Source organism: Euleptes europaea, chromosome 17, assembly GCF_029931775.1.
Source record: "Euleptes europaea isolate rEulEur1 chromosome 17, rEulEur1.hap1, whole genome shotgun sequence".
NCBI classification, from domain to species: Eukaryota; Metazoa; Chordata; class Lepidosauria; order Squamata; family Sphaerodactylidae; genus Euleptes; species Euleptes europaea.
Genome location: NC_079328.1, coordinates 29,500,033 through 29,572,121, shown reverse-complemented (window position 1 = coordinate 29,572,121; position 72,089 = coordinate 29,500,033). Strand labels below are relative to the sequence as shown.

At 44.0% G+C, this 72,089-nt stretch overlaps 2 protein-coding genes across 2 annotated transcripts; one reads left to right on the top strand and one right to left on the bottom strand.

The window, feature by feature from the left end:
* Positions 1-17,271: 17,271 nt before the first annotated feature.
* Positions 17,272-26,756, bottom strand: CMC2 (C-X9-C motif containing 2). The gene is made up of 4 exons (XM_056862857.1): positions 26,707-26,756; positions 25,411-25,537; positions 19,582-19,653; positions 17,272-17,352 (listed from the first exon to the last, which is right to left on the bottom strand). The coding sequence occupies exons 2-4, from the start codon at positions 25,489-25,491 to the stop codon at positions 17,272-17,274; spliced, it is 234 nt and encodes a 77-aa protein (XP_056718835.1). The 5' UTR covers positions 25,492-25,537; positions 26,707-26,756.
* Positions 26,757-42,893: 16,137 nt separating this feature from the next.
* Positions 42,894-53,467, top strand: CENPN (centromere protein N). Its single transcript, XM_056862719.1, has 10 exons — positions 42,894-43,064; positions 44,170-44,215; positions 44,551-44,610; positions 45,589-45,665; positions 46,074-46,250; positions 47,460-47,561; positions 48,119-48,176; positions 49,237-49,349; positions 52,281-52,404; positions 53,294-53,467. The coding sequence occupies exons 1-10, from the start codon at positions 42,894-42,896 to the stop codon at positions 53,407-53,409; spliced, it is 1,044 nt and encodes a 347-aa protein (XP_056718697.1). The 3' UTR covers positions 53,410-53,467.
* Positions 53,468-72,089: the final 18,622 nt, after the last annotated feature.

Sequence of the window (72,089 nt, the reverse complement as noted above, 5' to 3'; positions counted from 1 at the left end):
AATCCTGCAAATCACCAAATAAAAATCAGTAATAAATAGGGTTGCCAACCTCCAGATACTAGCTGGAGGTCTCCTGCTTGTCTCCAGCCAACAGAGATCATTTAACCTGGAGAAGATGGCCGCTTTGGCAATTGGACTCTATGACACTGAAGTCCCTCCCCAAACCCTGCCCTCCTCAGGCTCCATCCCAAAAACCTCTGGCCGGTGGCAAAGAGGGACCTGGCAACCCTAGTAATAAAAGCTAAGTACCTACAATAAAATCAACATTGTGGAACGTTCATGATGGTTCTAGGGTTGTTGTTTTTTTAATCACACATATATACACCAAAAAGTACCTAGAAGAGGAAACACACATGCAAAACTAGGAAACTAGAAGCGGACAGGCCAAGTCCCAAAAGTGTCTTAGATAGGGTTACAAGGTCCCTCTTTGCCACCGGCGGTAGATTTTTGGGGCGGAGCCTGAGGAGGGAGGGGTTTGGGAGGGGAAGGACTTCAATGCCATAGAGTCCAATTGCCAAAGCGGCCATTTTTCTCCAGGTGATCTGATCTCTATCGGCTGGAGATCAGTTGAATTACCAGGAGATCTCCTGCTGCTACCTGGCAGTTGAAGAGAAAGAAACAACTATGCTATAATGTCAGTTAATACAAATGAATAGCACAAGGCTCATAAATATATGCAAGTTATAAATTTATATAAACACAAATTACAAATTATAAACTAATACTACAGTGTTCACTACCACCCATGTGACTACTAGAACGACGCAATATATTTACAAAGATTTTTTGCTGCGCACATTGGCTAATTGTATTTCATCAATCTTGAATCAACAAGTAAGCAAAAATGTTCTATGCCTGATTCAAGATTGATGAAATACAATAAGCCAATGTGCGCAGCAAAAAATCTTTGTAAATATATTGCGTCCTTCTAGTAGTCACATGGGTGGTAGTGAACACTGTAGTATTAGTTTATAATTTGTAATTTGTGTTTATATAAATTTATAACTTGCATATATTTATGAGCCTTGTGCTATTCATTTGTATTTGCTACCTGGCAGTTGGCAACCCTAGCCCTAGATAATGAATTACCAACATGGGCAATCCCCATTACCCCAATCAGATCAGTTGTGCACGGGATATGAAAATGTGGGCAGAAACCACCTTCAAAAATGGCCTCGCTGGTTGTTTTCAAAGGCACGAATTGCTGTGTCTGGGTCATCTTCCTGGCTTCTCAACATGGCATTGCAGACTCTTGAAGGGGTATTCACCTTGGGCTGTACATCTCCTTAGCATGCTTATCTTTGTTGTGTGGGGTGATTTAAGAAGATCGCTGAACTCTAACCATACTCACCGATGCCCATGCTTCAGATTGATCCAAACCACCAAAAACCGAGGGTGCTTCCCATTTGTTTCTGGGTTTAGTTCTTACTTTTTAAATCTAAATCAATGAACACAGACCAGAATAGCCAGCAGACCACTATGCTCACATGTGCCTATCCATGAATTATGAGCAGATAGTGTTCTACTCTTTGCCCCCTCCCCTCTTGAGGCCAGTGTCCACTTAGGATAGGGACTTTTCTTTTGTAGCACCCTGTCAATGAAATGCCCTCCCTACAGTTCTTTTCCAAATTAGCAAATTTTTCAGCAGCAGGTTCAAACTTTTTGGATTGCCCAGACATATGTCAATGGCTTTGTTCCGATTAAGCAGAATATGTTGCTATGTAGAAGCCTCTTCCTGGCCCGTGAACGCACCAGCAACTTACCTCGCTATTTACACGCGTCCAGTACGAAAGCATCCAAGACGAGTTTAAATTCCTGTTCCCACCGCGCCGCCTTTGTCCGCTGCATGTGATAAGCCGGGATCAACGGGCTCCCACGCATGCCCAGTCGGCGCTCGAAGCAAGAGGACGGCGATTGGTCCAGAGTCCATTAGGGAGGCGGGAGGAGTGGGGGGGGGGGTTGGCTGGCAGCAGGAAGTGGATTCAACACTGATTGCATGTTCCCACTTTAAGCTCCGGATGAGAAAGACGCTTCATTTTTTTTACTTTGCCATATAAGCGGACATGGCCCTGATCTGGGTAGCCCAGGCTAACCTGATCTCATCAGATCTTGGAAGCGAAGTAGGGTTGGCCCTGGTTCATATTTGGATGGGAGACCTCCAAGGAATATCAGGGTTGTGGCGCGGAGGCAGGCAATGGCAAACCACCTCTGAACATCTCTTGCCTTCAAAACCCTATGAGGTCGCCATAATTTAGCTATGACTTGAGGGCAAAAAAAAAATCCTTTTCAGACTTTACAGCCACATAGACTGGGAGCCTTCTAATCATGCACAGATCTTCTCGATTCCTTTGGTCCCTATGTTGTCTGAACAGGGACCATGTGCATTCAAAGACTTCTTTGGTACAAGCAAACTGACCACTGGTTTTTTTTTTCAGGGTTCTGGCAAACATGTACTGCCACTGTATGCACATGCAAAATAGATGTGTTGACCTGTTCAGACAACATGACAACCACACACAGCCGGGGCCATCATAGGTAGCATGCGCTCCCACTTTGCATGGTTGTCAAGTCCCTGTTACACATGGATGTCACATCTGAAAAGAACGCTTGTGTGTCTACCTTCTTGATATGCTGTTTGAGTGGGTTTCTTTTCTTTTCTTCCTGCTTTCCTGGGTTGGTCTTACTGCTTCTGCTCACTGTTTTTCATGGCTCTCTGGAACTCTGTAAAACTACCGGTTATGGTTTTATTTTAATGCTGCTTGTCTGTTTGATTACATTTATATTTCTTAAAAGCCACTTTGAGAACACTGTTGAGAACAGAGCATGGGGGGGGAGAACAGGGAGGAACACGTAATAGTAGCTGTGGAAGAGACTGAAAGGCTGTCTGATCCAATCTGCTCTCCGCAGAGAGAAACATTCATGCACCAGCCCTCCGCTGAAAACACCTAATACACTTTCACCACCGGTAATAATTTGGTGAGGAAGAGAGAGGAGGAGAGACGACCGCGGCACCGCCAATTTTCAGGATCCTTGGAGGACTGAGTCCAGGGTACAATTTCAGGAAGCAATTATCGTGGAAAAATGCTCTAATTGGGGACAGATTGGGTTTTCTCTGGAGCGTTCTCTCTTCGACGCCCCTCACTGTTTTTCGAGAGAGAGCTAAAATACAAAGCAGTGCTCCACCGCTTCCCAAGTTTGATCTCTACGGCCCAGCAGGGCCCAGGAGATTACTACTCTATTCCGATCCTATGAGGATTCCCCCCCTCCCAGCGCATCTTACCCTGTAGACTCATGATTTGTTTTAAAGGCGGGGGGGAGAAAACAGACTTTCATAATTGAGGTGAGAAAAGCAAGCGGAGCTGTCTCCAGAGGCCTGGAAACCAGTAGGCGTCAGTCAGAATCTGCAAGAGGAAAACAGTTTATTTAGCAAGGTACTCAAGCGCAGGGGACAGGAGAGACCTGCCGGCGCATTGCGCTGCTGCAGTGCACACAGCTGGATCATTAACAAGCCAGTGAACCGTCCTGCAAGCCATTCTCGTTTACATGCTGGGATACGGAGCAGCAGCACTGAGGCCCACAACCAGGTGCCAAAAGACAAGCAAGCCCTTGCTGCTGTCAGGAAAAGCTGACGCGGCAGGATCTTTATTTTCTGCAGCAGAGCCTTGGCTGCTAACAACAAACTCCCTTGGGGATTTGGACCGCTCAAGCATCCCCTTTGCAAAAAAAACCAAAAACCTGCCCTCTACTGTTTACATCACTGAAGCTGACAAAGATCCATCCTGGAATTTACTCTCTCGCTTTGATTTCTTCTTGCTGAAACTGTGGAATCTGCTTGTTTGGTTTTGTATGTCCCGGGAAGGAAAGGTTGCGGGAAATGAAATTTGAAAGGGAAATTAACCCGGAAGGCGGGAGCAGTGACAGGGATCCGCTGAAAGGCCTGCAAATAATCGCCGGCTCATAAGATTCAAGATCACTGTGCCAACCCCTGACTTGAAAGAGTGCCTGCTCCACTGCTTTTCCCTGGGCACCCCTCTAAGCCAGAAATGGGAGCTCACTACAGAGAATGCTGTGATGTCCAGAGGTCTCTGAGGTGATCTGTGGGTTGCCAACCTCCAAGTAGTAGCTGAAGACGTGACCTGCTACTGATGTGCCCCCTCATTAACGTAGAGTCCAATGGAGCAATGAAGGCAAGGAGGCTGGTGTGAGCTTACGGCTTGCTTTATTGGCCAAGAAGTCATAACCGGGTGAGCCAGGGCACAGACGAACAGCTCCGCGATCCTGTCACACCGAGGGAGGGGCAATGCAAGAGGTTTTATAGACATTTGACATTCCAATACAACATTGATACATGTACTTAACATCTGATGTTAGCTTGTCAGTGCAACGTCATTAGTTTCCTTTCCTTTCCTTTTATCCCTTAGAAGCTCCTTGATCAATTGATCTTGAGCAGCATATATCTAGTGTTGGAGGGATATAAGGACTGAAACAAATCTTGCCACTGACAATGTAGCCTTGGGGTCCCTATCGCTTAGTAAAAAAGGCATTATGTCAGTCACAGAGGCATTAGATTTGTATATTAAAAGGGGGGGAATATAGTGCGATCGAAGTTCCTCGTAAAAGCGGCATTCCAAAAGGGCATGGGCTAATGAGTCAATAGAGCCAGAAGAGCAAGGGCAGATCCTGTCTGAGTATGGTATATTCAGAATTCTGCCCTGCATTACCATAGAAGGGTTAGCATTCAATCTAGCCAAGCAAAAAGCTCTACAAAGACGAGGAGTTGTCAGATAATATGTATAGGCAGGCTGGAGGGGGTATTCCGAAGAACTGGGATGAACAGACACGACGAGCACGAAAATTAGTGCTGTTATAATCGAGCTCTTTAATGCGCTTTTTAATTTTGGTAAAAGCTTCAGTTTTCCCAAGATCTAATAACATATCCTGCGAGAAGCCCAACAACGACAGTTTCTCCTCTAAGATTTTTTGCCATGAGGATTTAAAAGGGTCATGCTTCAGAGAAGCTAGGAACCCCTCATTGCTAAAGCATAGTTTAAGGTGTAGTTTAAAGGCGGCCAACCATGCCCTAGCTTCAAGTGACATTTGGCCAAACTTGGAACGAAGAGTAACGCCAGCAACACATCGAGGGGCATTTAGGAGTGTCATTAGTTTCTACAGCGCCTGCGTGAGCAATGCTACATTAATGAATGGAGCTTGTCTCCTTGAGAAAGCTCTCAGTGTACTTTTGCAGAGTGAAGCGAAATTACTGAAGGGAGAGGGGGGGACGCTGGAGCGTTCCTTATCAGACATTGGAATGTGTGTGTGTGCTGAAGCTGACTTGAAGTGTATGCAAGGGAAGAGGGGCCACGCGTGTAGCTTGCTTGTATGTCTGAATGTCATTACTCAGGCACAACACTACTATAACTGATCTCCAGCCGAGAGAGATCAATTCACCTGGAGAGAATGGCCGCTTTAGCAATTGGACTCTATGGCATTGAAGTCCCTCCCCTCCGCTCATCTGTTACCAATTTGCTTGTATCTCATCTTCTGCAGTTCTTCAAACTTTTCTGTAGCTGAGCTAACCGTGTGCTTCCGTAGACCTCATTGCACACTAGATAGGGTTGCCAACCTCCAGGTACTAGCTGGAGATCTCCTGCTATTACAACTGATCTCCAGCCGATAGAGATCAGTTCATCTGGAGAGAATGGCCGCTTTGGCAATTGGACTCTATGGCATTGAAGTCCCTCCCCTCCCCAAACCCTGTCCTCCTCAGGCTCCGCCTAGGGTTGCCAACCTCCAGGTAATAGCAAAAGATCTCCTGCTATTACAGCTGATCTCCAGCTGATAGAGATCAGTTCCCCTGGAGAAAACGGCTGCTTTGGCAATTGGACTCTATAGCATTGAAGTCCCTCCCCTCCCCAAACCCCACCCTCCTCAGGCTCCACCCAAAAAACCTCCCGCCGATTGCGAAGAGGGACCTGGCAACCCTAGCTCTGCCCCAAAAACCTCCCAGCAGTGGCAAAGAGGGACCTGGCAACACAAGTGATCTCCATTGATCTCCGCCTGAGGAAGGCGGGATTTGGGGAGGGGAGAGACTTCAATGCCCTAGAGTCCAATTGCCAAAGTGGCCATTTTCTCCAGGTGAACTGATCTCTATCAGCTGGAGATCAGTTGTAAATAGCGGGAGATCTCCCGCTACCACCTGGAGGTTGGCAACCCTAGGCATGGCTAATGTTTTTTTCTTTTTAGCAGAAAGTTCAACATGACTGAAAAGCGAAGCTCAACTAAAAATATTTACATATTCTACACTAGAAACTTAGGAAGATGCTGATCTTGTGGATTTGCATTAAAACAAGAAAATACAGAATTTCCACAGAGAGGAACTTGGGCCAGCTATTTGCTTTCAGGCAAAATCTCTTCAAACAAAATGAATTTGAAATGTATTTAAAAGAAGTTTCTGTTTTATGGTGCCTGGCAAGAAGAGCATGTTGTTTTGCTGAGTCAGACCATGGGCCTATTAAAGCCAGTCTTGTCTACTCTGACTAGCAGCGGCTCTCCAAGTTCTCAGGGAAAGGTCTTTCCCATCACCTACTACCTGATCATTTTAGTGGCAGCTGTCTGGCCAGGATGGAGCCTGGAACCTTCTGCATGTGAAGGGGATGCTCGACTATTGATCCATGGCCCCTTCTCAACACATTGGCTGTTATATATAGGGTTGCCAACTTCCAGGTACTAGCTGGAGATCTCCTGCTATTACAACTGATCTCCAGTCGATAGAGATCAGTTCACCTGGAGGAAAAGGCCGCTTTGGCAACTGGACTCTATGGCATTGAAGTCCCTCCCCTCCCCAAACCCCACCCTCCTCAGGCTTCACCCCAAAAACCTCCTGCTGGTGATGAAGAGGGAACTAGCAATATAGGGTTATATAGGGTTGCTAGTCATATAGGGTTGCTACACACCTAATATTATTTCATGGTAAAGACAAATTGCAGAATGGTAACTGTAATCAGATGAAATGCGTAGTAAGCCTGTGCACACTGACTTGGGAGCACGACCCACTGCACTCAGAGGAGTTTAATTCTGAGTAAACAGCATGCATAGAACTGAATATAACATCAGTAGAAGAATCCTGCCAGATCAAACAAAGGTCTACCATATGGCCCAGAATCCATTCTATATCTCAGACGAAGTTAGGGCTAGATCTTCAGCTCACTTGTAATGGCGGCGCTTAAACATATTACAGCCTGTGTCTCCTAAGATGTACTCAACATAAGTAGACAAGAATAGCCATGCTGGATCATACCAAGGCCCATCAAGTCCAGCAGTCTGTTCACACAGTGGCCAACCAGGTGCTTCTAGGAAGCCCACAAACAAGACGACTACAGCAGCACCATCCTGCCTGTGTTCCACAGCACCTAAGATTAGGGCTGTCAATTCGGTTCGGTCCGAACTGAAAATCAGCCGAATTTCCCCTGATTCGGCGCTTTTCTGTTCGGACGGATCCGAACTCAAAACTGGCGGGCAACCGGGGGGGCCGAATTCAGCGAGTTCGGGAGTTCGCGAATAAATCCGGCAAATTCGGCCGTCAGTAAGCAGCATAACCGTCAGTAAGCAGCATTCTCCTCCCCCGGCCAATCGGTGGGCAAGCTGGGTCTTCTTCTGGCCAATCAGTCAGGATTGAGTACTGGAGGAATCAGCTGATGTGCGGCCCGGCCAGGGAGAGAGAGAGAGAGAGCGAAATCCTCGTGTGTGTGTGTGGGGTGCTTGTGCACATTCGCTCCTTTCTGTGGCTGCAGGGGGCGCATTTTTTGGGGTGCAGACACAAAACTTTCACTGGAACTTCAGATGAAGCTTCTTAAGGTACCCCCCAAGTTTTGTAAACATTGGGTCAGGGGGTCCCGAGATATGGGCTCCCCCCTTTTTCTTTCCATGGCTGCAGGGGGCACATTTTTGGGGGTACAAATCCAAAACTTTGAGCGGAGTTTCAGACCAGTGTTCTTAAGATACCCCCCAAGTTTTGTAAACATTGGGTCAGGGGGTCTCGAGATATGGGCTCTCCCCCTTTTCCCTCCCCCCTTTTCCATTTATGTGGCTGCAGGGGGCGCTTTTTTGGGGATATAGCCCCCAAACTTTTAGCATAGCTTCAGTGAATTATTCTTAAGATACTACCCAAGTTTTGTAAAGATGGGTTCAGTGGGGGCAGAAATATCGCCTCCCCCCCTTTTTTCTTTCCATGGCTGCAGGGGGTGCATTTTTGGGGGTGCAGACACAAAACTTTCACTGGAACTTCAGATGAAGCTTCTTAAGGAACCCCCCAAGTTTTGTGAACATTGGGTCAGGGGGTCCCGAGATATGGGCTTTCCCCTTTCCCCTTTCCCCTATTGGGATGAATGGGGCAGCCGATCCGATCCTGTGTGCATCTCCTCTCCAGAGCAAAACGTTCCGTGCCTAATTGGAATCATCTTGGATTACAGCCCCTCTTGATGGAACAGAAGACAGCCACAGTAAGACCCCTTTGGGGGCTTTAATCTATAATTTTTCTCCTGTGTATGTGTGTGTGTGTGGAGGAAAGCAGAGTCTGTGTGTGTATGTGGGGAGGGAGCAGTTTCTGTGGGTGGGGGGGAAGCCAAAGGGGGCTTTCGTCGGTTCTGCCTGGGGTGTGTGTTCCCCCTCGAGTCTCTCGCTCCCTGGTTTGAGGGGGGAGGTTTCAGTTGTGTGTTGCAAAGGTGTTGTTTAACAAGGTTGTGTTTGCAGTTGTTTTGCTAATTTCTCCGCTGTTGTCGGGCTGGGAGCTTTGTGCGTGGGCGGCAAGCTCTGCTGAGAGATGCACAACATTAAGGGTGGGGGGACCCCTTTCAGGGCCCATATCTCAGCCCCCCCTGACCCAATCTTTACAAAACTTGGGGAGTCTTTCAATAAACGTCCTTTGAAGCTCTGCCAAAAGTTTGGGACCTCTAAGCCCAAAAATGCCCCCCCCAGAGCCGCGGAAAGGCACGGTTGTGTTTTTAATGGCTTTATTCGGCCGAATTTGTTTCCGAACTTTGAATTCCCGCCGAATTGAACGGATCCGAAGTGGGGGAGTTCGGACTTCGGCACGTACCGAACCCACAAGGGCCAAATTCGGCCGAATCCGAACTGTACCGAATTTTTTTTTTTTGACAGCCCTACCTAAGATAACAGGCATGCTCCACTGATACTGTAGAGAATAGGTATGCATCATGACTAGGGCTGCCAGGTCCCCCCTCTCCTCCAGCGGGAGGTTTTGGGGCAGAACTGAGTGGATTGCACGCACGTCACTTCCGGTTTACAACCGGACGTGCTACCTCACGAGAGGCCTTATACCACTCAAACTGGGAGTGACGTGCTGCAGCGCGTACACGTGCATGCACGTTTGCCCACCGACCCTCAGCTGGTCAGCGGGCAGAGGGGTGAATTGCTGGGGGTTTGCCCGCTAGCACCGGGGCACCTGGCAACCCTAATCATGACTTGTATTCATTTTGATTAGTAGACATGGACAGCCCTATCCTTAGGATTGCCAGTCTCCAGGTGGTGGCTGGAGATCTCCCGCTATTACAGCTGATCTCCAGGCAACAGAGATCAGTTCCCCTGGAGAAAATGGCCGCTTTGGCAATTGGACTCTATGGCATTGAAGTCCCTCCCCTCTCTAAACCCTTTCCTCCTCAGGCTCCACCTCCAACATCTCCAGGTATTTCCCAACCTGGAGCTGGCAACCCTACCTATCCGCCATAAACATGTCCACTCCCCTCTTAAAGCCTTCCAAGTTGGCAGCCATCACCACATCCTGGGGCAGGGAGTTCCACAATTTAACTATGCGTTGTGTGAAGAAATACTTCCTTTTATCTGTTTTGAATCTCTCACCCTCCAGCTTCAGCAGATGACCTGGCATTATGAGAGCGGGAGAAAAGCAAAACTTGCTTCAAGATGTTCTCTGAGCTGCTTTTCCTAGAGCAGCATTCATAGCAATCGCTGCTAGTGAGGACTTATATCTAGCTTTCTGTGCTCCAAACACATTATACAAATTCACAGGTTGTTTTTTTTAGTCTTTAAGGTGCTACTGGACTCTTGCCCTTTTTGACTATTGTACAAATTGACATACGAAATGCAGATTTGCTGACGTGGCATAAACGGGTCCAGTATGCACAGTTGGCAAGTCTGCTGTTGAATTTCTGCCATGAATTGGGAGCATTATGGGAAATATTGTACAGGTTGCACTGCTCATTAAGCTAAAGAGCGACTGCCGAACTGCAGAAGCCGGAACTTATACGAGCAGCTCACATAAAAAGGGTATTCTGTAGCAGACCTATAAATACCCATTTTATTTTTAATTCATAACGCTGCCAGCCATTGGCTGCTGGCCCAGGAAAGTGGAACTCAACCCCAGACTCCCTCTCAACAGCGTAAAATGCCCCCAGCCCGGCCCCCTTTGTAAACAAATACACCGTCCAAATCCTTCATATGGCTCCGTCCTTAGCCCTGAAAAGCCAATCCAAACATACCCCAAATGACCCAATCCAGCCCTCTCAAGCAACCAAAACCACTCCAGAATGTACACGGTCATTTGTTTGTAGGAAACCATCTGACCTCAAAGCCAACTCAGAAGAAGAAGAGGTGGTTTTTATATGCCGACTTTCTCTACCGCTTAAGGAAGAATCAAACCGGCTTACAATCACCTTCCCTTCCCCTCCCCACAACAGACACCCTGGGAGGTAGGTGGGGCTGAGAGAGCTCTGAGAGTAGGGTTGCCAACCTCCAGGTGGTGGCTGGAGAACCCCCGCTATTACAACTGATCTCCACCTGACAGAGATCCGTTCACCTGGAGAAAATGATCCAGCAGGGCTTTTCTTTTTGGGCGAAAACGCATGGTCGCTTTGTCTTCCTTTAATCCCTGTTTTAGCCAGGATCGAACGCACATTAGGTGAAATGCATGCGTTCGATCCTGGCTGAAACAGGTATTAAAGGAGGATAAAGCGACAATGCGTTTTTGCCTATGTTCTTATGTTGAACTTAGATTCTGTGAACTTTGGCAGATCGTGAGAGGGAGGGCAGGAAGGGATGAGTCAGTGCTCCCCTCTCGTGGCTCTTTCTTTCGTGCCCAGGGTAATGCCAATCGCCCCTTTGGAGTCAGGAAGGAATTTTCCTCCAGGCCAGATTGGCCAGGGATCCTGGAGGTTTTTTGCCTTCCTCTGGGAACACAGTATGGGTCGCTGGAGGGGGAGGTAGTTGTGAATGTCCTGCACTGCGCAAGGGATGCGACTATATGACCCTTGAGGTCCCTTCCAGCTCTGTGTTTCTATGAAGGAAGAAACCTGCGTGCTACCCCAAGTTCCTTGGAAGAAAGGTGGGATCAAAGTGGACTGGACAGATTTATAAACTGCTGGTCTAATCCAATAACACCATTCTTAAGTGCCACATATAACTACTTACCACTTACCGAGTTCTATTACCAGGCATTTTGTTTTATTGTTGTGGCTTTCCGTTTTTGAGTGCCCTCACAAGCGGCAGCTTCTCCCAATTGGTAACCTCACACGAAGGCAGTATAGAGCGCCATAAATGCCAACGCGTTGATTTAATGCGATTATCTGGGGCGCGTGAGATGACAAACACTGTAACTTAGCATTGCTTGCGTATAAAACACCTTTATGACGGGCTTTTATTAGTGGTGACATTAGAATTAGAAACAAATTGAAAGGTGGTAAAAAAAATCCTCTGCGGAAGCACACTCTAAAAGGGTTGAGAAAGGCAGCAGGGAGAATAACGTGTGCAAAACTCAGAGCAGGATTCTCTCAATGAGGCTGTTTCCTTTGGAAGAGAAGACAGGAAACCCAGATGGGATTTTCTAAAACCTGCCCAACCTGTATCTCTATATAGGTTGAACAGGTGGCAAACAAGCAGCACTAGCTCCTTCTGCAATGTTAGTTCTTTTTAGCTGGTCTTACAACTATATGCCACTCAGATCTACCATCAGTTCACTAGGCCATGATGATAATTTCCACTAATAGAAGGGGAAGTGAATAGAAATTTTATTACAGTCAGTGACCAGCACAAGTAAAATAGGTAAGTTACCAATTTACAGTAGTCTAAAAAACATCTTAATAAAACATGCTGGTTCATTAGTTAGTATAATGAATAACCACTTGGTAAGAAAAGGAGAGCACATATAACTGTTTGCCTTCATATTCAAAACTGCTGGTTAGCACAGCCTCTCCTCCATCGTATGTCAATTGCAGCGGGAAGGGGAAGTGATTTTCACTGATTCATCCCGTAGGGCCTTTTCTCCTCCCAGTTATAGCATTTTAGGAAGATCTATACAAAAAAGAGAGTTTAATACGGTCCAAGACCAGCATAAAAACATACCAGATATAGGAAGATCTATAGGATGCAGTGGAAGATGTAGGAACTTCCACCTTCAGTTGATAAAATTAGCCTTGGGACCTAACACATCGTAATCTCCTATTTATCATTTCCTTTCTTTTTGACTCAACATTGAATTGTTCAGTCTGTTTGTTCCTGGGGGAGGGGAGAATGTACAAAATCTAAATATTTTTTAAAGAGTAGCAATTTTATTGCTCAGAAGTGGAGTGAGGTTCCCAGGGCACAAGATGTGTGCGTACTGCACCTCCATACAAGTACTCCTCCCAAAAAAGTAGACTATTTTATCAGCCTCCTCAGATATCAGGTTATTTTCCCTTTCTTTAATGGCATTAGCTCTTATGGGTATAAAACTGTTTCAAATAGGGATGCTCCAGCCAACAGCTGGCTAGGCTCACATTCTACTTGCCAGTGGAAAGCAGGGAATGGATTTTTCATCAGGCTGTTTGTAAGCAACTTGAGCCCGCTGGGCAGGTTACTTTCTATATATTCTTGGGGCGTTTATACTTGGTAATTAGCAGCACGTTCCATGCTGAAGTGCCCTGCATATTTTTTTGATTTCTTCATGCTGAACCGTCATTCCATCCATCACTACAAAGCAGGCGCATACCTGTTTCGCATTTCTTAAGAGCCCCTTTAACGCAACCTTTTGTACTTGCTCCGCCCCCGCATCGAAGCATTTACTGAAGGAACCATGATAAATCACAGCCTCGGCTTAGCTATGCAAACGACCATTGCTAATGGCTATGCAAACTAAGCAGCAGGTGAGTGTGGGGTGTGTGGAATTTTTCCTCTTGTGTGGGGACCGTGAATTTTAAAGGGCGGTTTTAAAAAAGCAGCTTTGAGCGAGCATCAAAATCGACCCTGCATAAATGGCCATACAGTATAGTGCAATCAGCATTTCACACATGCAGTGTTTCACACACCCCGATAAACATCCAGGTCCTCCACCCCAGACCTGTCACTGGTGAACATTACTCCACACACAATTGTCGTTTGTTTGTTTTTAAGAAAGTCAATTAGTTGTTTTTTGGTTGTTTTTTTAAATACAGTGTTTTTAAAGTCTTGAGAATGCTGGACTAAGATGGGGGAGGCCCAGGTCTGAATCCCCCACTCTGCCATAGAAACTTGCTGGGTGACCTTTAGTCACACTCTTTCAGTCTAACCTACCTCACAGGGTTGTTGTGAGTATAAAATGGAGAAGAATGATGTAAGCCACTTGGGGTCCCTCACTGGGGAGAAAAGTGGGATATACGCTGATTTTAAAAACTTATTTATTTTATTTAAGGCCACAGCATCGACATTATTTTGCACGTGCATGTTTTCATACAGTTTTATAAGAGTCAAACCTCCCAATGTCATTGAGGTAGGCAATCCGACAGTCCATGATCCTGGGAGAGAACTGATTTCACCTATTGTGTAGGAGCAAAAAGAGTCTGGAAGACAGGAGGGAATGAGTACCTCTACTCCCACAATGTTCAGCATGCTGCCCGAGTTGGGTGGCAGCGACTGCGCAACTGCAAAGCTGTTCAGCTTGTTGACCGAGTTGGAAGGCAGCAAGATGAGAAGATCAGAGGCTTGGCTCACGAGTTAGCACAGCTGTCAAAAACAATACGCTCAGCCGTCAAATGTGTTTGTTCCAAGGCTCTCAGCATCCCTCGTTTCAAAGTGTGTGGATAACACCAGGACAATTTCTGAAGGCAGAAAAGGGCTAGATGAGATCTCCAGTAGTTATAGGAAAGAAATGACTATTCCACTTAGCTAGTTGCTGCTCCCCATAATCAGAAGCAAAATAGAGCGGCTGTGGCTGAGTGGTAGAGCATCTGCTTGGCATGCAGAAAGTCCCAGATTCAATCCCCGGCATCTCCAGTTAGAGGAACCAGGCAAGTAGGCGATGTGAAAGACCTCTGCCTGAGACCCTGGAGAGCCTCTGCTGGTCTGAGTAGACAATACTGACGGATCAAGGGGGTTCTGATTCAGTATAAGGCAGCTTCATGTTTTCAGAAGATATGAGTCAGAGTTGTGCAAAGAAAAAACATTGGGCGAAAACTCATGGTCGCTTTAGCCTCCTTTATTCCTTGTTTCAGCCAGGATTCAGCCAGGATCGAACGCATGCGTTTCGCTGAATGTGCGTTCGATCCTGGCTGAATCCTGGCTGAAACAGGGAATAAAGGAGGCTAAAGCGACCATGCGTTTTCACCCATTGGACCACTTAGGCTTTGGGGGGGGGGTGGTTAAGCATGCAGATTACTCGTAGCCTCGATTCAAATTAGGGCTGCCACAACTGGAGAAACTCTCAGTTTAACTGTATGAGTTTTAATTGATGGATGAAATCTGCCTGAGTTTGCATATAGTTAATAAAGCAGTTCTGAAGTTTCAAAAACACACTTTGTTTTTTAAATAATGTGAGGCAGGATTTATCATGATATTTTTAACCTGCCTTCCCGATAGTCCAGGACAGCTTGCAATAAACAGAAAACCATATTTGCATAGCAATCAAACAAACTGACAATCAATAATCCCTAAAACTAAAAACATTCTAAGTAATATCCAAGTCCTCTGCAAAATCTCTCGAGTAATGCAGAGTAATGCAAGCCTTCCTAACCACTCCCAAGAGTTCACTCCACTAGGGGCAAATGTTGACAAAAATCTAGAATTAGGTAAGCCAGCTATAAAAGGGGCACTTTCAAAAGACAGTCACCATGACCAGAGTGAGCTTATGGGTTCCTATAGGGCGACAGCCCTTTAGATATTTATCAGCCCAGTACATTTTTATTCCATCCATGGTGGCAAACCTGGTTCTCTTCTCCCCGTTTTCCCCAAACAACAACCCTACGAGGTAGGTTAGGCTGCAAGGAGGGACTGGCCAAGGGACACCCAGTGAGCTTCAGGAATCAGTGGGGACTGGAACCTGGGTCGTGCAGCTCCTAGATTAACACTCCGACCACGATCCTGGCTCACTGGAAGTCCCAAGCCATCAGGGCTTTGAAGCTAGGCACCCAACACTTTGAATGGGCTTGGAAGCATATTGGAACACAATACAGCTGTCGGGTTAAACATCAGCTGACTACGGAATGCACCCTCCCCCCAGCTAGTCTCAGCATCCTGATGTGCTCCGTCCTACAGGAAGGAAAGCCTCTTCAAATACCACCTTAACGGAGGCATTCCCATTTCTCTTTCAGATAGGAGGGAATACCTATTCTAAGATGGTGCTTCCCGTCTGCAGACTTTGGCAGTACTTAAATTCTTGAAAAACTGTTGCATAATTGGGGGCACCTTTTTAGTTGATCACAAGGTAGGGTTTTTTTTTGGGGGGGGTGCTGTTAAAATGGATCTAGCCAGTTCGTTGATAAAGCATTACAGCACATGTTTTTTTTTAAAAAAATCTACGTAACAAAGGAAATTTTAAAAGCAATCTCTGTGCAATTTAAGGGTATTCTTGCCTCTTGGTGAAACTCTTGATGAGAAGCCACAGATGTAACCTTCCATGATTGGCAAGCTGGAGCATGTGCGCATGTTTGCGTTTTAAGAATGCAAAAACATAATCCTAATTACTCTTCCCAAAGCTTGGTTGGTACAGTTATACATTTCATTCTAATCATTGTGTTCCTCATGGAATGATAAAAACAGACAGGGAGTCACCAATTTTAAAAAAATCACTTGTTGGGGCAACTAAATAAGAACTCAGGAAAATCAAAACAGTTTAGCTTGGGGAAAGAAAAGGAAAGAAAGCTTTGACTATACTTCTATCTCATTACGTTGGAGGGTGAGAGATTCAAAACAGATAAAAGGAAGTATTTCTTCACACAACGCAGAGTTACATTGTGGAACTCCCTGCCCGAGGATGCGGTGAAGGCTTTAAGAGGAGAGTGGACATGTTCCCAGAGAATAGGGCTATCTATGGCTACAAGTCAAAATGAATACTAGTCATGATTAGGGTTTCCAGGTCCCTCTTCGCCACCGGCAGAATATTTTGGGGGCGGAGCCTGAGGAGGGAGGGGTTTGGGGAGGGGAGGGATTTCAATGCCATAGAGTCCAATTGCCAAAGTGGTCACTTTCTCCAGGTGAACTGATCTCTATCAGCTGGAGATCAGTTGTAATAACAGATCTCCAGCTAGTACCTGGAGGTTGGCAACCCTAGTCATGATGTATACCTATTCTCTCTAGGATCAGAGGAGCATGCCTATTACATTAGGTACTTTGAAACGCAAGCAGGATGCTGCTGCAGTCATCTTGTTTGTGGGCTTCCTACAGGCACCTGGTTGGCCACTGTGTGACCAGACTGCTGGACTTGATGGGCCTTGGTCTGATCCAGCAGGGCTTTTCTTACGTTCTTATGTTTTGCCAGGGCATTCCCTTCAAAACAAACCGAGTATGTGAGTGCATGTGTCGTTTTCTGCTTAAATAAAGTTATGTGTGTGTGTGTAAAGTGCCGTCAAGTCGCAGCCGACTTATGGCAACCCCTTATGGGGTTTTCATGGCAAGAGACTAACAGAGGTGGTTTGCCAGTGCCTTCCTCTGCATAGCAACCCTGGTATTCCTTGGTGGTCTCCCATCCAAATACTAACCAGGGGTGACCCTGCTTTGATTCTGAGATCTGACGAGATTGGGCTGTACCATGCTGCCTTCCCTCCTAAATAAAGTTATAAATAATCTTTAAAACAGACAAAACCCTCGAAGCAAGTTGTATTCCGCAATCTTTTGTCAGACAACTCAAAAAATGTCTCAAGAGCCATTAGGTGCCGACCGCAGCCAATTTTTATTACAAATACTTCAGAGCCACTTCGATTTTCTGCATTCCAGAGTCCAGAAAATTAGGGGATGACCTGCTCCTGCAGTGGCACAGATGCTGGACACCGCCAGCCCAGATGTCAACTCCGTGGAGCTCTACTCTTGCTTTGGAGCGCTCCTCAATCTCAGTCTCAGTTCCTCCGCGCTCTTTTGGCTCTTGGCTCTGTTTTCTTGGTACTGGAAGGGGGGGGAAACCAAGGCAATGAATGAATAATAGATACGTTATGTCACTCCATTTAAATGCAGCACTGGCTGAATCATTCAGGAGGAGCAATCATTTTTTTTGGTAGGACACAAATTACATTTGCATTGACAAAAAAAAAAATCCCCCACCACAGTATGATGATTATTTAATCTACGTCTTTAGCATCCACGATTGCTTTAGATAGAATGCAGCTTGCAAAAACAAAAAAAGAGAACAACAAAATAGCTTTTTTCCCAGGCACCAAAAGCTTTCTTGGCCTTCCAGCTGATATTTAAAGATGTGCCTCTGTGACTGTGAAGACAAGAAAACTGCCTAAGCGGCCAGAAAGCCAAAGCCCCAGGCCAAACAGGAGTCTTGCTACATACACCAAGCCCTATATAGGTACATGCGCTAGAAGCAGCAACTGAGGGATAACAGCAACATACCTTTGAAGGAAATGTGGGAAGGAAAAGCAAAAATGGGGTGGGGAGTGAAAAATACATGCTGGGTCCTCAAGCCCTAAGATCTCAGCTGGTCGTAATCACTTTTTAGACCGGCAGAAGGATCTTATTCCCCTCTGACCTAGGCTGCATTCAGATAATATGATGAACAGAGGTCAGGCCGTGATAGAGACCTGGTGTTGGGTTCACTTCACCCTTCTCCCATCCTTTAAATGGAATCACCAAAGACTTCTGGGTTTGGGGAGCCTTGAGTCAACCTCCAGTTCTCTGTAGCATCCAGACACAGGTGGCGGACCGATCAGGAGTTCGTCAGAAGGGCCGTGGTTCAGGGGTAGAGCCTCTGCTTGGGTTGATATTCAACTGCCAAACAAAGCCTCTTGGTAGTGGTGGGAGGAAATAGTCACCATGGGGATTGGGGCAAGGAAAATGGATGCCAGATGGACGGAACGAGGAAAATCCAAGCTTTTTTGCCCACACAGCAGCCATCCAGTCTTTGATACGATCTTTCTCAAAACCTCGCAGCAAAGCAGCCTTGGGAAAGACTAGAGAAAAGCCAAGGAATACATTGGGAGATGAACAAATGCACTTTGATGCTGGGGGGAAACCAAAAGCATCCAACCAGGGGGTATGTGGAAAAGGGGGATGATTAGGCTATGAAAATGGTGAAACAAAGAGTGAGGGACGTCAAGCTGCAGATGGATCTAGCAAGAACTTCCTTCTTAGCCCTGGATAAATCCAGATACATTGCTGCCCTTGCTGCATATCTTTTCACTCTGGAAATAAATAGCCATAGAAGGGCCTTTGCGCAAGCCAGACGCTCTGCCTTCCCTCAGCACTCCTAGAGGATAGATATTAAAAAATCCCCATCTCAGAGAGATTATGCTGGTGTGGTATAGGGGATGTAGAAACCATGGAGCATATTCTCATCCGCTGCCCTTACTATGAAGAGCTCCGTGGCATATTTATCCGGCCTTGGACTAACAGGCTCTCTGATAACTTGGAGGCGGAGAGGGCAAGGAAGCTGCCCTTGGATGAAAATCCAAGGGTTACCATTGACACTGCTAAATTTTGTGCTGCAGCGTCCAAAATTAGGCGCAAATTGTTGGGATGACCTGTCTTACTAGCTATGTATATAGTAGCATCCTCTTAGGAGTTTATGTATTTTATACTTTTTATACTTGCATTTTATACTTTTATATTTGGAATTTCTGGTTTTAATACCGATAGGATTTTAGACAACTGTTGACTATTCTCTTCTTCTGTATATGACAGGCTATATGCCGTATTAATAAATGATACTGACGGTCATAATGAACATATTTTCCTAGGAAGTGACTTTCATATTCCAAGTACAGGCTGTGAGCTCTTTTTTTGTAGATATCCAGAGACTCTAGACCAGGGGTGTCAAACATAAGGCCTGCAGGCCAGATCTGGCCCCTTGAGAGCTCTTATCCGGCCTGCGAGCCAGTCCAAATGACATCCGGCCTGGTCCGACCAAATGACATTTATATCATATCTGGCCCTCGTAACAATTTAGTTTGACACCCCTGTTCTAGACTCATAAAGAGAAGTGCACCTTTCAAGCTGCACTTTGGGATACTGGTTTGGGATCTGACAATTCTCTTCCACTAAACAAGGAGTCTGGCTTCAGAGCAAAACAACACTTACTTAGCGGAAGGAGGTTGTAGGATCCAGCCCATTGAGCAAGTATGATTTAACAACCGCCACTGTGTGAAGGTCTGAAGGTTACCAGAGGCTTACCTCTCTCTTTAAACACTGCCTCATTTCTCTGTCAAGATGATTGCAATGGCCAAAGAATTTCATGACGGAATGCTGAGGGGCAGAAAGAGAACAGTTTTGTAACGCCAAATTTTGCCTTTTCTTAAAAAAAGAAAGCTGTGGTCTTCAGGTCCCCATCAATGCCAGTAGAATATAGGAATGCGCTTATGGTAATAAGAAACTTTTAAACTGAAGTTAATTCTGTGCGAGAACCCCCATCACTTCCTGCAGAGTCTTCTAAGTGATATTAAGTATGTCCCCAAAACGTACCTGAAGCAAGCCAACAGAGGATGTGCGCAATCCAAGGCAAACCTGCAGTTCAACTGGCAACGCATAAATAGCAGTCACGATTCATCAAGAAGCCAGCCCTGTTAACTTTTAGTCACACAAGGAGCTTTGTCGGTGTTGCCAGGGACAGGTAAATGCACTCACCAGAACAACGCTTACTACTTGCAAATAAAGTCTGGCCTCCAGTCAGAAGTGATGCCGACATACTGCCAATGTCCTTTCCCCCACGCCCTGCCCCCGGTCTCATGGGGGTTCGGGCATGCGTCCAGAAACCTTACCAGGATGCCAGCTCCGTTTCATATAAACCTCCTTTCACAGCAGCGGCAATTGTATAGCACTTCCAAGCATTCAAAGAGGTTTGTGTAGATACACTCATGAACCCCGACAACAACGTGTTTCAGACGGCAGGGGCTGAGAAAGCATGGCTAGCCTAAGACCACCTAGCAAACGGATGGGAGCTTCCAGATTTTTTATACAGTCTTTTAGATGCTTGTTCATGCCAGTTCTTGATGCAAATTGTCAGAGTTCAAGGGTGTTACCCCCAGCTTCAAGTGTTAGGTACCAAAAGTATGTGCACGATGGTTGGGATCTTGGCTAGGATTGGAGTGGCTAATTTTTTTCTACCATTTTTTCTACCATTCTATCAGCTCACTTCCCTTCCCTCTTTGTTCTTCCCTTCCTTTTCCTTTCCTTTTTTCCCTTCTCTTCTTTGTCCTTTTCCCCTTTCCTTGTTCCCTCTTCCTGTCCCTATTCCTTAGAGGATCTGGGACTTTCTGGGTCGATGTTGGTCTCCTGAGTATCACTTTAGACCATCCTCACCATCGAGGATATTCTTGTCATTTCTAAGAAGTGGTTATGGAGTTAGGACGCCATCTTGTAAATCTAAACTGGACAACTGGTTTAAAACTGTATGTTTTAATCTTACATTTATAATGTAATATGTTCTGAGGTGTTATTGTTGGAAGCTGTCCTGAGCCCGGCCTTGCCGGGAAAGGGCAGGGTATGTTAAATAAAATGTATGTATGTATTTATTTAAAAGGGTGCTACCCCAGAAAAATCACCCCGACAGCTGAGTCTTGCGAGCCCTAATAGAAGAAGGTGTGTGTGTGTGGGGGGGACCTAAACTAGATATGCCAACGATGGGGTAATAATGGCTGCAATCAAGGCATTTGCTCCCCGGATCAATATCGCTTAATGTGGATTAGTGAATGCTTTCTTAATAGCCTTTTAACCACCCTCTTGTACTCACAATCAGGCAGGCTGGAGAGGATTTCTGTTTTAATTGCAAAGAAACCTTCCTAAGAGGAGCAGGGACCTGAGTCCGTATTTGCAATTGTAACTACAAAACAATTGTAGGGTGGCTGGGAGAGCTGCAATTATTCTTACTTAAAGCAGAATAGAAGGGTGTTGCCCTGGCCAAGCAGAATCACTTCTCCTCCTCGGAAGAGGAAGGAAGAGCACAAAACGTTGCCTTAGCGTGGCTCGGGCAAATGACGTTCGGTGTTTTTAGACACCAGCGGTAAATGAACGTTCAAAAATAAAACAAAATGGACATATGAAAACATTTACAGAAACCTTTTTGCCAAGTAGCTTTAAGGCAGAATGCAATGAAAACCATGTGAGCTTACACAAAATAAATCAAAATCTAGCGGTGGCCATTCCACTAGGGTTGCCAACCTCCCAAGTACTAGCTGGAGATCTCCTGCTGTTACAACTGATCCCCAGCCGATAGAGATCAGTTCCCCTGGCGAAAATGTCTGCTTTGGCAATTGGACTCTATGGCATTGAAGTCCCTCCTCTCCCCAAACCCCACCTTCCTCCAGCTCCACCCAAAAAACCTCCCGCTGGTGGCAAAGAGGGACCTGGCAACCCTACATTCCATGTAATCCTATCCTAACAGTTAGAAGATATCCCACCCTATCCTAGTCCCCCTCCACGCTAGTTGCTGTTTCGCTGTGGACTGTCCAAGTTGCCTGTCCGTGCCTGGCAAAGAGAACTGCTATATGTGACTTCCAACATGGCTGCAATATGCAGCTAGCACACACAGTTCTTGTCCATCCTTCAACCTCATGGGGAACAAACTCCCATCTTAGAAGGTAGAAAGGGAACATGCCCTGAAAATCCACATGTGTTTCTCAACCTCTTATCCTTAGGAAAGGCAATAGCTCTTTACAGTTTCGAGAGAAACTGAAAGTGCTGAAAGTGGAGAGCCAGCGTGGTGTAGTAGTTAAGAGCGGTTGTTTGGAGCTGTGGACTCTGATCTGGAGAACCAGGTTTGATTCCCCACTCCTCCACATGAGCGGCAAAGGCTAATCTGGTGAACCGGGTTGGTTTCCCCACTCTGACACACTAAGCCAGCTGGGTGACCTTGGCAAAGTCACACTCTCTCAGCCCCACCAAACTCACGGGGTGTCTGTTGTGGGAAGGGGAAGGGAAGGCGATTGTACGCCAGTTTGATTCTGCCTTAAGCAGTAGAGAAAGTTGGCATATAAAAACCAACTCTTCCTCTAATCAAAGCTCTGGATGAACACAGGGCAACGCTATGACAGCTACATGCACAACTATTGTTGGACTTCTCTGGGACAAGAAGTGGGGAAAAGACTCACTACTGAAAAAACCCTTGTTTACTGATGTGTCCGCTATTTATTACCAGTGCCTTTCCTGGTAAAGGGGTGGGGGAGAATGGGGTGGTAGTGGTAGCAATTGTTGTTCTACAGCCAGCCAACAAGGACCTTCTTGTGAGGTAGTCTAAGCCAATTAAGGATCTCATAGGCTGAGGATCTTCTTGTGAGGTAGTCTAAGCCAATTAAGGATCTCCTTGGCCAGCGTGATGTAGTGGTTAAGAACAGTGGTTTGGAGCAGTGGAGTCTGATTTGGAGAACTGGGTTTGATTCCCCACTCCTCCACATGAGCGGGGGAGGCTAATCTGGTGAACTGGATTTGTTTCCACACTCCTACACACAAAACCAGCTGGGTGACCTTGGGCTAGTCATACTCTCTCAGCCCCACCTACCTTACAGGGTGTCTGCTGTGGGGAGGGGAAGGTGATTGTAAGCTGGTTTGATTCTCCCTTAAGTGGTAGAGAAAGTCAGCATATAAAACCAACTCTTCTTCTTCTTCTACATCACACATCCAAATATACAATGTCCACAGGCTCATTCCTGCCCACATGCTTATTGACTCTTTCAAAAAACTCTTAAAGGTTAGTGAGACAGGACCTAACTTTGCAGAAGCCATGTTGGATTTTGCTCAGCAGTGCTTGCCCTCCTATATGCTTGACAATTCTATCTTTAATAATGTTTTCCATCAATTTACCTGGAACAGACGTAAGCTAACTGGCCTATAAATTTCATCTTTATGCTGACTCCAGCTTTTTAAAACACACACAAAAAAGGCCAGGCTTTTGATTTTATGCTCTTCTAATAACCAAAGATACTTCTCAACTAGAACTGATCAGAACACACATCTTGTGGATGTATAATTACATGTAAGGATTCACCTATCCTCAAACATGGAAGGGTTCGATGCCAATTCAGAGAAGGATTCCCTTGCAGACAGGGAATGATGTGGATGTTACCATCGATGAATTCTGCCAAGCAGAGAAGACAGCCCTTAATTATCAATTATTGCATAATTAGACAGCAGTGACAAGCTCCTTACTGCTCAAGGGAACAATGGTACTCAATGAGCACATGAGCAAGACCAGGCCGCTTCTACAGGATACACTGGCAGCACTGTTTCTCTGGTGAGGCATCTGACTTGCCACATTTGAAAACTGCGAGAGAGCTTTTCTCACTCTCTCATAATACTAGAACGCGGGGTCATCTGCTGAAGCTGGAGGGTGAGAGATTCAAAACAGATAAAAGAAAGCATTTCTTCACACAACGCATTGTCAAATTGTGGAACTCCCTGCCCCAGGATGTGGTGATGGCTGTCAACTTGGAAGGCTTTAAGAGGGGAGTGGGCATATTCATGGAGGAGAGAGCTATCCATGGCTACTAGTCAAAATGCATACTAGTCATGATGCAAACCTATTCTCTCCAGGAACAGAGAAGCATGCCTATTATATTAGGTGCTGTGGGACACAAGCAGGATAATGCTGCTGCAGTCATCTTGTTTGTGGGCTTCCTAAGGCACCTGGTTGGCTGCTGCGTGAACATACTGTTGGACTTGATGGGCCTTGGTCTGATCCAGCCTGGCTTTTCTTATGTTCTTAAGAACCTATAGGTTCCTAGGACTTCCAAAAATACTTCTGGCAATTGCATATGAAGCTGCCTTAGACAGTATTGTCTACTCCACTGTCCAGCAAGAAAAGTTACCTCCATTCGAAGCAGAGTTACACCCTTCTGAGCCCATGGACTTCAATGGTCTTAGAAGGATGCAACTTTGCTTAGGATGACAGTGAAAACCACTGGGAGACCCCAGAGACTGAATTTGAGAATTTTTGCATGCCAGGGGCATTGCTCCACAGCCCCTAGAATTTCTTTCAGTGTTTTGGAGACGGTGGTGGAAAGCGCCATGAAGTCGCAGCTGACTTATGGCAAGCCCATAGGGTTTTCAAGGCAAGAGACATTCAGAGGTTGTTTGCCATTGCCTGCCTCTGCATAGCGGCTGTGGAATTCCTCAGTGGTCTTCCATCCAAACACTAACCAAGGCCAACCCTGCTTAGCTCCTGGGATCTGATGAACTTAGGTTAGCCTGGGCCATAGAAGGAAAGAAAGTCACCAACAGCCAATGTCACTACAAATCCAATAACTTTTTAAAAGTTCAAAATCCTCCCCAAAACTGATTTGGGAGAGCAGTCCAGGCATGTTTCCTCTGAATCCTTTTGATTGATGCGTGAACTTATAAACCTGGGCTCCTGCAATATGAAGGCTTCTCTCCACAGTCAAGGGAAGAAAGAAAGGCACATAAAGTTTCCTCCTGTGAAAACAGGCAAGTTTACAGCCCGAGTCTGAGACCCAGACTCAGTTTAACCTCTCTTAACCCGTTTACCTTTGTGAAGGAATCATCAGTGAACTTCTGTGCATGGTTGAAAGTGAGGCAGAGGAAAGAATGCTTTCTTCAGTGAAAACTTAGCTAGGTCATGAACTTAGTGTAGCCTGAAGACTTTCTCATCTAATTGTATAATCCCAGAGCCAGTGTGGTTTAGTGGTTAAGAGCGGTGGTTTGGAGTGGTGGAGTCTAATCTGGAGAACCGGGTTTGATTCCCCACTCGTCCACATGAGCGGCAGAGGCTAATCTGGTGAACTGGATTTGTTTCCCCATTCCTACACACAAAGCCAGCTGGATGACCTTAGGCAAGCCACAGCTCTATTAGAGCTCTCTCAGCCCCACCTACCTCACAGGGTGTCTGTTGTGGGGAGGGGAAGGTGACTGTAAGCCGGTTTGAGTCTCCCTTAAGTGGTAGAGAAAGTTGGCATATAAAAACCAACTACTCCTCCTCCTTCTTATTCTTCTTCAGAGCAAGCCAGTTATCTCAGGAGAGAATTCATTGGTTTTGCGTTTGGTCAGAAGACGTACCTCCTTGTGACACTCTTGCAGTAGGCGGATGACGAGGTTGCACTCTTCTGTATGCAGATGAGGAGACAAGTCTGGGTGCATCGTGCATTAAGCCAGGCTTACGAGCAAAAGCTAAAACTCTTCTACCCTGCCAAGAGTAAGATATTAAGATTTACTTCACATCTAGCATATTTCCAGCTGGGACATCTTACTCTGTATTTATTTGTCTATGAAAAGATCAAACAGAACTGGTTATGAAAATGCTCACGCATTTCCTTTAAATCCAAGAATGGGTCACCATCAGCTTACTTACCAGCCTCCTGTTTACTACAGTGGCTAACTAGAAGCCTCTAGGAAGCCCACAAACAAGACATCAAGGCAACAGCCTTTCCTTGCTAGTCTCCAGCAACTGGTATTCAGAGGGAGACTGCCTCTGTACATGGGTGTTCCATGGCTAATGAGATTCCATGACTAACAGCGATGTACCTGTAATGCTCTGTAGATTTGGCTAGTCTCCTCCTACAGTATTCACAGTTAGTGGTCATCGGCAAATCTTGAGGCAATGAATTCTATAAATCATGCAGTGTGTGAAAGAGTATTGCATCAGTAGATGCGGAAAGGGGGAGAGAGAATAATTTCTTTTGCAGTGCAATCCACAGCAGATTTACATCCTTCCAAGTCCACCAAAGCGTCCCAACCAAACTGGAAATTGTGGTTTGAAGTGGCTTTCCCAGTTCGGGTGTGTAAGCAAGCCGGGGGTGGGGGGACGACATACGTAAGCCTAACGTTCCGCTTCTACAGCCATCATATAGGTTTGCCAGTCTAAGCCACTCCACACACTGAGAAAAATAAGTGGTGGAAAGAGATATCAAGTTGCAGCTGACTGATGGTGAACCCGTAGGGTTTTCAAGGCAGGAGAACAACAACGTTGATTTATCATTGCCTGCCACTACAGAGCAACCCTGGACTTCCTCGGTGGTCTCCCATCCTGGTACTAACCAGGGCCGATCCTGCTTAGCAGCCAAGATCTTACAAAATCAGACTAACCTGTGCCATCCAGCTTAGCTGAGAGAAAAGTAAACCAAGATTAATTACTATTTGCTATGATTTCTTGCTTTGATGTACAGCAAGCAGCCTGAGAAAAAACTGCACAGAGATTTTTAAATAACCAAGAACAAAATCTGTCTTCCTCATCTGTTTTGAGAACTCCTTCAGATCAAGGTTGAAGTTACCAAAGAACTAACGTTGCAACCAATGGCTCATGGGAGTCTGTTCAGGAGCCTGTACCTACCAAAGAACATCAAAGGTAATACTTACTACAGAAATGTGGCATCTGCATTCTTGTCCTCCACTTCACGAAAACTATGAAAACATAGAACATTGTTAACTTTCCTGTGAGGTTACATCGTCTCCACAGTAGGGTTGTCAGGTCCTTCGCCACCGGCAGGAGGTTTTTGGGGTGGAGCCTGAGGAGGACGGGGTTTGAGGAGGGGAAGGACTTCAATGCCATAGGGTCCAGTTGCCAAAGCAGTCATTTTCTCCAGGTGAACAGATCTCTATCGGCTGGGGATTAGTTGTAACAGCAGGAGATTGCCAGCTAGTACCTGGAGGTTGGCAACCCTGCTCCACAGATATCAATCTAAAAGATTGCTTGGATACATTAAATGCTCAAAACTGACTGCTGGGAGAGGGGGGACAGTGCATGTTGCCTGTGCAGAATGTTGATTTTTTGGTGGGGAGAGAGAGAAACTACAGAAAAGCAGATGGGCTTGCAAGCTGCAAACAGAAGAAAAATCAGAAGGTAGGAAATTAGTCTCCAAGAGCAGAATGCACCTGGAGAAACAGGACGACTAACATCTCCAACACGCTTTAAAATCCACCATCTCAACAAATGCTACTAGAGTTTGAGATGATTAAGCATAGATTTATAGACATAGAACTGCAGGAGCTTAGAAGATTAGCAAGTAGTAGATGTTCGCCCCTGTGCTGGGAGCCTTGGCCATATAAATAATCTGTGGCACAATATTTCACGTGCCTAACTATACCCCAACAGCGAAGAACATATATGCTCGCTAGATTAAATGTATTACCATCTGCATTACTATATGGAAGATTTAATAAAGTTCCTTATCTGGATAGGGTCTGCCCATGTGGGGAGGGCGACATAGAAACAGTTTCACATATCCTCCTTAAGTGTCTGCTCTACGATAGGGGCCGATCTAATCTCATAGACCCGTTACTTGCTGATAGGGAATGGTTACCTACCAACTCAAAGGTGTTCCACCTTATGACCACCCAGGTTCTAATAGTTACTGACTCGGTGGCAAGGTTTTTTCAGCGTGTAATTAGAGAATGTGATTGTTACTCTGCACCATATAACAGTTAAGTCAGGATTGAATAACCAAGTAACCAATTTAGTGGGATTTGTATGTTCTTATAAAAATTATTTTATAGTAAACTTTATTGTATGATATCTGAATGCCTTTATATCATGATTTTACTGTAAACGTCACTGTACGATTTCCCCTTTTAATGCCAATAAAGGCTTTCATATTCATTCGTAAATGCTGCTAATTTGATTTGGCCTGTAGCTGGGATCCAAAGAGCTGCTTTAAGACAGACATGTGGCAAAACGAGATGTTAGAATGGACAGCAATGCAACAGACTACGGATAAAGGGTCACAGTTTAGAACGCTCCCCTGTGCTAAGAACTCCCTGCAGACAGAAAGCCAGTACAGCAAGCAAAGGATTAAATGTGGCTCTTCTGATTGAAGGTAACTGCAAAAGAGGTTCTCTGCCAGCTGAGAAGCGAGAACCATACAAATGGTAAACGAATCCATATAATTTAAGGTTTTGTATCCCCGTTTTAAACTGACGTGAGATGCTTCGGGAACTAATTATTGACTGAAAAGTAGAGTCAGATATGATAATAATATAAACCAGGGGTTCTCAACAAGGGGGGAATTCCTCCCCGGGGGGGGGGATTTTAGGTTACCAGGGGGGGAATTGGGACCACTATTCAGCCAAATGTGATGTCCGGTAGATTATGTACAATCTGTAAAATTGTAGTTTGTCTTTAATTTAAATAAAGTTTATGACTATCTTGGGAAGGGGGGAATTATATTCTGAACAATGATGAAAGGGGGAATGACGCAAAAAAGGTTGAGAACCACTGGTATAAACACAATCACGCTCCATTTCTGAAGGCAGCCCAGAAAGGGTTGTTGCAGATGTATTAAACGCAGATGTTGCAGATGTATTCATGTTGCATGTTGTCCAACCTTCAGCAATAGATATGACATGGGAAGAGGCTCAGGCAGTGATCTGCCTGATGTAGGGTTATCAGACTTACATGATAAGAGTGTCGCTATTTTCAGCCGTGGAGTGTTGGGAGACCAACCACCCCCCACCCCCAGGCAAGATCTTGAAAACCAGTTTAAGCATACAGGGCTAATTCCGCTTTACCCCAGCCAACAATCCTACAGCGCACTGAAACATACAAGACTGAGTGGTGGTGGGGATCCTATCAGTAAATGTTTGGAAAGAAAATTTATGAATACAAATTGTTCAGAAAGAACACACAGAAATGCCGGGGAAAGGATATCAAGGGAATCGAGCAATTGCTCTGAAAGAAATATTAACCTCCAAGCGCAGGGATAATATAGCAATCTGAAAATAGAGCAATTGCTCTGGGAGAAAAGCAGCCAGGAAAAAAAATTGCTAAGCAAACACCATTAAAATCTAAAGCAATTATTTGGGGAAGGGTATTAAGGATGAGCTCCATTTATTAAAACAGATCCAACACGTTTCACAAGGCAACACGGCACCAGTGGGCATTCGGCTGGGTTTCAATTAGAAAATTTCACCAGAAAACTCCTCACTTGTGTGTGTCTGAGCACAATGACAGGTAACAGGTTGGATCCAAAGGTAATTTCTGCTGATGGAAGGGATTTCGAACAGAAGAATGAAACTTGCTTCCTCTACTGAAGCCTGAAACGCGGCTCCTCGGGGACACGGGACCCTCTCTCTCTAAGAACAGCCTGTGGGGAGAGTTGGAGGTCTGTAGTGGAAGGAGCACTGGAAAAATTGACATACACCCCTTTTATTCATGGAAATCTACCACTGGATCCAACACAATGGAATTATAATGGGGGAAAAACCCAAAAACTGTGGCCAAAATCCTCTTAGCGAGTCCTTCTGGGGTTGATCTCTACTTCCCCCCTCCCCTTTTTTTCATTAGACTCACACAGACCCCGTTCTTTTAACAACACAATGATGAGTTTATTTTCTCTTCCGTAGAAGGGTTAAGCAGCTTATTTTGGCTGACAAATAAAACTGCTGTAAAAGTGTAAAGTGGTTTCACGGTTAAACCGGACCACGGTTCTCTTTAAGAGCCATCACAATGTTTCGCCCTCTCTGAGGGTTACAGAATGGACAGGCGGTTTTTCTCCCGGTGACAGAGATGTAGTGACTTTTTTTATCTGGGAAAGGCTCGCTAAACACTGGGGTCCCTGATCCTTTCACTATTGGCCTTCACCATGCTGATAGGGATACTTGGTCAACCCCTTGACCCAGACCCTGAAAACAGGGTTAGCAAATGTCCCAGGATTCTCAATTGATCCTCTCGCCCATCCCAAACCTGCAACCTCCCCAAGATAGCCTGACTAAACACAGGATACCTAGGCCTATTCCTATCCGGTCCCCACTTCTCTGTATATCTGGATGATCCCTAGCTGATAACCTGACTTGGTTGCTGACCTTCTAAACCCCCACCAGCACACATATATATATATATACACACACACTGAAGATCCATGGCCTCTCATTGACTGGAAACTCTAGGAATCTACATTCACCCTAGGGAATCAGGGAACAGCTTTGACACTCAGAGGACAGAACACAGGGTATATTGGATTTATTTATTTATTTAGACAATGTATATGCCACCTCTCCAGAGACCTGATAAAGAAGGCTAGTAACTGTAAAACAAGGCAATTAAAAAAACAAAAACACGAGTCAAAGTCATTTAAAAACAAGCCCAATAAGGTGCTTCTCTCTTCTTTCCTCATACAACCACCTTGGGAAATAGGTCGGAGGAGACAGAATGGCTTACCCAAGGTCAATAGAGGTTTCAAACCAGGTCTCTACATGGTGGCCAAAGTACACCAACCACTATACTCGTAACAGGCAATCGTTAGGGACTGGGGTGAGTGGAGAGTTATTATTTTAAAGGACTCCGCTGGAAAGAGTTGTTTATGTTCTTAGGAACCAGGAGACCAGCACCAAACAGTGTGAGTAGCTATGAGTAGGGTCACCAACTTCCAGGTAGCACCTGGAGATCCAGCTATTATAATATAACTCAAGATGACCAAGATCAGTTCCCCAGGAGAATATGGCTGCTTTGGACGGTGGACTCGTCTCTATGGGATTATACCCCGCTGAGGTCCTTTCCCTCACCAAACCCCACCTACCCCATGCTCCACCACCAAAAATCTCCAGGTATTTCCCCACCCAGAGCAGGCTACCCTGAGTGTGAGCCCACAAAGAAGGATCTCCAATGATGACCTCAGACCAGGATACGACTCACTACCAGTGTTATAGATGAAATATGCATAGAAGTTGCGATGACTGCAAAAATACTGAAGGAACATAACTTTCATGGAACAGACACTGCCCCCCATCCTAAACAACAAAGGGTAACAAAATGGATGCAATCCTAAGAGTCACACTATTCAAAGCCCATTGGTTTCAATTGATTTAGAAAGCTGCAACTCTGCTTATTGACTGCATTTGATAAATGGCTGACCATAGCAGACAACACTCTAATCACAATGCCAGGTTGCTGTAATGTTTTTTTAAAATTATAATTGAAGACTAAGATGAAAGGCAAGTTCCACATTTGATAAAAGGCTGACTGCCACTTCTTCAATTATTGCTATTAACCAGAAATGACAAAGGTCGGAGCATAATTGGGGGAGGGGGGGACATGCATCAGTAAAAACAGATGTCAACCTCAGACTTGTAGATAGTTGCTATATCTCAAACAGAAGAAATAAACAAAAGGTGGCAGAATAGTTTTCTAAAAACACAAGTCCTGCTGTTATTGCCAACAACTTCACCATCCATCTCTCCTAATCAAACTGACCAGAGAGAGAGCTTAATTGGAACGGAGCAGCAACAATAGCCCTGGAAATCACCAGTCTGGTCAATTGCCCCGGCCTTTGGGGTCCTTGAAATCCGTCACTCCACTGGTTTCAAGACAGAGCCCAATTTGTCTTCAACCCCCGCTTAGCAGTAAATCAAAGCGGCTACCACCCCTGCATCTAAGTGCATACGGTGATTGCATCCTTGCCTGCACTATTCCAATGGCTCATGCTAGAAACAAAAAACAACAAAGGCATTCCCCAGATGCATCCGTTTCTACCCGGTTATTGAATCGTTCTGCCAATTCTGCTCAAACGACACGGGAGTCGTCCCCCTCCCCTTCGCACTGCCAAATCCTTCCTTAACATTGCTTCCGTTGAGGGGGAAGAAACAAGCGGGGATTATTTTGTCAGCTTCAACGGAGGATTTATTTATATTGATGACAAGCAGCACCTTCCAGGACTCAAGGCTTTGAGTTCAGGGGGTTTAAAAGCCCTGCGGAAATGCCACTTATTTGGGAGGGAGAAAGAGCCATTTAATAATGAGTCCATAACCAGCATTTTCACTTTCTTATAGGTTGAACAGAATAACCTAACCCCAATTCACAGAAAGGAAAATTAGCTCTCTTGGTATTGATACTGGGACGTTGCTAACTTCCGGGGAAGCCTATATTCTTCGGACAATTACAGGGAGAATTTGGGGCATGGAACTGCAGGGAATAATTGCCGGAGCAAATGGGATCTGCTCACCTACTTTTTTTTGGCCTTTCCTTTCCAAAAAGAACAATGGCCAAATATTTTTCCAATTTAGTCCATCCCTCCCAGTGCAGAGCCTTTATGCTGGCCAAACTAAATACATTCCCATCAGCTATGGTTTCTGGTAGATATAGAGGTATTCCCCGGAATAAAAGACTATGCAGCCGTCATTTTAAAGAACCAGAATCAGTAGAGCATATTCTCTTATACTGTCCCTTATCATAAACAATGATTGGAACTAATTAACCCTCACCTTATGTCTTTAAAAGACTTAACATGCGATGGCATCAAATTTTTACTAGCGCATAGGATACCTTCTGTTTCCGAACATGTGGCAGAATTCCTGGCGATTGTTATCAAAAACAAAATAAAGGGTAAAGAAACAAATAAATAATAAAATTAACCGAGGCAATCTATAGATACAGGGAGAACACATAAATGGGTGCTGGCAACAGCTGTGCTGGACATTAGGTCTTGGTTTTTTTACTTGTCGCTCGGGAGAACGTATTATTACAGCATTTAACGCTGATAAGTTCTAAATTGATGGTTACGTTTTAGTTATATTGTCGAATGTGAGTGAGTATGGAGCATGGAGACTTATGCATTTCTGTTACTACTATTTTTATTATCATGCCAATAAAGGTGACTGAAACTGAACAGAATAATCTAACACTAACCCCCCTAAGAGACTTAAACTGCCTCCTGTTACTCCATTGGAGTAACCATTTCAGAGCCTCTTACCTGGCAGACATTACAACATACAGCCTCAGAGTAGCCCTTACATCGTTGCGTTCCCAAACTAAGCCCACTGAGCTCCTTGCAGGCCATTTTTTCAAAAATACCTTGGGCTCAACACATTTGTTTATGTGGTGGCTCAGTGGAAGATCTCCCCCACTATGTCCTGGCCTGACCTTTATACACTGAGCCCCGGAACAAGTTTCCGGCAAGCATTCTTTCAGCGTCACAATTATCATCTGATGTTGACAGATTAATCTATTTGCTATCAGATAAGGACCCGTACATTTCCCAAAGAATGGCACTGTATGGCCTGGCGGCCAAAAAATCAGGGCGAAGCAAACCATGAAAGGTAGTAAAGCTGGATAGAGCCGAATGGGCGTATTTTAATTCTTGTATTTTTTTAATTATTCTGGTTTTGTATATTTTAACCTGTTGCTATACTGTTTTAGATTGTAATGACAGAGAACGTCGGCCTTATACAATAAACTTGACTTGAACTACTCCATTGGGTGGGTATTAGCAGCAGCAACCAAAATAATCACCTACCAGCCATCAGAGCTGCCAAAGGAAGGAATGGCCAACTTCAGACCAAGTTGGGCCACTTTCTTGCAATTCTCCCGCAGCATCTATAATTTTCCCAACTGTTCTCACATACTGCTCCATGCCCATCTCCATAGGCAGGTGGAAATAGGTCTAGCAGTATCATTCTCTGCGGCCAGCGTGGTGCAGTGGTGAAGCTGTCTCCACTGTTCAGTGAATACTTATACAATGAATCCCTTCCTACGAAGTGATATTTTATCTTACTTAGCTTAAACACCTACAATTAGGCAGGACACAACTTATTTGAACTTAAAGTTCTTTTTATTGTAAAGCTTCAAACAGAATATATGAGTTAAAAGAATATATGAATCATAAAAATATTAGAACATCATACAACCTGACTCTAACATAGTAAGAGACCTAAGTCAAACAGTATAGCTCTGATTCTAATATCTGTAACAATATTCAAAGTATAAAAATCAACACATACCAGTATTTGAGACCCTCTTACCTAACGCAATAGCTTAGAGAAGTCTGACAATCTGTTCACTACACACACACACATATATATATAGACATATATATGTGTGTGTGTGTGTGTGTGTATATATATATATATATATACACACACACACACACACACATAATATAATTAAATTCATGAAGTTCATTTAGAACTGACTTTTCTCCCTCTTAGAAAGGGTAATTAGTGAAAGGAACTGACAGTTCTCCCTCCAGTAAACATAACATTGCAGTTCAAACAGGACTAATAGATGTTATAGAGATCGTTCATTTCTGACAGGCGCCAGGTCCGGTCTATCAGTAGGGTCAGGCTGCCTCTGCCACCCTTCTTCCCTTGTTGAGCCTATGTCTGACATTCTGAAGTCAGTATTTCCCTTCTTGTTAAGCCCGTGTCTGATTTTCCAAATGCTACCAATGTCTGGCATTCCACCATCTCAGAGATAGGAACTGTGTATTCGTACTTCACTGGTGAAGAGTCAGGAGAGACCGTCACACTGGCAGAGTGCCCAGTTCTTGGCAAAAAGCCCAGTGGTGGAGTTTTAACTGCCCTCCATTTGCATTAACACAGGGAGTTAGCTGGAGACTAGGGCTGACAACCTCCAGAGAATGTAATAAAAAAATAACTTTTAAAGGCTTCTCTTTTCAAATTGATAAAAATACTGCAGATGTGCAAAATATCATACTCTGATCAATTGGTGAAGGAAATATAGTGCTCATAAATGTCTGGGCCCATGACAGTGGTTAAGAGCGGTAATTTAATTAATGAGGTTACTGAAATTAGTATTAACCCAGCTATGAATTTCTCTGCTTTGCAATTCTTGGCTGTATCGTGCATCAAATGGCAATTCCTTGCAAATCTCATCTCCAGCTCAGAATGGAAGCCAAGTTTCTAAACAGCTATTAGTCAGCAAAGAGTGCTGAATGCCAGCATGGTGTAGTGGTTAAGAGCGGTAGTTTGGAGCAGTGGACTCTGATCTGGAGAACCAGGCTTGATTCCCCACTTCTCCACATAAGTGGTGGACGCTAATCTGGTGAACTGGATTGGTTTCCCCACTCCTACACAGGAAGCCAACTGGGTGACCTTGGGCTAGTCACAGCTCTCTCAGAACTCTCGCAGCCCCGTCTACCTCACAAGGTGTCTGTTGCGGGGAGAGGAAGGGAAGGAGATTGTAAGCCGGTTTGATTCTCCTTAAAAGACAGAGAACGTACGTTGGCATATAAAAACCAACTCTTCTTCTTCACACCAGTGCAACATTCGTGTATATATCTCAGACGTCTACCTAGTTATAAAATGGGTATAATAGTGAGAAAACTGACATGCTGGAAGAATAACAAACGAAAGTCCCTAGAGAAATTCTAATCAGGGTGGATGTAACACTTGGCAGTCACTTAAAAAGCCAAATAGAACCTGACAGGGCTCAGAGATGGCTTAAAGCAGCTCTTTAAGGAAGGAACACAGTTGAGAAAGAAAGCTCACATGAACATATGAGGCTGCCTTGTCACAAGCCAGGTCATTGATGCATCCAGCTCAGTCCCCTTCCATGCTTTTCAGACCCAAGACTTTAATGTTGAGCTGACATCAGAAGACCCATGGAGCTGCAACAATATGACAGGAAATTGCATCATAGCAGAGATCGACCCTAAAGCCAAACAGTTTCAAAAGTTAAGAGCAGCAACAGTAAAGACCAAGGGGGTGGGGGAATCTGATAAAGCAAGCACCAGTGCTGGGATGCAATCGGACAACTGCTGAAATTAAAAGACCCAGCATGTGAAGACAGTCAGCGATAGGGCCAGGCAAAAGAAGAGGATAAGGGCACCACAAGGTTGGGGCGCCACAACCAAGAAGGCCCTGTACTCCATGGCCATGTGCCTTACTTTTGACAACTGGGCGATGGGGGGACGGACGCACAAAGCAGGGGGCTTGCCATGAAAAATGCAGTGTCAGGGAAGGAATCAGTAAGTCCCGATGACTTACTCATAATTTACACGACAACCAATAAGTTCCCAGGTTGGTTATGGAATTGCACTGAAGCAAAGGACACATTGGGGGAAGAGGGAGAGTGTTTCAGAGGCACTTCTTGTCAGTTTGGTGCAATTGGGGGATATACATACAGGTTTTTAAGGCAGCCTAGCAACAGCTTTAATTTTATCTTCAAGGGTTATGTATTTATTCCTAGCTGAACGCCAAAAGAGAATGTGCCTGCGTGTATTTATTCCTAGGTGAAATGGATGAGGGTGTATGCATGTGCGTAATGTAAAAGACTCCAGGTTACAACCGAAGAGACATCCCTGTACAACTAAGACATCCAGCCCAGTGTATAAGGACATGTGTTTGTCTTGCTCACCGTGCTGGTTTAAATTACATTATTAGCTTGGAAATTTCCATAAGCTGCTTTGAGTACCTTTGGGGAGAAAATATGAACAAGCTGTTAATTTATATTATTTGAGGTACAGCCACATGTTGACTGCTGGCTAATTCAGACTTTAGCTTTCCAGCATTTATGCCTGCTGACAAATGACTTTCCAATATGTCCACCAGGTGGTGCAGTGACCCCCCAAAAAACCCGTACAAGCAGAACCATCCTACACCCTTTTCTAGTAATAAAGTCATTAAAGGTAAAGGTAGTCCCCTGTGCAAGCCCCGGGTCATTCCTGACCCATGGGGTGACGTACTGCAGTCCAAAGTTCTGCTCACGACCTGAGTTCGATCCCGACAGGAGTCAGTTTCAGGTAAAATCCTTCCGAGGTCGGTAAAATGAGTACCCAGCTTGCTGGGGGTAAAGTGTAGATGACTGGGGAAGGCACTGGCAAACCACCCCGTAAACAAAGTCTGCCTAGTAAACGTCAGGATTTCAGGATTAATTTTTTCAACCACAACTTCTCCGGTGTCCTTCATTATAGGCATAACTATTTTTGCCAGGCATAATTATTTTTGTCATACCCTAAGGCCCACATTTGTGGTGCATGTCACAACTCTGACAACCATTTTATGTAACACAATTATCAGAACTTCTATGCAGATGTTTACAGAAACGCCATATTTCTCTCATTCTAAGCCTGCAGATGTTTGCAGGATATGCTGCACTCATCATAAGCAGTAAGTGCTTTGCAGCAGCATGGCTTGGAAAGAGGACATTCCCACCCAAATCAGCAACTTGGTTATGCCACAGTACTTGGGTTTTAGCTGGTTTAATCCCATTGAAGTCTAAAGTGGATTCAGTCCAAGTTGTTGGGGGTTTTTTGGGCTCCAGTGCAATATGAACTGGACAACACTGAAGTTTTCCCTTATCCATCCCCCCACTAAGGAGCCCCGTGGTGCAGTACTGCAGCCCAAGCTCTGCTCACGACCTGAGTTTGATCCTGATGGAAGGCAGTTTTAGGTAGCAGGCTCAAGGTTGACTCAGCCTTCCATCCTTCCGAGGTCAGTAAAATGAGTACCCAGCTTTGCTGGGGGTAAAGGGAAGATGACTGGGGAAGGCACTGGCAAACCACCCCGTAAAACAAAAGTCTGCCTAGTAAACGTTGGGATGTGATGTCACCCCATGGGTCAGGAATGACCCGGTGCTTGCACAGGGAACCTTGACCTTTTTTACCACCACCCCCACACTAGCTGTGATCACTAGTCAGTTGATTTTGGTGTTCAATGTTATTCATCAGAAGTAGTAATACTGTGAGTCTTCTCGTTGTCCAAACAATTATTCAATAACCAAAAGCACTCAGTGGTTGATCAGCAATAACCAGTGGTTTACTGTAACTCCATGGAACATTCAGAAAATCTCATGGCTCTGGTACAAGCGCTAAAACTCTAATGACATATACATTCTCACACCCTCAGGTTATAGACGGCACAGGCCCGCCCTCTCCCTCATTTCCCACCAGACTCCAGGTGGTTTCACTTTCCCAGAGGCCTCCGTTGCTATCTGTGCCTCTCAAGGTCGATCCCTTTCTGCAGCGCTGTGAGAAATTAAAGAAACCTCCTCCAAACATGGACTGACAAACTCCCCAACTCCGCTATGCAAAACAACATCTTGATCAGGTTACCAAAACAAACAAATCAATACAAACATTATGGCAGGTATTGGCGTCAACCAAGCTGACAAATACTAGGATCCTGGAGACCCAGGTTCAAACCCACTCTGCTATGGAAGCCTGTTGGGGGAGACCTTGGGCAAATTAAACACTCTCAAGCCTACCTCACAGGGCTGCCATGAGGATAAAATAGAGAAGAGAAGAACATAAGATGCTTTGGATCTCCATGGGGGAGAAAAGCAGGGTATAAATGATGCAAATAAACAGATGTGCCTCTTTCAGACCTTTACACCCATGATCTGAGCCCTCCTCAACCTCCTCTCCTTCCTACATGTTAGATTCATTTACTCTCCTCTCCTGCAGTGGTTTGAAAGAACGATGTGTTAATAGACTGGTCATAACAGCTCCCTTAAAAAAAATGTGATAGAATGCTTAATCGCACAATGGATGCGGCTGACCTTATACAATAGCTGCAATTTATACTCAGCAACACTGACTGCCTGGGTAAGCAATGACAGGGGCAGGGAAAAGTGCGCTGCCACTTTTTATTGCCATAATATATCATGTGTCATCTCTCACAAGCTCAAAGAACACACACATACCAATGTAGGAAGAAAACATAAGCTATTATAAGTAGGGGAAAGGATTCCTGGCAACAGTAACAGTAGTGTGGTGTGGTGGTTAGAACGTCAGACTCAGATCTGAGCGTCTCACTGGGGAGAAAGGTGAGGTATTAAAATAAAATTAGAAACTTCTAAGGCATTTTCAGCACTGGCATGTTGCAAATATACATGAAGCTGCCTTATACTGAATCAGACCCTTGGTCCATCAAAGTCAGTATTGTCTACTCAGACCAGCAGCGGCTCTCCAGGGTCTCCGGCAGAGGTCTTTCACATCATCTACTTGCCTAGTCCCAGTTTAACTGGAGATGCCAGGGACTGAACTTGGGACCTTCTGCATGCCACTGAGCCATAGCCCCTCCCATGCATGTATATTCAAATACATGCATCTAAATCACAAAATAAATAAATATATTCAAATGCTTTACAACATGGGCACCCCAGAGGTGGGGAGGGGGAGATCAGGACCAAAAACTGGATCAAGAATCAACCTATGGCATATAGGCAAGGAAACATCACTTATTCTGTATTTTTCTTTAAAGAAGAGGAAAGAGCGAGTAAAGCAGCAAGAAGGAAAGGTGCCACAGAAGCAGAGAAAATAAAAAGTAATGGAAGACCATTCCTGAAGGGGGGCGAAATTCCTTTGGAGCCAGTGTGACCCTACGCAGGTGTATGTGCCACCTGGGTAGAGGGGCCAAGGAACCCTCTGTCCAGGGCCCCTCAAAACCTGTAACTGGCCTTGGGAACCATCCACAGTTAATAGGAACAACTGGATAAAACATAATAATGAGAACTACTATGGTGTCACACACATACACACAAAAGAATCTTTGTTTAGTCTGTACCTTGCAATCTGTACCTTGCAGACTAAATGATTGACTGCAGGATCCTACACAGAGTTACTCCAGATGTGATATCCCCCCATGAGTCAGGAATGACCCGGTGCTTGCACAGGGGACCTTTACCTTTAAAAGGTTCCCTGTGCAAGCACCGGGTCATTCCTGACTCATGGGGGGATGTCACATCGGGATGGTTTGCCAGTGCACGGGCTCAAAATAGCAGTGTGCGTGTGTTAAGTGCTGTCAAGTCGCTTCCGACTCATGGCGACCCTATGAATGAAAGTCCTCCAAAATGTCCTGTCTTTGACAGCCTTGCTCAGATCCTGCAAACTGAAGGCCGTGGCTTCCTTTATTGAGTCAATCCATCTCTTGTTGGGTCTTCCTCTTCATAAAACTGTACTACCAACCACGTACAAACACCCCCTTTCCCACCTCCCCACTTAATACTTACCCAAGCTTAGGAGCAATAACTCCCCAGACACCTGGACAGCGAAAGAACCACAGAAAGGGCAAAACCCGGAAACAAACTTCATCCAGCCCCGGAAGTAGTTGAGCGGCGCGGAAGAGTAAAAAAAAATCGAATGGAAAGATGACAAGTGGGGGAAGTCCCCAGCCGCCCGGGGAAGGCGGGGAATAAAGAGAGCGCGCAATCGCAAGTGCGCGTGGCGACATCGGTGCCGCGATTGGCCGGCTGCAGCCGACGGCGGCGGCGATTGGTTGGTTCGAAGCGGAGGGAGCGGTTGGGCGCGGGAGACAGTTGGCGGGGGCGGCCCCGGGTGCTCTTTGAAAGAAGCCCTTCTGAGGGGGAGGGAGCGGCGGCGAGATCGCGGCGCTTTCCGCTTAGGTGAGTTAGAGGCGGGCTGACGCGGAGGGGCCTCTGAGGAGCTCGGGGCTGCTCGGGTTACCGGCTCGAGGAGGCTTTAAATAAAAGGTAAAGGTCCCTTTTTGCAAGCACCGGGTCATTCCTGACCCATGGGGTGACGTCACATCCCGACGTTTCCTAGGCAGACTTTTGCTTCTAGGGTGGGTTGCTTTACTTGTCAGCAAACCCCGTTATCAAGTAGCTGTGAAACAAAGGAAGTCACTTTCACACAGCCCAAATAATGCACTTTCAATCCACTTCCAGTGCACTTTGTGAAGGAAATGGAGTTTTTTTTTTTTAAAGAATGATCCTGAGTCTGATTAAGGACTAAACAAAGTGAGTTTATTTAGAAACCACAAACTTGGTAAACGACTGAGAGACAGGCTTATTTTTAACTAGGGTCCATAACTAACAGGGCAACATGCGGCCTGTTGCTCCTCTTTTTCACTGTAACTAGGAGGGGGTGCATTATGGGAACAAACAAGAACACAGGAAGAGAAGGGAGAAGGATTACAACCTTTTTATTTATCCAACTTTCACACTTGCTGTCCCCTGCTGATCTTTTTTTTAATCAATCTTTGTGCACTAGACATTGTATTTCCAACACTTTGAAGGTGGGTTTTACTGCGTGAACTGGTAAATGCCCACTTGCAAACGATCGTTAAGGTGCAGTGAAAGTGGATTGAAAGTGCGTTATTTCGGCTGTGTGAAAGTGCCCTGACACTTCTGTGTAAGTTGCAAAACAAGCATTGCGTCCATACACGAAAGCAGCCATGGATTGTGCGTAACTGCAAGCACGTTCAATATCTCGGAAGGTGGTTGTGGGAAGTGAAAAGGAAGCAGGGGCCATTTATGCATGGGAAGTTTTGCCTTGGATTTGCTGCTCTCTAAATGCACATTTTCCCCATGCGAATTCTCAACACTGCACGGGGGCTTATTTTTGAGTTTTGAGAATTCGCATGGGGGAAATGTGTATCTAGAGAGCGGCAAATCCAAGGCAAAAGCTCCCATGCATAAATGACCAGTGTTTTTCATGTTCATTTGCATGCTATTGCATGCATGTTCCAGATGGCTCCTCTTTCAGTAAAGGTGCTCAATTTCCTAGAAAAGGGCAAGAGTCCAGCAGCACCTTAAAGACTATGAGCTTTCGGGAGCCGCAGCTCACTTCTTCGGATATCTGAAAGAAGTGAGCTGTGGCTCACGAAAGCTCATACCCTGCCAGAAATTTTGTTAGTCTTTAAGGTGCTACTGGACTGTTGCTCTTTTCTACTACTGACAGACTAACATGACTACCCATCTTGATTTCCTAGAGGCAGAGGTCTGGAACCTGAAGAACTTTCATGTATGTTTGACTGTACGTAACAGCATTTGGCTATAAATAAATGTTATGGCTTGATCAACATACATGGTGCTTTTGCAGAGTTCCATAAACAAAATAAAGAGAGGGGGATGTTCCCTGGAAACTTGCAAGCAAGCCATGAGCCCTGCCTTTTTATTTGACCCCAAGATCTGGTATTTAGAAAGGTGCTGCCTCTACATGTGCAAATTCCATTTAGCTGTTAATTTGTTTCATCTTTTCTAAAAGCTATCTAAGCTAGTGGTCATCACATAATCTTGTGTGATAGTGAATTCTGAAAATGTGTATTATATGAAGTAGTTGTCACCTTTTTTTCTGATCAGAATCTACTGCTAGTTGGATGATCCTGAGCTTGTAATATCATGGAGCTATAGTATAAAGAAAAAAATGTTTCTAACATTCATAACTTAGTAAACATTTGTAATGGCTGCTGGCCCTCCTAATTTTTTTGACTATCCTCATACACTTTATCCCCTGCATCTAGGAATCCTGTGATAACTTTGACGTGGAAGCAGGCAGATTAGCAGTTATCTAGGACACACCACCAGAACTCCTTGCTTTATAGAAAACAGTGTTGTTTAATTTACAGTGCACAGATAAAAGACAAACAGTCACGTACACTCCACCAAACTTCCCAACAACAGAGTTACAGTTACATAGGCTTATATACAAAACTCCACCTGAGACCAATAAGGCCACCTGCCCACAGTATTACATCATTCTTATTGCTTCAAATCGGTTAGTTGCAGTTCACTCTAGAACCTGCAAGGCTATTGCTGCCTCTTGCATCATCCTAGATGCCTCTGATCTGACAGCTACCTGTCAGCTGTCTCTGTCAGATTATTATGGGCAACTTGTTACTCTGACAAACTTTAGTTTCTCTTTTTGGTACATGTTTTAGATATCTGATAACTGGGGGTGGGGCACCCCTAATTGTGCACTATTCTAAATCTGCGTGCAGTGCTTATATAATGACATTGCAATCTTTGCTGTTTATTTTCAGTTCTTTGCCTAAACTGGGCTGCCCACATACAAAAAGTATCATAAGATGTAGCCCTTACAAGACTAATCCCTATTTTGTTTTAAAGAGCCTTCAGTATGGATGAAATAGTAGCTGAATACATCAGGAGAACTGTGCTACGAATACCACATTCAGATATAGGAAAAATGCTGACCACATGGGGGTTTCTCTCTGAGAGCCAGCTTCAGTCTATAAACTTAAATCAGATAAAGGAGGATTTGTCCCAAAAAGTAGTTCAACTTTGTGAGGTGAGAACAAAATTTGAAAATGTTACATGAAAGAGGTTTTCTGCCTGGTCTTCTGAAAACATGGCAAAATATGTATTTTTGTGGGATATCTTTAAAAACATTGATCATTGTCTCTAATTCTGAACATGGCCAAAAATGCAGAAAAAAATGTTCACATAATGATCCATTGTCCAGAGAAGGGCATGTTTCCGCAGACCTGGACTTGCAGAAAAACACAAAAAGCTGGGGGAAAAGACAGGGTTGAACTTTTCCCGAATTGGACAACGCTCACTAAGATCTTGAAGGGCTGCCATATAGATGATGGTGCAGAGTTGTTTTCTGTTGCCACAGAACGTTGGAGCAGAACCGACGGGTTGAAATTAAATCAAAAGTTTTCAGCTAAACATTAGGAAGAACAGTAACAATTAGAGCGGTTCCTCATTGGAACAGGCTTCCGAGGGAGGTGGTGGGCTCTCCTTTAGAGTTTTTAATCAGAAGTTAGATAGCCATCTGACAGCAATGCTGATTCTGTGAACTTAGGCAGATCATGAGAGGGAGGGCAGGAATGGTTGCATCAGCGCTTGGCTCTTGTGGCCCTTTCTTACATGCCCAGGATAATGCCAATTGACGCTTTGGGATCAGGAAGCAATTTTCCTCCAGGCCAAATTGGCCAGAGATCCTGGAGGGTTTTTTGCCATCTTCTGGGCATGGAGTAGGGGGTCAGTGTGAGGGGGAGGTAGTTGTTAATTTCCTGCATTGTGCAGGAGGTTGGACTAGATAACCCTGGAGGTTCCTTCCATCTGTATGATTCTATGATCTTGTGAGATCATGGTAAACACAGTGGAGTTACCAGCAACCAAGATACTAGAGCCTTGGTCTAGGCAATCCAGGTGGACTTTCATGGACTTGTGCTCACTTTGACAATAAGAACTTGTTAGTTTTTAAAGTGCAAATTACTGCCTTGTCTGTAGCTAGGTCATGTCAGTGTCACTGGGGCTTCCCTGTGAAACACATTTATGAAAGGTCAGAACATAAAAATCCTAATTTTTAGGACAGTGTTTAACTTGAATGAGGACACTGTATAAAACCCAGATAAGACTTATAAGCTGTTCATATTGTCTTTAAGAAAAATGGGGCAACTATCAAGCATGCAGCGAATCTAGACATCATTTGTAAGTAAGATGCTGTTTTTTATATTTTAAGTGATGATGTAGCTAGTTATTATTGTTGTGATGTTTAGTGTAACTGTTTGAATGCAATAGAACAGTCTCAAGCCAATGGTACTTGTGTACATATGAATATTCCTGCCATTCAGAAAGGACCTAGTGAAAGGGATGTTAATGAATGCCCTTACACTGCTGGGAGTTCATTTACTCCTCAACAATGAAATATCCTGAAGTTCCTTGATTATGTGGTCATTATCTCGTCACAGACTGAATGCCTTGACTGTGCAAATAAGCCCTGCATTAGTTTCAGTACTATTTATTCTCAGATATTTTTTCCTCAGATAATTACACATATAGAGACAAAAAAAATTGGACTGTTTATAAGATGACTACAGAAGAAGGTAAGTATTCACAGCTGTCTCTTTAAAAATTGTATATTCACATATAGCTTGAAGGGATTAAAATGTGTTTTAATTATTATGGCAGAACAGGTTGCCACTGTCTTGATGCTTCAGCTCCTTGCAATGTGTCACCTGTTTTTTTGGGGGGGGGGGGTTGGCTGTAACAGACACCGTTTTGTGGGAAGCACTTTTCTCCAGCATCTCTGACTCTAATAATAATTTATTTACAGACTTTTCATATCTTAGTCTACTATCAGGTTTGAATATGGATCCACTATAAGGGCTTTGCAAAGTTTGCCAGTCTTTCCAGATTTCCCCCTTTTACCAGGAGTCATTTCTGACCTGGGAAATGTTTACTCTTGAGATTTCAGGAGCCACATGGATAAGGAAGCTGCAATGAGGAAGGGGGTGAAAGTGCTCCCTTCTTCTTCCTGCTCATACAAGAAGCAAGAGGAAGCAATTTTGTCCTGTTCCCCCTCCACTCTGCATCCTCCTGAACCACATGCTGTTACTCCATACAGGTTCCACCTCCCCAGGAATAAACATTTCCAGGATTGTAAATGGCTGGGGGTGAGGAAGGGGAGAGAGGTCTGGGAAGGTAATCCACTTCTGCCTACAGATTGTGGAATCCATCCCATTATACTAACCAACATGTATTTCCCATATGCAGTATTCTGTAGGCTTATATTCTCTTATTCTTGCAAGAGTTCACTATGATGACTATTTTACACTGCTTGGTGAAAAAGCCAAAGTCCTTTGGCAGTCTCTTATTATGCAGACGTTTGGTTCTTCAGCGTATAGATTAGTGAGATGTCTCTAGGATCTCAAATGATTAATGTTGGAACTATGTTAAGACTCATGGCAGTGATAATGGCTGAAGTCAAGGATGGAGGACAAATGAAGTGTTGTGAGTAAAGTAGCTAGGTTGTGGTATTTTTGTCTAATCTTTTTCTTTTCTTTTTTTCCTTTCTTGGTCAGGTGACGAAAATGCCATTTTCGACTTGGTAGATTTCAGAAAAAAATTTAAAACCACCCTTCGATTACTTCTGAAAAATGTAAGAACCAAGCTGAAATACAAGTTTGTTTAAAATTCTTTAAAACAACCGAGTTATGTATTATCCAACCAAATAATCTAAATACAAAACAATTAGAAATCACTCGTTTTTTTAAAAAAAATGTCCTGCCTGCAATGATCTTCATTTTGTGTGTTGCTTTATGTTACTTGGTGAGGCAGGAATTTCCCAGGTTGAAAAAACAGATACCAGATCATCCTATTAGGAAAGGGGGTCAAATATGCCACAGTACGTGGTTTGTGGCATGCTGACATTCCTTTGGTGGAAAGTCTATGTGTACCCCTCTGTTCAGCTTTTACTTTAGTGTATACCCTGTTTTAGACACTTACCTATCTAAATCTACCAGAATATGGAATGTTGCCTCTTTTTAATTATTTTTTCTTAATTCAGGTCACTATCACCTTTAAGAAATACGAAGACAATTCAGTGTGGATTCGAGTTGCTTGGGGGCTACAATTTAAAAAACCAAACCAGTACAAGCCAACCTACGTTGTTTACCATTCACAGACTCCTTACGTCTTTATTTCCCACTCCATATTTAAAAGCTGCAGAACTATGCTTTTTCAGGTAAACATACCTTGTCTTCTAAAGAGCTATTAATGTCATTTTCAAAGTAATTTTCTGAACTTGTATACATCAACAAAAAGAGAGGACTGAAGTGGAAATTAACGTTTTGGTTTTCTTGAAAAGTTATTCTATGCAGTTATGTGAGCTGAGAATTTAAATGTTCTTGAATATTAAGTACATTTTTTAAATAAAATTGTATTGGTTTTTAATTGAGGATACAAAAAGAAGAAAAGGGAAAAGACAGGGAAAATTTTGCAATTCATACTTTGCCTGTGCTCAAGCTAACTCAAACCATCCATCTTAGACCCCATAGTAAAAAGGTAAAGGTCCCCTGTGCAAGCACTGGGTCATTCCTGACCCATGGGGTGACTTCACATCCCGACGTCTACTAGGCAGACTTTGTTTATGGAACGGTTTCCCAGTGCCATCCCCAGAGACCCCATAGTAATCTCTCCTATATTAACTCAAAATTTAACAAATGTAAGAAATAATCCAAAAACTATTAATGGTTAATAACTAGTCTATTTATATAAGTCTTGACTAATGGACTATTATAAACATAAACCTTGATTAATAGCTGTACCTATTTTTCCATTGTAGAGTTATATCAGTCATATTAAGTACATTTTAAAAGGAAATAAAGCAACGTTTCAATCTCAGTTAAGTCCTAGCGTCGGTTCTTTTTAAAAAAAAATTATTAAAAAACTACAATAACAGCAACTAAAAAAAAGAATTACTGACAGTCTTCAGAATTTAAAATACTAATATATATATATATATATATAAGATCAAGTCTCCCATGCTATAGCTTATTTCTATGTCTTCATAGTCATCATTCCGTCCTGAGCGCACCGCAGTCCTCTTTCCCACCCTTATTTATGAAATTCTCTATTTTACTTATTGTATGTGACCATACCGCATCCAAACGTCTTGTATCTCTATTTATCTGAAATGCTGTTAGTTTAATTAAAACATATATTTCTTTAACTTTTACCAGCCATTCCTCTATCTTTGGAGTTGATTTTTGTTTCCAGTGACTAGCAAAGGTCATTCTAGCCACAGTTATCATATGTAACACCATACAAAGTTGATCTTTAGCTAGATTAGGTACCAGATTTAACAACCTAGCATCAGTTCTTACCAGCTGCAATAATATTCTGTTGAAGAGTAGCAATGTGTGTTGAAAACTGCCTCCATTTTCATCTGAAGGCTCTGTTGGCCGCTGCTGGTTACAGCGACATGCATGAAATGGACCTCCGAAGCCGTTGTTTGGACTCCCTTAAAGATATTGTATTTAAGCGGTGTAACCAGGTGAAGTATTTCACTATTATATTTGAAGCCAGATCTTCGACTGTCATTTTTTTAGGCCTGGCTCTAAACTTCCCAGCAGGTAGGGAAATTGTCTCCTTCCAAGAAACCATGTTAAAGTAGTACAGAGCTAGACGGACCAGGCAGATTTAGCACTCCCACTCTATTGCTTTTCAGAGGCATTCCTTAATTCTTATCTTGGAACTGAATACCAAATTTGATTTTTACAATTTTGTGCTGCTGTTACCAAATTCACCTTCCTGAACTAACAACACAGCAATTTTAAACATTCGCTTTATGCTTCTAAATGACAACTTGGCACAGATAGATTTTATGTAACTCAAACTTGTTTCTCTCAGCTAGTAAATAAATGGAAATGGAAGACTTGTAATGGCCAGTCCTGGTAGAGAAACAAGCTTCTGGTTGCTTTTGAAGAGGAAATGCCTCAGGACATATCTTTAAAAAAATACTTAATGAAGTCTAGATATTGCTTCTTACAGTCAGTTATTAAAACAGATTATACTAATTTAAAGACCCTACCTCTTTTTCCTCTTCCCCAGAACGTTGAAACCTTTAACCCACGACCTCTACAGGAAAGGAACAGCATTTTGGAAAAGGGTATCTATATTACCTTGCTATAAAGACCTTTAAACCAAAACATCTTTAAATGTGGAGATTTGTATTTATGGCCAATGCTAAAGGTAGGCTGACCACATTGATCCTTTGGCCATCTATATCAGACTGCAAGAAAGGTAGTGTATGCAACATCATACCTCCCAGCAACACTCAATTGTATTTGACTGACAAAATTTCCAGTTCACAGCTGAAAGCTCATAGCTTTCTCTGGTGCAAGCCTTTCATTTTAATAAGATGGTTCTGCAGTAACTGGATTGTGAATCCTTTGGGCAATAATCCAACACAGGCCGTTTATGCAAGGGTACTTTCACTCACGTTTGCTCCCGGTCTGTCTCAGTTGTTCTTGGAGTTATGCATGAGTTTTCCATCCATTAGAGATGACCTCGCAAATCCCAGGACTTCCTGTTCCTCTAATAACCCAAGTCTTCGATCTCCCCTGGGATCAGCCCAAGTGAAATCACCATACATAAGGCAAAGCACGCAACAGGGGAGTGGGGGGGTTGATGTTTTCCTCACAGCAAGCAGTACAGCCAATTACAAAGCAGCGTTTAAAGGGGCGGGGACACAAATGCTTCCTGATTTTTGTCTCCACCTGTTCTTTCTGAGCAGATATTCACAAAAACGAAAGGGTTTTTAAATGACGCTTGGGTTTCTCCCCCTCCCCCCCTCCGTTCCTTTAAAAGAGCTCCAGTTTTTGAAATTAATTTGTAAACTGGCACTTAGGTTTTGGGGGGGATAGGAACTGGCCGTTTTTCTTACAGCAAGCACTACAGCCAGTTACAAAGCAGCGTTTTCAAGGGGTGGGAAGACACTTCCAGATTGGAGCTTGCTGTTCCGTAATGTTTTTAGATTTGCAACAGAAAAGTGGGTCGAGCGAGCATCGAACACCAGGTAAAACTCCTATGCATAAACACTGACAGAGTTTTACACACTTAGCCACAGAATTAAAGTCAGTGATGCCACTGGGTCTATTACTGCCTTTCACTTCGAAAATAAAATTTAATGTTTTGCATGAGGGTTTAAATAGTTCTGTGCTTTCTAGTGGATCCAAGGATAATTCAAGAAGATAAGAACAAAAAGGAAACCATTCGGAGAATTAATGAGGAGGACTTTGGAAATGGTCCCCTGCCAAAACTACAATATGCTCAATACAAGGTAAAAATTAAATGAATGCATATTTTTGCAATAAGAGAAAAGGTGGAATACAAAGATTTTAAATAAATAATGCATGAATGGGGGTGGTAGAAAATGCTGTCAAGTCACAGCCGACTTATGGTGACCCTATAGAGTTTTCAAGGCGAGAAGAACAGAGGTGGTTTGCCATTGCCTGCCTCTGCATAGCAACCCTGGATTTCCTTGATGGTCTCCCATACAAGTACTAACTGGGGCGACCCTGCTTAGCTTCCAAGATCTGACAAGATCAGGCTAGCTTTGGGCCATCCGTGTCAGGGCAATGCACATATAGGAGATATGAATATACACATGCTCTAGAATTTGTATACAGAACATTTGATTCATTTTCTGAAAACCAGCCTATAGGACATCCTTCCTGATGCCTTAATGAAAGAATGCTGAGTTGCTTTCTGGTTTTGCACAAGTCTTGTGTAGTGATACATGTTGAAAAAAGCAGAACATTCTTGAGGTGAATTGCAAACTACTGCTTGCATTGTTGCTTCGGTAGTCTTTTAATATTCCACATACACAATAATGGTTTTCCATTTCCCACCCAGGTTATTTTTCAGTATATGGAATGGTGAAATTCCATTTAGCTGTTGGATCATGGCCTTGGAATTCAAAATATTTTCTGATGCCACAGCCCAAACGTTAGGGATGTCAGGCTACCACGTGGATCCCCACAAAGATTTGGTGGGCAAGTACAGGCATACTGGTGCACGACATCACTTCTGGTGAAAATCAGAAGTGCTGTCAAGTCACTTCCGACTCACGGTGACCCTATGAATCAATGTCCTCCAAAACGTCCTATCTTTAACAGCTTTGCTCAGGTTTTGCAAATTGAGGGCTGTGGCTTCTTTTATTGAGTCCATCTCTTGTTGGGTCTTCCTCTTTTCCTGCTGCCTTCAACTTTTCCTAGCATGATTGTCTTTTCCAGTGACTCGTCTCATAATGTGACCAAAGTACGACAGCCTCGGTTTAGTCATTTTAGCTTCTAGGGTCAGTTCAGGCCTGATTTGATCTGTAACCCACTGATTTGGTGTTTTTTGGCCGTCCAGGGTATCTGTAACACTCTCCTCCAACACCACATTTCAAAGGAATCTACTTTCTTCCTATCAGCTTTCTTCATTGTCCAGCTTCCTAGATGCTCTAGGATTGGCCAAAAAAAAAACAAATATGGTTAAACCAGTTTCCCCAAAAATTTCCTCTCTGGCCTTTAAGGTGCCAGTGGGCAACAGGGAGATTGCCAGGAAGTCTCCTGCCATCGTGGGAGAGGGGGCTAGACTACCCAAAGTGATTCTGATGTTGATATCATTCCTGCACTTTCAATACCCATTGTCACTGCAGCCAATAATATCACATAGTAACATCAGCTTTGACATTCAAAATTGCCACAGGAAGCTGTGCTTTTTTTTTAATGGTGTGAATGAAAGATCATGCATGTTAAGCATCTAGAACTGTCTGCCACGTGGGGGCACTCTTGACTTCTTTTTCCTTTGCACATTCTTATACCTGCGTTTAGTGTGATTAATGTCGCCAGTAAATGAGGCATGGAGGGTATGAATAAAATACATGTTCAATGGAAATGAACTTTAAGCACAAGTTAGAGGGTCATATTTTAATCAATTATTTTAATGAGGATATATTTTTTCTTTAAAAATGCTATACACAGCTTATTTCTAAACACTGAAAATAGGGAGAGGGAAAAGTCTGGGTCATTTTTTCCCTTTATACTAGGATACGCTGATTTTAATTTAGACCAAAATTCAAATCAACTCATGAGCTTTGATTCAGGAAAGGTTACACCCTGCAAATATGTATATATTTGTTCTTCAAAGCGCTACTGGACTCATATTTTGTTCTACGGCTACAGACTAACATGGTAACCCACGATGGGTAGCCGTGTTAGTCTGTCACTAGCAGTAGAAAAGAGTAGGAGTCCAGTAGCACCTTAAAGACTAACAAAATTTCTGGCAGGGTATGTATGAGCTTTCGTGAGCCTCTCACTTCTTCAGAAAGCTCATACATACCCTGCCAGAAATTTTGTTAGTCTTTAAGGTGCTACTGGACTCCTGTTCTTTTCTACTGATGGTTACCCACCCGAGTCTGATTTTAATTATTTACAGTAGTAGTGTGTTGACTAACATCTGGGAGAGCCAGGTTCAGATCCACATTCTGTCTTGAATCATGCTGGGCGAGTCGCGCACTGTGCCTAATCTCCCTCACAAGGTAGTTGCAAGGATGGAATGGGAAGGCCAGCATATGTCGCCCATAGCATATGTCGCCCTGTTTGGAGGAACAGCAGGATAAAAATGGACTGGTTTAAACAAATGAAACAAATTCCATCTCAGAGTGAGAAAAAGATACCACCCAACATGTGCCTGATGTAAATGAGTTTAGGCAACATAACTATTCTACTTGGCAAGTCAATCAGTTTTTGTAAGGGGACTATTGTATATCAAGAGAACAGAGATACTTTGATTAAAAATATATGCAGGTATGTAAGTACATAGATGACACAAAACTGGGGCATGTGTGTGTCAGATAGTATAACTCTTGAAGCCTTAAAGAAAATGAGCAAGCTGATGGACCAGTCAAGATACAGTGGTTCCCAACCTTTTTGAGTACGAGGACCCATTTTTAACATTAAAAAAAATTGTGGCTGCCCCCGCATGATGGCAGTTGTACTATTGGTGTCTGTTGAATAAGAAAATACATAATGACAAAAAGATTGTTTAGTGTGCATACAGATTTGTACACCCCTTGCAATAACTCCATGCCCCCCCCCCCCGGGGTTCCAAGCCCCCAACTAGCATATAACCATGTAATAAGGAATCCTTTTTCAGATTTCTAGCATTGATAGTGATTAAATATGAAGGGTATATCATAGTAATTAATTGCTTTGGCTTTCAGCTTGAGACAATATTCAAAAGTAATCCAGAACTGGGAATCTTGAATGACAAGGAACCATTTAGATGCTTGGTCACATTTTCTAGCCCTCATCTTTTAGAAGCACTGAAGTCCCTTGCACCTGCTGGTAAGTGAGGTTCAGTGATGGCAAAGCCTGTAAAAGATGACTAATTCACACACTGTATAGTTTTGTTCTACAGAAGATTTATATGAATAAGCAACTTAAAGGTGGTGGGTTGGATTCAATCCAACCACCTTTCCTGCTTGTGAAAAAGGGAAGAAGGGCTCCCTTTGGTCACCTCAAAAAGGCTATGCTGAGGCTCATGGAGCCTGCATGGGCAGAAGCCATGTGGGATGGGGGCTGTAGGAGGAGACTGAGTGAAAAGTGGACCCAGTCCAAACTGGCAATTCGTAAGTTCCAGTACAACATGTGGTCAGTTTCAACAGCTCCCCACCCCAATTGCTTATAAAAAATGCCATTCTCCAAGAAAAGCGCTATCCATTCATTCTGCTCACTAGTTTGTTTTGTCTTCCACATTGAAGGACACAGCTGGAGTGCATCAAGGAAGATCTCTTACACAGCCTTTGCTGTGGGAAGAAGAGAATTAGTCCTTTCTCCATCTCTGTCCTCATAATGCTAATATAATTCAAGCCAATACTGTTCAGCCGATACTGTTTACCCTACATCTGGGGAGTTCCCCAAGTATGTGGAAACCCCTGACCTTGTCTGTCGGTGGCCTGATTTTGTGGGTTTAAGGACTAGCTGGTTTACTATTCGATACCCTGATAGAACTTAGTTTAAAACAACTGACTGATCACCTATGTGCAAAGCTGGAATCTCAGATCAAACTACAGGTATATTTACAAGACCAGCAGCTATTTAGGTCTGCAGTAGCAAGAACTAGGTCTGGGATGCTTGACTATTTGTGTTTATGTTTTCAGGACTGTAAAGAATCATATGCAAATCTCATAGTATATTTAGTATTGGTTCTGATTGTCAATTTGTCTCATTCTAGGTCTGGCAACTGCTCCCCTCTCACGTCTACTTACCTGCATCGTCCCAGATGCCAAGAACAGTTTTAAAATTACAGAGAAAAAAGGTGGATTTTCACATAGTCAGCCAGACCAATGACCTCCTTTAACATGGGTTTGTTTAATTATTTTTAAAATCATATTTATTTGCCCAGCTAACTCCCCATCTTGTACACATATTGTGTAAAAACAAAATAAATCACTGGGTTCGACAGCTGAGGTTTATGATCTCAGTGTTTGGTTTCCTAGCAAAATTTGCTTGCTAAACCACTTACATTTCTCCAGATCATAAAGCATTCACCGAAGACTGCAATCTATAAATTATCCACACGTGAAACCTGGGCTGTAACCAATTAATTTCAAAAATACTAACCCTGATTCAAAACACCAGGTGAAAGTATACAGTTGACCCTGTTTTAGTAAACAGTGTGTGCATATCTGGTTTACATGGCATATGTTGGAAAATAAAGCATAAAAATACCTGTCCTTCTTCAAACCCTTAATGGGAAAGTATTAAGGTTGTAAAAAGTAAAAGCTGATGCCACTGAATATATTGATCAAATAATGTAACATTTCCTGAATGTATGCCTGTTTTTAGATTTTCACCTACTGGTACACTATTCTGAGCAATCAATGTGAAAGTAAGTTCCAGTGTGTGGAAGCTGCCTTGCAATAAATTCACATATGAACAGACTACAGAAAGCTGAGGGGAATGTTTAAACTCATAGTTTAAACATGTATGCTTTCCACTAAATTACAGTGATTTTAATTTTTGTTCTGATGTATATTTTGAAATTTGTAACAATATATTATAGCCCTCCTTTGCACTGGGAGTTGCCATTGACTTGAATTCTCCTTTTGGCAGAGAACGTTGCAAAGGATCAAATGGTTTAGGCAGGTTTATTGATGTCTAAGCATTAATAAAAACTTTTTGTGAGTTTTATTTTGCACAAGAGGCTAAAATGTGACTTACCCCCAAGGTATTTTTGTAATCCTTCTAAAGTGAACAAACTGACAATAAACTGATCTATATTGTACCTTCCCCACCGCCCCCACTATGGGTAACAGCAGCTCTTGACCCTTGTAATTTTCAGACGAAGGGAACTACACCCATGGTTTCCCCTTAACTATTTAGCTTAGGCTTTAGGACTGTGACAGGATTCTCTGTCTCGTTCTACATAACTTAATTTACAACAGTTATGTTCTGCCCTTCCCCTCAGGCCCTAGAGTGGTATATAAAGTCTTCTCTGCTCTCATTTTTTTTTAACAGCACTGCAAGTGAAGTTAATTTTGGAGGTTAGAAGGAAGGGTCATCTGAAGCTGGATGGTGAGAGATTCAAAACTGATAAAAGGAAGTATTTTGTCACACAACATATAGTTAAATTGTGGAACTCCCTGCCCCAAGATGTGGTGATGGCTGCCAACTTGGAAGGCTTGAAGAGGGAAGTGGACATGTTCATGGAGGAGAGGGCTATTCATGGCTACTAGTAAAAATGCATACTAGTAAAAATGCATACTAGTCATAATGCATACCTATTCTTTCCAGGAACAGAGAAGTATGCCTAATATATCAAGTGCTGTGGAACACAGGCAGAATAATGCTGCTGCAGTCATCTAGTTTGTGGGCTTCCTAGAGGCACTTGTTTGGCCACTATGTGGCCAGTGTGGTATAGTGGTTTAGATGGTCTGTTGCACCAGCTGGGCGTAACCGTCCAGCCGCATGCTGGAGTTGCTTCTGCTACGCACTGTCGGGGCTGGATTCTACAAACAGCTCCTGCTACCTCCGCCAGCAGGGATAAAATGAGGACAAACTGGCTAAGAACTCGCCCCCCACTTCGGTGCATTCTGGCCCTGCCCCCTTTAACCTCTCCATTGTCACCACTTCTGGCCCCAGCCCTCTTGTACAGAGGAAAAACGTTTCTCCATGGCCGGGGTGGGAAAGGGTTAACACAGTTCCTTGGGCGGTCCTAGCAGCTCCATAGCTAACGACACTTCAGCAAGGGGGGAAAAGGTTCCTTTTTTCAGCAAAACAAACACATCCGCCTTGAATAGCGGCTATTCCTGTCCACGGGAGGGGGCAGATCACCAGTCTGAGCTAGAGATCTGCCAGGACCCATTAACGCCCAGACCAAATGATTTTGTGGGCCTTAAACAGCCCCTCGGCCTGACGTTCTCCACCCCTGGAGTAGACAATACTGACTTTGAGTCAGACCCTTGGTCCATCAGTATAAGGCAGCTTCATGTATTTAAATTGGTCTTTTGTCTCGGTAGTTGTCAAAATTATGGCACATTGGGCTATCCGTACACCGTAGACTATGAATTTTGATTTATTGCTTTATCATGAGTCATTCAAGAAAAACAAAAACACATTTTCCCCTCTTTTAATATACCACTAATCTCTTTCCAAATAACAAACATGGTAAAAACAGAACATTGTTTGAAATAGGGAATAAAGGGCTGAACTAACTGATGATTATTTTTTAAAGACTGACATGCTTTTATTAAGTATATTCCCCCAGGCCATTGTAATGCACAAGTTATATACACACATACCAAAAAAACCTCTACTACCACCGTTATTTCCAAAGTGATGCTGGAACTGGATCTGAGCTGGATTCCTTTGAAATTGTTTCAGATTTAGTCATTTTCTTCTTTCTGGTTCTATAGATGGGGCAGCTGAAGAAATCAGAATTTGCAAATGGGTCTCCCCGCCTTAGTTTTCTGAAGCATAGAAAGAAGCCATAAAATTGGTAGTTCCAGAACACAGCATTCTCGAAAAAAAAGAATAAGGTTTGGACTGCAGAAATGGGGGGGATGCTTTGCATTAAATGCCATTCATGAACTCAAAGTTTTCTGGACTGGTTGGCCACTGGGGGCCTTGTGTGCCCGTGGTTCTGACCTGATCAGGTGGACTGATTCTAGAAGGTGATGTTGGAAGACAATTGTTCATTCCTGTGGCACGGGGTCCTGCAAAGTTCTTGTCCCCACTGCTGTTTAACATCTCTCAGCAATTTTGTGGCGAGGCTGTCTGTGAATATGGGGGAAGACTCCCAATTCTGTATTTCCCTTTCAACCTCATTAGGAAGGACAGACACCCTGAACTGGCGTTTGTAGGCAACAACGAGTAGGTGAGGATTAAATGGAGTCAATCCAAATTAAACTGGTGCTATAGGCTGACAATAGGGCCAATTAAGGTTGACAGAGCCAGACTCCCAAATCTTTCCCTCCTGCAGAGTTTTATTATCTGCCCTGCTTTTCTATCGCCACTGTGCCTCTCAGGAGGTTTTTACTACTTTAGAAACGTTTTTCCTGGGAGTAAGCCCCACTGAATAAAATGGGACTTACTTTTGAGTAGACCTGCTTGGGCTTGCTCCCTTAAGTCTTTTACCTATTTAAGCTGTTTTCATTTTATTAATGCACTGTTATCATTTTACCTGCCATTTTGTATCCCTTGCTGTTGGTTTTTATTTGATTTTGACGTGCTATTTTTGTTTTGTAAGATGTCTTCAAGATATTTGTGTGTGGGGGGGGGGGAATAAGCCAACAGCTGTGCACTGTCCACCTTTGCCATCAAAAAAGCATTCAGCATTAAATACTAACCTATTGAGCTTGGGTTCTTCATAGCTAACTGGCTTTCTCGCCCTTGTAGTTCGACGTATTAAAGGCTCTTCCAGAAGAGGCTGAGCAGCGTTGGTCAAATCTTTCAGTATCTCGTTCTCTGGAAACAGCCAGCCAGTGTGGTTAGAGTGTCAGACTAGTATCCAGGAGACAACGTAAGCTGCTTTGGGTCCCCAACGGGTAGGAAGAAGAAGAAGAGTTGGTTTTTATATGCCGACTTCCTCTACCACTTAAGGGAGACTCAAACCGGCTTACAATTACCTTCCCTTCCCCACAACAGACACCCTATGATGTAGGTGGGGCTGAGAGCTCTTAATAGAACTATAACTTGCCCAAGATCACCCAGCTGCTATCGTGTGTAGGAGTGGGGAAACAAATCCAGTTCACCAGACTAGCCTCCACTGCTCATGTGGAGGAGCTGGGAATCAAACCCAGTTTTCCAGATCAGAGTCCACCACTCTCAACCACTACACCATGCTGGCTCTGGGGTACAAATGAAGTAAATAAATAATAGAGTTAGGGTGGTTGACTATGGAACACTGAGATTTCCATGTAAACCTAATAGGCCTTTTTTAAGCCCAAGAGTCAGATATAACATTTGATTATACACTAAAATTAATTGCCAAACAATGAGCTGGATCTGGTCTAAACTGGCAATTTCCACTGATTCTCCCTTCCCGCTGCAGACTCTTCTCATATATTCCTCAAGGTCTCTTATCCCCCAGGAGCAGCACTTGGTGGAGATCAGTGGGGGGGAGGTAGGAAAATTCCATTCTGCCCCTTGGAAAATGAGGCTGGATCCAACCCAATGTTTAAAAAGTCATGTGAAAAAGAACATTTGTGTGGGTTTTTTTTTAATGAAAGCCACTGCAAATTTTGAAGGTGCAACACCACAAGTCGGCCACCTTTCACAACGTTCTGGCTGCCCATGCAAAAGATGCGTGCTCTACAAGCGACTGTCTAAGGAAAACATAACACACATTCAGTGCTTCTCTCAGCAGTAACAGCCAGTTTTCAGAAGCTATGTGGCAGCGAAACAAAGCGAGATTTTATCTGCCCCCCCATCCCAATTGTGTACTTGCAGATGTAGAAAATGTGCCACAAACCAGGGACTCGAGAGCACAGAAGGACTGCTGCTTATGTATAACATCTCTGGCTCCGGTGTATTTTTAGAAATACTGTTTTTCTTTCTTCGGTTTTTATGCTAAAGCACTGACATAAAAGCACATCCAGCCCCTCTGCAGATATGAACTTAGAAGCAGTGATACTCAGTAGTTCAAGAGCTTCTCTCACAAAGGTCTTTGGTTAACAGTTACTATCACTCACAATAAATCTATCCTAATTGCCTACAGCTGCTATACTCCTTTGCTCTTTATATAACTACAGATTTTAAATTTGCAGCTGAACACACCATGAAGCTGCCTTATACTGAATCTCAGACCTTTGGTCCATCAAAGTCAGTATTGTCTACTCAGACCGGCAGCGGCTCTCCAGGGTCTCTCACATCACCAACTTGCCCTAATCCCTTTAACTGCAGATGCCGAGGTTTGAACCTCGGACCTTCTGCATGCAAAGCAGAGGCTCTACTGCTGAGCCACAGCCCATCCCCAGCATTTTAAAAGGAAAGTTATATCAACATTTGAAAAGGAAAGATTCAAATACAATGTTATTATGATGAAATGGCTACACTAACATGAATCTTATACACACACACACACAATGCAACTATGTAAAATACATTCAGAGTTCACAGAAATCACAAATTATAAAAGTTTAATCCTACAGGTTGCATAGTATTTAATGTATTTTTATTTATATATGTGTGTGTGTGTGTGTGTATATATATATACGTGTGTGTGTGCGTGTATATATATATACACACACATATATGTATATATACATATAAATAAAGATTCTTGTAGCCATTTCATTATTATTGTATTTGAATCTTCCCTTTTTAAATTAACATACAGTATATACTCGGGTATAAGCCGACCCGAGTATAAGCTGACCCCCCCCCCAAATCTGAGGCCAGAAAAGGGAATTTCTTATTGACCCGCGTATAAGCCAAGGGTCAATAAGAAATTCCCTTTACCGGCAATGCTGTGCCCCTGCCCCAGGTCGCCCTCCTGACCCACCCCGACCCCAGTGCCATCCAAGGGGGGGAGGGGGAAGAGCCCCTGAACCCCCTACTCGCTGGGAGAGGCGGCGAATCGGCGGCGGCACGGCCTTCCTGCGCCTGCAGGAGGCCCCTCCAGGCCGCTGGAGGCGGGAGGAAGCCACGCGGGTGCAGTGGCCCAGCCTGCAGGGGCCTCCTGCCGGCCGCAGGAAGGCGTGTGGGCGCGGCGGCGGCAGCTGCCCGGCCTGCAGGGGCCTCCTGCCGGCCCAGGAAGGCCGCTGCCGGCTGCAAGAAGGCGCGCGGGCGCAGCGGCCTGGCCTGGCCTGGAGGGGCCTCCTGCTGGCCCAGGAAGGCCGCTGCCGGCCAGGGAAAGGTGTGCGGGCCCGGCGGCGGTGACAGCGGTAAGTTCCCCCCTCCCTCCTCCCCCCTCTACCGTATTGACCCACGTATAAGCCGAGTTCGGCTTTTTCAGCCCTTTTTTTGGGCTGAAAAACTCGGCTTATATGCAAGTATATACGGTAGTATTTGAATCTTTCCTTTTTAAATTTTGATATAACTACAAATTTAAAATCTAGTTATAGTGACATGAAATCTGTAGCTATATGAAGAGCAAAGGAGTATAGCAGCATTAGCAGGATAGAAGATTTATTGTGAGTGGTAGTAACTGTTAACCAAAGACCTTTGCAAGAGAAGAGGCATGAGCCTGGAGCAGCGTGGTTTGTCAAGTTTTAACTGACAACGTTGTTGGGTAAATATAGGAATATTGTTTTGTATAGTAAACGGATAAAAAAATCAGTAACACTTCTAAGAAAGAAGCCAAGATTCATCTGTGACATTTAAAGAGAGACTTCTGAAGAAGTGGCAGTGAAACAAGGAGAAATCACAAAACCTTGTCTTATGTTATCTGAATTATATCATTCGTACACCAATGTGGTATAGTGGTGAGCCAGCATGGTATAGTGGTTTGGAGCGGTGGACTCTGATCTGGAGAACTGGGTTTGATTCCCCACTCCTTCACATGAAGCCAGCCGGGGGCCTTGGGCTAGTCATGCTCTCTCAGCCCCACCTACCTCACAGGGTGTCTGTTGTGGGAGGGGGGGGAGGGAAGGTGATTGTAAGCCAGTTTGATTCTCCCTTAAGTGGTAGAGAAAGTTGACATATAAAAACCAACTACAAGATTTATGTTACTAGGTTTTCATAAAAGTTCACAATTTTTGTATAAAAGCTCACTACTGTGAATTATTGTGAGCCTTGCTGCCAAGATTTTGAGAAGCTGCTTATTGCAGACTTAACATTTTACAATGGATAAAAAACGTGGCCGTACTTCTCAGAAAACAAGTATTTCTCCACCTCAAAAGCAAGCAAAACCCAGAAAACTTAAAGCTCTTGATTTATGGTTAAAGGAACAACCTCTGAGAGATGAATCCTTACAAAGTAACAAATTTGCCACCCTTGTTCCAGATGTTCCTGCCCCCTCAAGTTCTTCAATTGAAAACAGCTTATTGCTGGAGACGGACATTGTTTTGGAGAAAGTAACTGATAGTGAAGAAATGTTCAACAACATTGAGCACAAGTTAAAACAGACTACCAGTTGCTGGCCGAGCAGTGTGTTTTAATTGCGGATTCGATGCAACAATTCTTTAACCAACTTAAAATAACTGAAAACAAATTAGAGGATTTTGTTCTACATGCCCAAGAGGACTAAAAAAAAAAAAAGCACTGTTAAAAAAGAGATCAATTGAACTAGAAATGAACAAGAATGCCCAGTACTTAACTCTAATAAATGTGGTTAAATATGTGCTACAGCCAAGCCAAACTGCTCTAACAGTATTACCATTTAGAGGACGTAGACCAGACTGGAGCTTCAAGAGAACAGTGATAAATCATCTATGCTATATTTTGCAGCTGCAGCTTATTGGTTTAATTAAGGTTCATTATCTCCCAAGCGGATATGATGGGGGGAAAAGATTGGTACTAAGTTTCGATCCTAAGAAAACCCGCTATCATTAAGAAGATATGTTTTTAACAGTTACGGAATTCATGCTCAATTTTTTGTATAAAAGTTCATAAATGAAAGAATATACCATTAACGAACACCTACAAAAGAGCTTTATGTTTGCATAATGGTGCTTTTCCCAAGTCATTTAGTCCTAGGAACCACTCCCCTCTTTATATTGTGGGGGATCACAGTTCATCTCATTCCACGTATTGGAACTCAACTGGGCTACTTCAACAGGCTCTTCAGTCACTTACCGTTTCGGTGAAGAGCAGTCTTAGGAGAGGATTCTTTACAAGTTTCTTGCATTGTCTTCTGTCCACCTGGAGGTACCCAGTTATTGATCTTGTTGACAACTGCAGATGTTTTTGGCAACGCACAACATTTTGCTGGGGTTTTCTGGCTTTTAGCAGCTTGAGCCACATGGCGTGAATCTAAACAGAGGACCATACCATTTTCAGAGTGCTTTCCAATTCATCTTGGGCTTTGAGCCTTCCCTTTTGAAGTCAGTCACTTGATTCCTGACCCCCTCCCCCAGCAAGTCTTCTCCAAGGAGCTACTGTTTGTTTTCAATATAGTGTTCTGAATGGTTGAGAACCCCAGAACTTTTGGGATTGTTTTAAACCGTTTTCTACATTCACCATCGGAAAGAGCATCGTCTAACAGAACTGGCGATGCAGGCGGCGGGCATTGTCTGGGCTTTGGCACCAAGTTAGCTGATCATATTTCCCCACCTGTGCTTTATTTTTAGGCTCCTGAATACCAGTCTTACCTTTCCGAGGAGCCAGGTCTACCGCAGAGATCTTTCCACAGACTCCAGCTTTATTGGAAAGCTGGGAGGCACGCTCGAAGTTGTTGCTGCTGCTGTTCTCAGAAAAGGAGAAATCCTCCACACGGTCTGGAGAAGCCGCATGGATTGGAGAAGGCCCTTTTGTTTTATAAAAACTTTGGGAATTATGGCTTTCATTCTGGCCATGGCTGTTCAGTGGCTGGATTTTCTCCAGATGATCCCCCTGAGCAGAGACTTCCAAAACAATCGTTGTGTTATTGCCCAGGGCTTTAGGTTGTGTTGCGTTAGGAGCTGCCCCTTCACTACCATCATCCAAGTTCCCTTTTGACTCGATGGTAGGAGAGCCTCTGCCCTCTATTCCAATGCTCTTTTTTTCCAAAGCTTTGGCTTCGCTGGCTTTGATCTTCTTGTAGCTTTTGTTCTGGGCCTTCAGTGTGACAAGCTCACCCACCTGACTGCTTTCAGCTGGCTCCGTTTCCTTTGGCGGAGTCCAGCCAGCCAGTAGCCCTTTACCGGACAGCTCCGTCCAAGGACATTCTCTGAACGAAGCAGAGAAGTCCGTTGTACGTTTCCTTCTCTCCGTTATGTGCCTAAGTGAGGGCAGCACCCAGTCATTGGGCAGCTGTGAGATCTGGCTGCATTGCCCAAGACTGTTGTTACTCAGAATGGAGAGTGAGCAGCTCCTGGAACTTTGTGGAATACTTGAAGGTTTGCCTAAAGTGACAGAGAACTGAAATAAGTAATCAAACCCATGAGTTGTGGACTACTAGAACCAAGGAAAACCATATTCAAACCACAGTGCCTTAAAGTTAACTGAATGACCTTGGGCCAGTGAACCTCAGGATTAATTGGCCAGAAAATGGAGCAGGGGGGAAGACGGTGTATCACCCTGAGCTCTTTGGGTGAAGGGCAGGATAAAAAAATATAATAGGGGTATTTGGCTGTGGTGAAGATCTACATGGGAAAGAGGAAATGGACAACTGTTGCTTATTGGCAGAGTACCTACTTTGCACGCAGAAGATCAGAGGTTAAATCATTTGCATCTCTAGTTAAAGAATCCCATCTCAGCTACCAGGTGGGAAAGTCCTCTCTGCCAGATACTATGGAAAGCCAAGACCAGATTGAAGAAGAGGGGTTGGTTTTTATATGCCAACTTTCTCTACCACTTAAGAAAGAATCAAACCAGCTTAGAATCACGCTCCCTTCCCCTCCCCACAACAGACACTCTGTGAGGTAGGTGGGGCTGAGAGAGCTCTAAGAGCTGTGACTAGCCCAAGGTCACCCAGCTGGCTTCATGTGTAGGAATGGGGAAACCAACCCAGTTCACCAGATTAGTGTCCACCGCTCATGTGGAGGAGTGGAGAATCAAACCCGGTTCCCCAAGTTACAGTCCACCGTTCCTAACCTTTGCTCTTAATCACTACACCATTGCTCTCTACACCACAGGATAGCTCCCCAGTTAACACAGAGCATCCCAAGTACTATATCAAGTCACAACAATTATATGACTGGCATACCTCCAAATTATAAGCACTGGCATACCTCCAAAAAGTACGTCCAAGTCAAGTGCCAAGGCAGAGCCATCCACCTGACCAGAAGGTTGACCATTCCTTTCACTGCCTGCCATTGGCTCATCAATGAGATGAGAGAACGATGGCTTCTCCAAAGCAGGGTTGGCCACACTCTTCAAAGGTTCACCCACAGCCGACGTAGGCAGTTGCAAGGGAAGCACTGGCTGGTTTGTGGAGGCAAGATCGCCTTTGCCATTTTCACATCTATTGTCGTCATCCTGCAAGAGTGGAATCTTCATGGCTTTTGGTGCAGTTCTGAAGTGGAGAAAATTAACACAAAAAATATGAAGCGATCTCTCCAAGAGCTCCAGTGCAGAAGAAGAAGGAACGCAGTAAGAAATGGAATCTCAAGACAAGCCTCAAGCTAAAACCGTCATTTCATCGGGGGGGGGGGGGAATTCCCTCAGGGCCATAGAGTTTTATATTGTCCTTGTCTACTAGAACACCTTTCTAAAGAGCCTGTCCCTCAGGTGCATCTGGAAAAACTATCCTGGTGCCAAAATCTTCTCAACTAGACATGGCATCCAAGATTCTATATTCCTGAGTTTTATGCATAATGTTCAAATCAATCTTCATTTTGCAACCCTCCTCACCTTGTTCTTTAATACTTGCCCTGTCTCTGCTCCATTTGCCAAAACAGAATGTACCATCTCTAATTAAAACATTTGCAGTACAATCCTGACTTCAATGGGCTTAGAAGGATGCAATGAAGAACATAAGAAAATCCATGCTGGATCAGACCAAGGCCCATCAAGTCCAACAGTCTGTTCACACAGTGGCCAACCAGGTGCCTCTAGGAAGCCCACAAACAAGATAACTGCATCAGCACAATCCTGCCTGTGTTCCACAGCACCTAATATATTCTTACGATTGCACTGTTAGATTCACGCACCGCAATAACATGCTCATATGCAATCACGCTTCAAGCATCACAATGTAAGGAACAAAATGGATTTTGTGCTGGCTGTGTATTTGTTTAATCCCAGTAAAAGCCGGCATTGAGATCCACTCCCATCACACATCAACTGGCTTTTTCCTAACCAAACAAGAATCCCTTGGATAAGATGGAGAACGCAGGCATACCTAGGCTCAAAGTTGCTCCACAGTCATTTAGGAACCAATGTAATTATATTCATCTTCCACAACTTTGGCTTGTTTCTTAAAAGCACAGGGGCAGAAGAATTCAGCTGCTGCCTTCCAGAATACAGAGTCCCCAAGACTCAATCCCCAGCATCTCCAGTTAAAGGGACTAGGTAAGTAGGTGATGTGAAAGATCCCTGCCCGAGACCCTGGAGAGCCGCTGCCGGCCTGAGTAGACAATACTGCCTTTGATGGACAGAGAGTCTGGTTCAGTATAAGGCACCTTCATGTGTTAATCAACTCTTCTTCACATGGTGTTTATATGCCGACTTTCTCTACCACTTAAGGCAGAATCAAACCGGCTTACAATCGTCTTCCCTTCCCCTCCCAACTACAGACACCCTGTGAGGTGGGTGAGGCTGAGAGAGCATGACTTGCCCATGGTCACCCAGCTGGCTTCGTGTGTAGGAGTGGGGAAACAAATCTAGTTCACCAGATTAGCGTCCACCTTGAGTCTTGGTGAAAAAGGAGGACGATGAATGAAGCAAGCAAATAAACGGCAGCAAGAATTTAAGACTGTTATCTACAGCGGAATGAGCAAATGGGAGATCTCACCATAGTGACAGTACCTTGGACTCCGATTCACATTTGTAAATTCTTAGGCGTGCAAACAGCAGCTAGGGAAAAAAGCATTAAATGGGACACATACTGGAATTCCCCATGTTGTCACGTGCACCGTGCGCTCAAAGTCAGTTAACAAAAAGTTCTGCAGAATATTGCTGTGCATACCGAATAGGGCGATTGTCATCAGCCAGATTGTCTGTCATATCAGTTGTGCTATGTCTCTCATCAGATGGTCTCTCATCAGACGGTAATAAAGAACAAGAATTGCTCTAGGATTGGGGAGAATGCAAAAGAGGTTATCAAGATCCACCTTAGCATCCTATGTCATACAATGATTATTCATACTAAGGTTATGAAAAGGAATTGGGGGGGTAAGACTAGGGCAGGGGAGCCAAGCATCTCTGAAAGGCAGTTGGCCCACACTACCAGTCCCTGCCCCGCCAGGAGGTGCTCCACACCACTGTGGAGCAGAACAAGGGGACCACCACGATGTCCAGCAAGCCCAGCCAGAGCTCCCCACGTATGTACCCTGTAATGCTTCCCAGAATCATCTGCAATACACAAGCATACTAGAAGCAGACACACTGGCGGTCAAGAAAACATGGGAAAGTTTCCCTGAAGCTAAAAAGTCTGAAAATGAGTCCCTCCCCACAAAAAAAAAGGTACAAGTACTGGTTGGATCACCAAGATAATAAATAGTTAAATGCTACCCCTTTTGCTCATGCATTCTTACTGTAAAAGGTAAACACAGTCTGCCTAGTAAACGTCGGGATGTGACGTCACCCCATGGGTCAGGAATGACCCGGTGCTTGCACAGGGGACCTTTACCTTTTTACCTTTACCCCTTTTGCTCATGCATTCTTACTGTACAACCTCCAAATACCCTGAGGAACCTCCCAAACATACTGAAGATATCCTGGCAGGTGCTGTAGCCCTTGACATCTGGGGTGTTGCTGCTACAATCAGTTGCATCTTTGGCTAAGAAAGTTACAGTTAAATGGGATGGGTGGGGAGAAGAAAAAGGGAGGAATTTCCAACAATGCTGTGACAACTCTCACCTCTGAAGGGCTGCTCAGCTTGACTATGTCAAGCAGCTGGCTGTTCATGAGCTGAAGTTCCTCGATATATTCGTTATGTTTGCGATGTAACTGAGCCAAAAGGTTAGCCTTTGAAAATCATGCAGAGTTTCAGAATTTTTAAGAAGTCCAATGGATAAACACACGCAAAAGAATGAGCACAATTAGTAAGACTCCTTAAAACACCAAAAAGTCATAATTGTAACCCATACCTGGTTTCCACCCCACCCCACCCCCCATTTTCCCCCTTCTCTAGTTTAATACACCCCATCTATACTTGATAAAATAAACTGATCTAGTCGCTACTCCTCATCTTATTTAATCTGGTCAACCATGAATGCTAATTTCCGCTTCTAAGCTTTAACTAGCAAAGGTTTTTGTGCAGGTAATAGATTAAAGAACAACTGCCAGTCTTGTTTCTTAATGCTTTGACTCTCACAATATACTGCAAGATTAAAAGAACTCCTGTGCAAGATCCTACCTGAAACAACTTCCTTTCTCCAACAAGAGAAGTAAAATACCCAGTATATATTAGATGCCCAATAATTGCAACATTTCATATGAAACCCTCAATTAGATTTCCCCTTTTTTCTTTTTTACAATATACAGGACTATTCTTTTTACAATGCAAGTAGTAACTTATAGGATAAATGCTACAGATGAGTAGCCTGTAGCAGTAAAATAAAATAGGGAGTCCAACAGCACCTTGTGTGTGTGTTAAGTGCCATCAAGTCGCTTCTGACTCATGGCGACCCTATGAATCAGTGTCCTCCAAAATGTCCTATCTTTGACAGCCTTTCTCAGATCTTGCAAACTAAGGGCTGTGGCTTCCTTTATTGAGTCAATCCATTTCTTGTTGGGTCTTCCTCTTTTCCTGCTGCCCTCAACTTTTCCTAGCATGACTGTCTTTTCTAGTGACTCTTGTCTTCTCATAATGTGACCAAAATATGATAGCCTCAGTTTAGTCATTTTAGCTTCTAAGGTCAGTTCAGGCTTGATTTGATCTATAACCCAATGATTTGTCTTTTTGGTAGTCTACGGTATCCATAACACTCCAACACCACATTTTAAAGGAGTCGAATTTCTTCCTATCTGCTTTCTTCAATGTCCAGCTTTCAGACCCATACATAGCAATAGGGAATACGACAGCATGAATTAACTTAATCTTAAATAGCACCTTGCAACCTGACAATGTACTTCAGCATATGTTTTCGTGAGTCATAGCCTACTGCATCAGATGCAGCGGGGGGATGTTAACATTAGAGGCCAGTTAAAACAAAATCCACTCCAAACAGTGATCCCTTCATTAAGCATGGGTGTGAGACACTTCTAACTTGTTAAGACAGCCAAAATACAGCGACATAAGCAGATATAACAAGCCAGTGCAGTATAGTGGTTAGACTAGGATGTGGGAGACCCAGGTTTGAATCCCCATGCTGCCATGGAAGTGTGCTGTGCGACTTTGGGCCAGTCACACACTCTCAGCCTAACCTGTCTCGCAGGGTTGTTGTGAGGATAAAATGGAGAGCAGAATGATGTAAGCAGCTTTGGGCTCCCATTAGGGAGAAAAGAGGCGTATAAATGAAGTAATTTTCTTCTACACCTATAGGTATCTTGCATTTCCCATCCACATAAAGTAGTTAATAACTTAAGCTAGATTTTGCATTTCCCATCCCTGGGCTCCCACTGGGGAAAAAAGAGGTGTATAATTGCAGTGATTTTCTTTTACACCTATGCGTATCTTGCATTTCCCATCCCCATAAAGTAGTTAATTACTTAAGCTATATCTCTAACTTCCTATTCTATCTGTTTAATCTCACTGTCACAGGATACCTGATTTATTTAGTAGCAACAGTTCCTTTAGTTTCCATCCCCTGCTAGCAGTCTATTCCAAGGTATAAGTACAAATGAGCAACCTGAATAGTCCAGCTTTGCCTGAGCCTGTCAGAACCTGGAAGCTAAGCAGGGTCAGCCCTGGTTAGTACTTGGACGGGAGACCACTAAAAACCAGGGATGCTGTGCAGAAGGGAAGACAATGACAAACCATCTCTTCATCTTTTGCCTGGAACGCCCTGTGGATTGGGTGGCCATGAGTCAGATGTGACTCATGTTGTTTTTAAAGCACAAATGGTCTTTTACCTTTCAGGGTAAATGACAGCAGCAGAAACAAACTAATATAGATACAAAAACACCCCCCAACTCTGCTCTTAGTGGTACGGTGGCCAAATGTGTGGGACAAATAGAACTAAACGTTAAAAGACAAATGTCCCAGTTCCCCCAACTTGCCACAAAGGATATATGCGCGAGGGGGCGGGGACAGACAAGAATCAGCAGCCTTGCACCATTCAGGGAAAACAATAGAGCTTGTTAAGAAAGTGGGAGGGGGGCTTCAACAACAAACTGTTACCACCTTTGTGTGTGTGAGAGAGAGAAGTGCTGTCAAGTCACAGACAACTTATGGCGACCCCTTATGGGGTTTTCAAGGCAAGAGACTAACAGAGGTGGTTTGCCAGTGCCTTCCTCTGCAATAGCAACTGTGGAATTCCTTGGTGGTCTCCCAACCAAGTACTAGCCAGGGCTGACCCTGCTTGGCTTCCAACATCGAGCTATCTGGCCCATCCAGGTCAGGACATTATCACCTACAGGAGGAACTTAAGAATACACGTGCACCACGCCCTCCCATAACTCGCAGCAAAATTCTTCTCTGTACTTTGTAATCAGGTTTCTGTGGTGGCTCAAGCCATTTTCTGCAGGATCAAATAAAACCAGCCAATACAGTACCACAGTGAAGAGCTTTTGGCGCAGGCGAGCCCTTTCAAAGTCCCCCAGCTTCACTTCTTTCTGCAGCAGCATCTTCTCTTTGGTCAGTTCTCGAGCCTCTCCCTTGGCTGCAGTAAGCGCCAACGCCAGAGCTTTGTTGTTCTGTTTGAGGGTGATCTTAATTATAGAGGAGTTATCTAGAAAAACAAGACAAGGTGGAGAGATAATTGATTTTTTTTTTTTTTTGCATTTGCTTTTTTTAGGCTTACTTCCCAACCCTTCCCTCCAGACAATAAATACTGGATAGCCACGTTCGAAATATTTCAGAGTAATGGGGAAGTCAGCCTCGCCAGCTGCAGCCAATGGCACAGAACCCCCGCTCTCCTAGACTTGGCATGAGCCGTCTGCTGTGCTCCGCACAAGCCTCCCAGCTGCAGGGGTTTCAGTCAAGTCTGTAAAATTGCTCCGAAGTAAGCCAAGTTAAAGCCTTTGCTTCTTATGAAGAAACAGCAATAAAGTCACTGATTATCAAAACAAGTGAAGCTTTGTTAACAAGAAGGGTAAGTATTCCCAAGTATGGAATGCCAAACAACAAAAACATACAAATTGTGTGTACAACAAAAATGTATGCAATAATAGAATAATGAGTATTTCTTTCTCGTTTTCTTCACAGGAATCACGGGTACAGTGAGGGGAAAAAGTATTTGATCCCCTGCTAAATTTGCCCGTTTGCCCTTTGACGAAGAAATGACCAGTCCATAATTTTAATGGTAGGTTTATTGTAGCTGTGAGAGACAGAATAACAACAGGAAAAAACCCAGAAGACAAAAGTCTCCTGAGATGTGTGCAAACCTGGTGGCCACCTACAAGAAACGTCTGACCTCTGTAATTGCCAACAAGGGTTTTGCCACCAAGTACGAAGTCATCTTTTGCAAAGGGATCAAATACTTATTTCACTCATTATAATGCACATCAATCTCTGACTTTTGTCTTCTGGGTTTATGGGGGTTTTCCTGTTGTTATTCTGTCTCTCACAGCTACAATAGACCTACCATTAAAATTATGGACTGGTCATTTCTTCGTCAGAGGGCAAATGGGCAAATTCAGCAGGGGATCAAATACTTTTTCCCCTCACTGTAAGTATACCCTTTAGGACAGAGAGGAAGAAGACGGCCGTTTCTGTTCTTCATCAGTTTCTCCTCATGAACCTGTAAATGTATCCATATCCTTTTTAAGCTTCCTCATCTTACTCCATAGGGAACCAACATGCTATACCTAGAGGGCACGTCCCCAAGCTATAAGATTGAATTTTGGTAAATCTATTCAACACCCATGAAAAATGGAGTAAGATGAGGAAGCTTAAAAAGAATGCGGATACATTTACAGGTTCATGAGGAGGAACTGATGAAGAACAGAAACAGCCGTCTTCTTCCTCTCTGACCTAAAGGGTATACTTACCCGTGATTCCTGTGAAGAAAACAACAAAGAAATACTTGTTATTCTATTATTGCATACATTTTTATTGTACACACAATTTGTACGTTTTTGTTGTTTGGCATTCCATACTTGTGTATACTTACCCTTCATGTTAACAAAGCTTAACTTGTTTTGATAATCAGTGACTTTATTGCCTTTCTGTGCAAGTTCTAGTTGAATTACTATTTACACAGAAGTGTCTATTTTTGGATATCTTATGAAGAAACATACAAGAGCGGTTCTCTAAGATCTCAGATGCAAGTGACAGCCAGCATGATGTAGTGGTTAGAGCAGGGGTACCAAGCATAAGGCCCAGGGGCCGGATCCGGCCCCTTGAGAGCTCTTATCCAGCCAGCCACCTTCCCCGCTCCCTATCTGGGCTGGCGAGGCATGGCCCGACCGAGTGACATTTATGTCATATCCGGCTCTCGTAACAATTGAGTTCGACACCCCTGGGTTAGAGTGTCAGACTCGGATCTGAGAAATCCTAGTTCAGATCCCTACTCTGCCATGGAGGGCGACCTTGACCCAGTCACACAATGTCAGCCTAACCTACCTCACAGGGTTGTCATGAGGAAAAAACAGGAGGCAAGAAATTACACTTTGGGACCATACTGGGAAGGCCCTTGGTCCATCAAAGTCAGTATTGTCGACTGGCAGCAGCTCTCCAGGGTCTCAGGCAGGGGTCTTTTACATCACCTACCTGCCTAGTCCCTTTAACTTGAGATGCTGGAGATTGAACGTGGGACCTTCTGCATGCCAAGCAGATGCTCTACCACTGAGCCACAGCCCCTTCCTAATGGGATGGAATGTGGGATCTTCTGTGTGCACAATTTATTTATTTACTTGATTTACAGGCCACCTTTCTCCCCAATGGGGACCTAAAACGGCTTACATCATTCTCCTCATTTTTATCCTCACAACAACCCTGTTTGGTAGGTTAGACTGAGAGTAAGTGACTGAGTGGCCCATGGTCACCCAGCAAGGTTCTTTGGCGGAGTGGGGATTCAAACCTGAGTTTCCCAGATCCGAGTCCAACATTTTAACCACTACACCACACTGGCTGTCAAGCACACGCTGTCATTGAGCTATGGGCCCAGCCATACTCAAGCACAGAGCTCATATAAGTTGGTTCCAAGTCTCATACTGGGTAACACAGGCTTTGAAAACTACAATTCACCTTCTTGAGGCTGACTGCACAACTAAGACCAGCACTGATATTTACACCACTCAGATCTCCCGCTTCTCAAATGCCCCAAATCCTGCAACATTAGAGTTGTCTTCTTTCCCCATCACCTACTTAAACAAGCTCCATGTTTTCCCCACATTCTTGACATACAATTCCTTCTAATGGCGTCATTTTCCGCCATTAGAGAATCATGGAAATTCCACCACACAGTCGTCATATGTAACTGGAGAATCTGTGTTTCCCATATTTAGAATATATGCAGGTGCTACAGGGTTTTACGCCCCCATCCCTGGCAACTAGGGTTGCCAACCTCCAGGCGGGGGCTGTAGATCTCTCACAATTACAACTGATCTCCTGACTACAGAGATCAGTTCCTCTGGAACAAACGGCACCTTCAGAGGGAAGACTGGCACCACATCCTCACTGAGCTCCCTCTTCAAATTTTGCCTTCCCAGGCACTACTCCCAAATCTCCAGGAATT

Bases quoted from the DNA above. Each gene is read 5' to 3' on its own strand.
- CENPN (XM_056862719.1), top strand. From the start codon at position 42,894: ATGGATGAAATAGTAGCTGAATACATCAGGAGAACTGTGCTACGAATA. The intron at 44,216-44,550 runs GTAAGTAAGATG...TTTTTTCCTCAG, and splicing joins AGCGAATCTAGACATCATTT to ATAATTACACATATAGAGAC. The intron at 49,350-52,280 runs GTAAAAATTAAA...TTTGGCTTTCAG, and splicing joins TACAATATGCTCAATACAAG to CTTGAGACAATATTCAAAAG.
- CMC2 (XM_056862857.1), bottom strand. From the start codon at position 25,491: ATGCACCCAGACTTGTCTCCTCATCTGCATACAGAAGAGTGCAACCTC. The intron at 19,654-25,410 runs GTACGTCTTCTG...TCTGCCCCTCAG, and splicing joins TGCAAGAGTGTCACAAGGAG to CATTCCGTCATGAAATTCTT. The intron at 17,353-19,581 runs GTAAGCCTCTGG...CCCCCCTTCCAG, and splicing joins GGCAGTGTTTAAAGAGAGAG to TACCAAGAAAACAGAGCCAA.